Raw genomic sequence first — 62402 nt, 5'->3', positions numbered from 1 at the left:
TGGTAATATGCATCTCTTGCATGCATATCACCTTGTGCTAATTTTGCTAACAGTTTGTAATCTTGAAGCGTCTCGGCCGCTGATTGAACATTATTGGTAATTGACATGGTTTCTGCTTTATGCAAATCACCCTCTGTGCAATCACAGAAAAACATGATAAAGCATTGCTACTCTTACTTGACAATTCAAATGTCTTTCTTCTTGTTTTAGCTGGACTAGTAGCTCCTAATATTGCTGGATCCTCAGTTGAAAATTCCTCTTCACTTTTGCGCTTTTGTGCCCGCTGAAGCTTTAGCGTATTGCATTTATTATAGCACGATTTGTGCCATGATGCTCTGTGATTTCTTAAAGTATTTTCAATGCCTGTTAAAGTATTATTATAAGGCTAAATAAGTACAATTTATGGCTCATAGTTGATCTGTGAGTTTATTTCACTTTTAATTGATTAGGAATTCCTTACCTCTGCCATCATCAAGAGAAGAAAGTGGAATGTTAATAGGTAGCGAATCAAGTTTCTCGAATTCTTTCAAGTTTTCTGCAATTGTCTTGTAACTTGAGCCAGCAAGTAAAGTATTTGAAGCTTTTTCCGGACATAAAATCTTTTCTTTTGTGTCTTTTTGACATAAGGCACAAAGGTTCCAGTTTAAAGACATTTTAAAAGCGAAAAAAATCAAAAAAATTATCGAGAAATAGCACTATATCGTCTGGAAATGCCAAATTAACTAGGCGACCAGGCTTTTGCCACAGGAGCCCAAAATTTATGCAGTTTTCGAAATAACCTTTAAAAAGGGTAACTTTCGACAATTAATTAATTTTTACCGGAATTTTCATGGTGTTTTGTTGTTTTTATATAAAATACAACATTTTTATTTAACATTTTTATATTTAAAACGGTTTTATAAAAGCCTCATTAAGCCCGCGATTTAAGCCGCTGACCAAGCTTTTAATCGGCTCAAAAGTACCCTAAACAAGCTGATCCTGCTGGGGTCTCACTTTTATTTTGATCTATAAATCAAATTAGCAATTTGTGGTAAGTTTCATGCTTTCTTCACATGTTTGAACAATCTGACCAATTTTCGGAGCTTATCCTCCGGACTATAATAACAGTTTTTGGTAACGCCAACACGAAATATGGTATGAGGAAATACGAGTCACGAACTCTTTTTAATGTAAAATAATGATTTTTAGACATCTTCAAATATTAACTCAAGGGGTACTTAAACGTATTTGTGAGCATCTTTAAAAAATCTTTCATGCACATTTTTAACATCTGAAACTTAACACAAAAGCAACTCTGTACATGAAAAATGATTAAATGAAGTTTTAACCTAATAGCCTAATTAGAAGCTAGGAAACTAAGCCATCCATCAGATAGAGTCATATAAAGCACTATAAAGACAAGCTACAATCAAAGCTTGCTACTATTGTTTTGCCAATATGTCTTAGATTGATTTTTATTTATAGAACTCTATTCGTATAACTTTTTTCCTGCTAAAAATTTATGTTAACGATTTTTCAAAAGTTCTCAAAGATGCGTCTAAGTATCCCTTTACTGTTTCCATCAATACATTTAAACTATAAAAACTGCATGATGTCATTTTCCAATATGATTGCATAGTTAATATGCATAATCTAACCCCTTTACGTAATATGCTACGTAATATTTCGTAAAACTATGTAAATATTCTCCCCCGCCACCAAGCTTGTCTTTGTTTAAATGTTCGAAAGGCAATATTTAATTTTCTTTGCCATTGCCAGGTTATAAATTCTTACGATCAAATATCTTTCTCTAATTTTCGCAACGATTGCCGCAACTCCATCATGACCCGCTCCGTGATAACAATGAGTGATCAACAGTAATATGCAATTGTTACGCGGCAACGATACAATAAGGCAAAATTGTCACTACCTAAAATGGTGGTAAAGGTTTTTTCACTGCTGTCGTTTTGTTGCGACTAATATCGTTGGTTTTTGTGGCAGTGGCGTAGCTAGGAAAAATAGTCACTCCAGCCAATCCATCTCGCACCGGAGGCGCGACCCCACTAGGGGGGTCCGGGGGCATGCTCCCCCGGAAAATTTTGAAATCTAGAGCCTTGGAAACAGCATTTCCTGCGATTTCGAGGGCGAATTATTTGTTGTACAATAATTTATAAAGGTACTAAAGGTGGCTCAGAGAAACGTTACGCAGGAGACAATTGTCCTCTAAAACATAATTTATTCATCACTGCCCCTGCATAAACAGAAGAAATTTGTATTAGCACAAAAAATAATATAGTATACGACACTTCTAAAGCGCATAGAGAGAGATTTTTCTTAGCATTCTACTTGTTAGTTTAAACTTGTTTAGATTGGGGCAAGTAGACAGGGATGGCTTTATTCTTTAAAGTTATGCTTAATTTTCTCAATGAAGTACCATGTATTATACGAACAAATATCAAAACACATACTATACTCATCATTTATAAAGAAAGGCCAGCCTCCTGGGTTTTTCTACAAATTTTTCAACCACCTCGTTATGCAACACCTCTGATTCCTCTTTCTTTTCAATGATATCTTTGTGAATAGATATTCTACACAAAGAGCTAAGCCGACCTTGACCCATTCTATTTCTTAAATAGCTTTTACCCTTTTAAGCAAGAAAACGACCTCTCTACTGAAGCACTTGCCACTGCCAACACACCATTCAATTTTAACAAATTTACCACTTGACCTAAACTCGACTGGAGATTAAATTTGAAGATGTATTTAAGAACCTCATTACTGCACTCTTTGTGAAAGTCCTTGTCGTTGTAAATGAAGGAAAGTTGACTCTCCAAAGTTTGGATGTCAAAAGAGGACTATACTTATCTTTGAGAAGATTGATCTTCTCCTGTGGAACTATGCCCTTCCATGTAGTAAATAGTTTAGGATTTACAAGGTCTAAAAACTCGAACTGATTAATATCTTGAAATCGTTCACTTAACATGCCTTTAATGGAATCAATAATCTCAAAATAAAGCTGTTTGTAATTGTATCTACTATCTGCTCTGGTTGCTGGTGGGCCTACTTTTTCTAGTGCAGTTTGGTAAAACTCGGTGAAAGCTTGATCTGTGCGAAGTGACACAATAAACTGCTTGAAATTGTCAATCTTGCTTATGCCATAGTTAAAATGGGTTTCCCTATTTTGAAGAATGGAATACAAAATTGTGGACTGTTCTAAAATCCTGTAAAAAACACACACTAGAAAACAAAAGAGAAAGCTATCAAGATAATGCAGTAAGCCACTTATTTTACTTAATGACTCATCATCCCACCCAGCTGGTTGTTCAAGTACCCCTCAAAAATATCTAAAAGTTTTTCATAGTTTTTGTGCAATACATTGATTAATCTAGAGCGATAATACCATCTTGTTTCACCAGGGCAGGAAACTCAAGGTTGTTAGATGTGAGAAAAGCTTTTCTTTTGGGGCATTGCTTGTAAATGTGCTGAATGTAGCTATATTAATAAAAAGATTTTAACAGGAGAAATTGATGAGGCTGACTGGCATAGGACCAGGTTCAATCTATGAGCTGCACAATGAACAAAATGAGCAAAAGGATACTCTTGTCGAACCAATGCTTGAACACCATTGATATGGCCAGACATGACAGAAGCACCATCATATGTTTGTAAAACCAGTTTTCTTTTATATTAGAATACTCACCAAGTTTATCTTTGACAACTTGTGATATTGCTGTGGCATTTCTGTTCATACTTACATCCACAAATCCTAATTGCCTCTCCATAATTTCACTTGCTTTGTCAAACCGAGCAATAACACTTAGCTGCTCTTTGGTGGAGACATCAGATGCTTCATCAACCTGAATACTCATAAATGTGCAATCATTTATTTCCTTTCTGATTTCATCTTCAATAATTGAATCAAGACAGCTGATAAGACCATTTTGAATTTCTGGGGAGACTCCAGTAAATCTTCTGTCACCAACTATATCAGATTCTGCTAGTCTACTGTGCAGTCGACGCTCAAATACAGAATCAAACTTAGCAAAACATTCGAGCAACTCTCTATAATTACCTTTGTTCAAGCTACCTTCGGACTCATTGTGACCTCTAAATGGCAACTCTTGCTTTGACAAATACAGCACGGCCTCAGTAACAGTTTTAAAATTTCTCGATTTTGTCTTACCTCCTCATTGTGACGCTGAATCTCATTTCTTCTAGCGAGGGACATAAGACAATCAATTCGTTCACTAGCTCCATACGTTTTCCATGTCTTAAATGCAGTCAAATGCGATTTAGATTTTCATGCTTCTTAGCATCAGACATAATACTCCGCATATCGTTGTAGCCATTCTTAGTCCACGATGGCGATGTTTTGGGAAAACATTAGACATGGCCAACAAAACACTTTCTGCAAGGTTGTACTGCCACACAGCCAGTCCTTCGCCTCATACCAATCTCTCTGAAATGCTCTTCCCTTATTTTGGATAGTTAAATCAGGAGTAGGCCGTTCATGAACGATAACATTCTGTTCGACCGACGATCGAGCAGAGAACGGTTTAGCTAATAAGCTATTTACTAAATCAACATCAGTTGAGCAAATCGCAGTCGCACTTGAAGCCATTGTGTCATACACAAATACAAAATAGCAATTTGAGAGTAAACACAATGGAAAATTAATACCGACAATGACACGTAATTTGATAATCACTAATCGCTGTACTCGTATTAAAAGGTCGAATAATTACAACCTCCGCCAATTTAAAATAGCGGGAGTTCGACTATAAAACAGCAGATTTGAGCATGCGTCAAGTCCCTTAGCCAACCAGAATTCAAAACTTCTTATATAGAATTATATTTTATGTTCCGCCCTCTGAAGATGGGCGGAATACGTGGAGAATCGCGCGAGTATGCAATGTGCGAGAAAAGGCGGTTGCTAGGTTACATAACAAATCTTGAGATTTTGCTGTATTACGATTACGAACCACCTAATAAAAGCGTAAATATGAACGAATAAAACATAATATTACAAATTGTTCGTGAAATAATGTATATCTTATGTCCAAATAGAATATTTATTATTTTTTTGGGAAATTTCTACTCCTGCTGGGCGGGAGTAGCGGGACCGCTAGCTACGCCACTGTTTTGTGGTAGTTTTACTTGTCGTCAGAACTGAGAAGCTTCTCTGTGATTCAGTATTCCTCTTTGTTATTGACGTCATCCCACTCACTGCAAGCAAACATTTAAACAAAATAAAAATGAAACAAAAAAGTCAGGACTTTTGTAGAAAGTTATTTTAAGTTAATGGCACAGCAGACAACCTCGACTAGCAGCAATTTTCTATATTTTGTTTAATTAAAACCAGAAAATATGTTTCAAGTATTCATACACATGGCAGAACTCGAGAAAATTTTAATAGATTAAAAATTCTGTCCTCGTTTTGATGACCACCCCATGCTTTCGCCTTTATACATTATAGACAAATTAGAAAAAGATTTTATTTATTACGAAAAAATCAAACCTTTTGCGTGTTCTGCATAATAGTTAGCATGAAAAGCAAACAAACTTTTAGGGTGCGACCCATAACTACCGGATTTGAGCATTATGAAAAAATGATTACTTGAGGATCGTATTTTCACTCCTGTAGTCGCATTTTCTCCACAATAACAATCAAGTACAGGCGAAGTATCATTCGGACCATTGTAAACAGTGAGAATTGAATACTTGCATTGAGGTATAGTCAGTATTGAGAATGTTAGGGTTATAGTAAATGTTTCTGCCACGGTTATCTGCCATGAGCAACACCGACGGCATAAGTCTCTTTCATGATTGGTTGTATTGTTCGAAGATATTGAGCCAGTAGGTCCATTGAATGAACAACGACAGTCTAAAATATATAAATACACATAGGTACCAATGAGAAAGCATACACAAATATTTTATACGCAGTAAATATTATTCGTCATGCGAAACCTAAAAAAACGGCGAATATCAAATGGAAATTGTAGCTAGATTCATACACGGAATCTCAAATGTAATCTCGTCGTTTAAAAATTTCATATAATAGTTTCGGCTATTTTTACACTCTTTTATGCTCAGCCCATTACCTTTATAGTAACAAAAATACAGTTTTCTGAGACTTAGCCCAGCTGAAGTATTCACGAACACGTGTTTCTCATGAAAATCATCAATATTGTCATCATCTTTGGTGTTAAATGATATATACTCCATCTCACTTGTTGCCCACTTCACCATTTGACATCTGGGTGATGTCAATGAATTAGATGTCAACAAATAGAAAGGTTGGGTAACAGGCAACTCTATGGGTTCATACCATTTGCCATCAGTTTGACAACAGTAATGAATGACAGTGTCGTCATTATACGTGCCGTGAGGTAATTGTCCTCCTTTTTTATTCGAATTTTCATCATCTTCATCGTCCCATTGAACAAACCCAGAACTCATACCTTTCGGACAATTCGTTTTGGACATATAAATACAATATGAACCATTAAAAGAAATGATTGAAAATGTTAGATCTACAGACAAGTTATTTGAGTCTAAGTACTATTATTTTATTTTTCGAGATTTGAATTGTAAGTTAAATGTGCAAAATAGCTGCGTATTATAGAAGGAGCTGGGATTCTTACAAAGTCACAAATATTCGGAAATGCTGCACAAATGTTTTTAGCAATACTGACCGTTGGGCCAAAGTTTTGTTTTTTGGTTTATTTGGTTCAACATACAAAATGTTCAATTGATCTTAACATCTGAAAAGGAAATAGCCATGTGGTTTTTAATTGACACACTTGAATTTTCACGATCACTTTCCATATGCTGAAGTCTCCATCCTTCACGCCATCCGCTTTTCCAGTCACCAGGACATCCAGTTTTAGCTTTAAGGAGACCAAAGTCACCACCTGGCCATGGGTTATCTGCAAAACAAAAAATGCTTAGTGCCTTAATTGTCCGTTCTCATTTCGGTTTGATAAAGAGAAATTTCTTATGGATTTTTTACTCAACAATATCGGGGTAATTTTTTTAAAACAAAAGACTAAGTTTTTTTTGCAAAGCGAAGCGAAGTCAAAAGATCACAGCTGACGCCTCAGAACAAATGAGAATGCTAGCGTTATAAACATAAAGTCATTCTTGTTTCAGTCTGATTGTTTATGATGATATTCAACTCTTGTTATCTTTCGAACATTTGCATGAATAACTGATTTATACAACAATAATGAAGATGGATTTCGCTTAACTCAATGTAAACTTCAAGTCATTTGTTTCCAACGAAGGGCCTCATTAGGGCCAATAAACATAAGGGCCTCAAGTCAATGTTAAGGAAATGAATAGTTGAAAAAGGTTCTTCGTAAGAACCATTATTTCTTAGTTCACACCCTTTTCCACATTGTATGAAATAGAACTTAAAAAAAAGCTCTTGAGCTAATTAAGCTCTTAAATAGTTATACAGTTGATGATAATATTATTTCTTTAAAATTTTTCAATCTTATATACCATTGGACATCGTGTGTGAAACAATTTTTTTATCCGCGATAAAATAAAATCACCATTACATCTCAACAAACCAGTGCATCTATCATAATTTTAAACAAAACAACTTTGATTTTGCAAGAGTAAACAGCGGCTACTTCAAATGATTGCTAAATAAAATTAGGCTATAAGTGTTACAATTAGGTATTTGTTTGATTTCACGCGTTCTCTATATGCTTAATTTTCAATCGTAAGGTCAAGGAGTTCGAGAATATAGTTTCCACGCAGAAAATGTTCCAACTTCCTAAACACGATTTAACGCATGCAATAACGCATTCTTTATATATTCCTTTTTGGTCTTTCGAGAAAATGAAAAGATTGCAAACTCTTCTATAAAACGTAGTTTGTAAACTAAATAAAAACGTTTGCTTTTGTTTGAAAAATAAAAAAAAACTATTTTCTACTACAATTGATGACTTGGCTCATTTTTGAAAAAAATACCGTTGACATAGCTTTGGTAAACAACAGCTATAGAAACTATCACGAGTTACGTTTTTCGCATATATCAAATTATCTATATCGGAAACTACGAAATATATTGCAATTTAAGTCTCGTAGCTAGCTATTAGTCTCTTAAGCCAGGACACAATGAAATTAAAAAGGTCAAATGCACTAGAGGTACAGAGACGTCAGGTCTTGGTACAAATAAAACAAACCTTGTGAATTCGTAGCATAATAGTTTGCATGAAAACCTAACAAACGTTTTAGTTGCGAGCCATAGCCATTATAGCTAACAAATAAATGATTTCTTGAAGAACGTATTTCCATTCCTGCGGTCGCGTTTTCTTTACAATATTTGCCGATTGCAGGAGAGGTGTCATCTTGGCCATCGTAGATTGTGAGAAATGTATTGTTGCACTGTGGCAACGTGACCCCCAAGAATTTTAGTTTGATAATAAATGGTTCTTCTACAGTTATCAGCCACGAGCAGCATTGAAAGCTTGAGCTTTTTTCATCTTCGATTGACTTGTGCATGCGCAAATATATTGAACCAGTAAGTCCAGTTAATGAACAATTACAGTCTGAAATGTGGAAATAGTTTTGAGTTTGGAATACTACATAAAATATAGAATGTGTTTTAAATGGAAAAATCCTTTTCAACTATATCCTTTAAAATATTAAAAAATAATTTTCGAAATTTACATTTCGTAAACGATTCAAATAAAATATACTCCATTCGATATGTTGCTACCTATACGTTGTGGATGAAAACGAAATGGATGTCAACAAACAAAAACTTTAGAGAATTTGCTACTCGCCCTCTTCACATCATTCTTTAAAACTTGAGCATGAATGTCAAGAAATGCATCTTAGCTGATTGTCTATTTAGCTATCATGCTCTGGAAACTGAAACTTGTTTGCAAATTAAAGAACATATAAACTCTATAGAAATTTCATATGTTTCAATTCACGGCTTTACAGATGATAATAAAAAGAGAATGTCACCATATGAAAATTTATAAAAGAGATCTCAAGAAAAGAAAGAGATTTCAAGCACTTGGATTAAAAAAATAAAAAGTAAAAAAAATTGAGCACTTTCTATGGAAATGACCCGGAACAATTTTGAAGTTTCTTTTGATAGAAATCTTGCGAAGTGACAGTTAATAGTTGTCACAAATTATAGTCTAAGATTTTAGAATTATCTTTTCAGTTTTAACCAAAAGGCATTACGTCTGAGTCTGAAACAATAAAACTATTATGACATATGTTCTTCGTAAAAATAAGTATCCTCAGTGAAAACATAAATCCACCAAGAAAAAGAAGACATTTTAAATCTCTCATAAGCGTGTCAGTGACGAAATCAAATCAACAAGAAGTACAGATACCTTGTGTTTTGAACAAACAAACCTTCTAAATGTGTGGCATAATAGTGTGCAAGAAAAGAAAACAAACTTTTCGAATGAGGTCCAAAACTACCAGAGTTGCTCACGAGAAATAATTGATTCTTTGACGAACGTATTATCAGTCCTGCACTTGCGTTTTCTCCACAATATTTACCAAGTACAGGGGATGTATCATTCGGACCATTGTAAATGGTGAGGATTGACTGGTTGCACAGTGGTATAGTTAGTTTCGAGAATGTTAGCGAGATGATAAATGTTTTTTTTACTGTAATTAGCCATGCGCAACATCGATACCGTAAAACACTTTCGCATTCAATTGTATCGGGCATCTTAATTGACCCACTAGATTCATTCCGTAGACAACGACAGTCTAAAGTGTAGAAGTATAATCCACTCAATAAAGCATAAATGAAATAGTGAATGTCACGTGGAACGTTCTCTCATAATAATATTCTCTTTAATTACACAATTTCCTTAAGTTTGATTTGTTTCGGAGTAAATTTTTTAAAAAAAATTTTTTAATTTTTTAATTTTTTCCTTGTAAGTGAGTCAAAAAAAATTGAGACATCATAGAAGGCGATCAAATAAAGTCTAAATTTATTTTAACATGATGCAACAACAATGGCTAACTAGTTCTTTATGCCAAAGGATTCTAAAATCCAATCTTTGAAAAACATTTGAAAACACTACTAAAAGTGCCTTGTTTTTGGCCAAGGGTGCCGTAACAATGATATTCTAAAAAATTAATCGACAATCCGGTCGACGAAATAGCTAACAAAAATGTTTCCATGCCAAAGTTAGAGGTTTGATTCTTTTACTTATAATAGAATTAATAAAAAATAGCATTTTTGTGAGATTTGGAAAACACGAAATATGGCAAGCGAATATTTTTTCCAAATGCAATTATATAGAAGACTGTTTTTTCACAGTATGCTTCATCAGACATGCTCAAACCATTACCTTCGTAGTAGCAATAATACATCGTTGTGAGATTAGATCCTGTTGAAGTATTCACGAACACATGTTTTCCAGAAAAACTGTCAGAATTGTTATAAAATTCGGTCTCAAACAAAATATACTCCATTTCACTTTCTGCATATTTCACCATTTGACATTTGGGAGATGTCAATGAATTAGATGTCAACAAATAGAAAGGTTTGGTAACAGGCAACTCAATCGGTTCATACCATTTGCCATCAGTTTGACAGCAGTAATAAATACGTGTATCGTCGTCATACGTGCCGTAAGGTAATATTCCTCCCTTTTTATTCTTATTTCTATAGTTTTCATCGTCCCATTTCACATTGCCAGAACTCATTCCTTTTGGACAGTTGTCACTTGACTTATAAATACAATAAGAACCTTAAAAAAGCAAATTGATAAATCAGTCACGCTTGTCCTCTAAGAGTTCATTCACACTCAAACTAATTGAGTGGAACAGACAAATTTCGTATGAAATAATTAATGACAAATAAATTTCTTTTTCGACGGCAAGATTTTTGATAAAATATTTTAAATCAAGCTTTAGCTAATGAAGTGAAATTACCAGGGCCATTAATGGGGAAGGGTCATTCATTAATATATTCAATTGCGCCCTACTGATTTCTTTCCAAAGCAAAACCATTTTCAAAAGAAGTCAGTCATCAGTCGGGCAAAAGTCAACATAAACATCCCACAATCAACATTCTAACAATACTACCATGGAAAATAGCATCTTCGAATTATACTATGAGCTTTTGAAAAAAATTAATCAGTGATTGTGAGAGTTATTTTTTGAGAATACGGACAAAAGACCTGTATTTTAATATGTTTCGGTGGCAAGATGTCCTGAATAACGTGCAAAGAGTGTCATCCGCTGCACGTGATGGGGAAAATTTGTAAATTTAATGATCATGAAAAATTGCTTGGTATTTTATTGTACAAACGTTGCGTTTCACCGTTGAATCCAACCACAATAGTTATACAAAATACAGAAACGCAACAAAAATTATTTACATAGGCATACAGGCTCGTTATATATACATTTTGCACCTAAAATGAACCGAAATAGTTTTATGCTACATTATTTTATGCCGAACGATAGTGAAACACGCCGACAAGATATCAAACATTACATAGAAACTTTTAGTGAAAAGCTATGTGTTCACTTGTTATGTAAAGTTTAAACATAGCCTTCAATTCTTCGTTAAAAATGACTAAATTTTGTGGCTATTGAGCATCATAGGGAAAAAGGGAAAATGCAAAATCCTCGTACTTACCATTAGGCCAAAGTCTATTTTTTTCGTTTATTTGGTTCAACATACAGAATGTTCGATTGACATCAACACCTGAATATCTATAAGGAAATGAAACAGCTATATGGCTACAAAGTGACGATCTTGACTTCGTTCCATATTCTTCCATATTCTGGAACCTCCATCCTTCAAGCCATCCACTCTTCCGGTCACCAGGACATCCACTTTCAGCTTTAAGTAGACCAAAGTTACCATTTGGCCACTCATTCTCTTAAAAAATTAAAAGCTACTTCATTCTTTAGCACAGATTTTACTTTTTGAAGAATTAGGTTAAGTAATTTTTCTGCCTGAAATTCGAAATTTTACTGTGGAAACACACAAAATCCTTGGCAGCGCAATGGGAAAGTCTACATTAAAACGATGATATAAATACAGTATAGAAAAGATGCTAAGAAAACAAAATTAAAAAATCGCGTTAGTAAACGCTAGAAAAAAAGGGCTTTCTTTTGACATGTGTAGCAACATGGTAGAAGTTCCATGTCATAGGAATTGAGCAATTTACCGATTACGAATCCAAATATTTGGACTATAATTTGTAATCCTTACAAATTACAGTCTAAAAATTGACGATTTGAGCTCAGATTTAGAGAAAAAGGCTAAGATATGAAACCACACTTACTGTTAAGTTTTTGCATGAGCAAATTATTCTCATTAAAAAAGTGAAACATTTTAAAAATATTGAATTTTAAACCTCATATCAGCATCACGATCGTATTAACGTCAACTGAATACACAAGAAATACAAAAACATTAATTATTAATAGAAAACACTTCAAACCTTCTAATGGTGTGGCAAAATATTTTGCATAAAAAGTAAATAAGCTTTTTGGACGCAACCCATTGCTCAAAGATTTAACCATGAGAAATAAATGATTTTTCGATGAACGTATTTTCATTTCGGCTGTTTTGTTTCCTTCACAATATTTACCAAGTAGGGGGTAGGTATCATTTTGACCATCGTAGATCGTGAGAAATGTACTGTTGCATTGTGTCATAGTCAGTTTTAAGAATTTTAGTGTTATAAGAAATGGTTCTTCAACAGTTATCAGCCAAGAGCAGCATTGAAAGCTTGAGCTTTTTTTATCTTCGATTGACTTGTGCGAAGATATTGAGCCAGAAGGTCCAAATAATAGACAACGGCAATCTAAAGTGTACGAATAGTAACCAATAAGAAAAACGCAAAGAAAATTTTATACACAGTAAATGTAATTTGTCATGTTCAACGCATTACCTTTGTAGTAGCAATAATACAGCTTTCTGAGACCTGGCCTAGCTGAGCTATTCACGAACACATGTTTTCCTGCAAAACCGCCATAAATGTTATTATCATCTGTATCAAATAATATATACTCCATTTGACTTGTCGCCCATTTCACTATTTGACATTTGGGGAGTGACAATGAATTAGATGTCAACAAATAGAAGGGTTGGGTAACTGGCAACTCTATGGGTTCATACCATTTGCCATCAGTTTGACAACAGTAATGAATGACAGTGTCGTCATTATACGTGCCGTGAGGTAATTGTCCTCCTTTTTTATTCGAATTTTCGTCATCTTCATCGTCCCATTCAACAAACCCAGTACTCATACCTTTTGGGCAATTCGCATTTGACTTATAAATACAATATGAACCTTTGAAAAGAAACAAGATTTATCAAAAAAAGTAATATCCACATTATTTGATCAATATGTAAGTAGGAAATACCATTATTTGTGAATTATATGGTCTCAATGATGGCAAAAGTTCGTGAATTGTGAATTAAAGTAGCTAAGTTGAGCTTAGTGACAGAAGTTGAGCATCCAGCTTGCATGCATGCATAGTCAAGGTGGATACCTAACTTGACAACAGACAAAAAAGGCGAGCAGAATGCAGAAATCCAGAATTTACAAAAAAATCACAATGAAAAAAGAAAATACAAAAGCAGTGGTACTCACCATTAGGCCAAAGCCTTTTTTTTTCGTCTATTTGATTCATCATACAAAATGTTCGATTGATATCAACACCTAACTTTCTCATATGAAAGGAAACAGCCATGTGGTTTTTAAGTGATGCTTTGGAATTCATACTACCATCCTTCATATCCTGAAACCTCCATCCTTCACGCCAACCACTTTTCCAGTCACTTGGACATCCAGTTTTGGCTTTGAGAAGACCAAAGTTACCATTTGGCCACTGGTTGTCTGAAAAAAACAAATTACTTAATGGTTAAGCACTTTTCAATTAGGTTAAATAAAGACACATTTTTCACTTAGCACTCAGCAGTGAGAAACAAGTTAAATTTGTTGAAAACGAGGACTACCTTCCATGCATTGAGAGTTTGATGGACATCCTCAATTTACCGTAGCAAAGTCAAAAGATTATTGTTTATTGGTCATTAAAGATAAATTTGCTGGTGTGAACAGTGCTAAATCGGATTTGTTTCAATGGAATTGAGCTTCATATTCAGGTTTCAGCAGGATGACCACAAATAAAGGAAAGCTTACACGACTTTTAGTTAATACTGATGAACGTTCAACATTTTCTATAATTTTACTTAAGAACTAAAACGAGAACAGCAGCTAGTTCTGCTTTAGAGAAGCCTTGTGAATGACCACATAAAGATCATTAGCAAAAAGTTATCTTTTTTTGCACATGTAAAACTATTCTCAGGGAAAAATTAAAACTTAAAAAAGATTTCAATTTGAAATCTCGTATTACCCGATCACATTTACAATGTCAATTGCCCAAGAAATAATTTGAGAAAATTAAGATCAAACCTTCTAATTGTGTGACATAATATTTTGCACGAAATGTAAACACTTTTTTTGGATGCGACCCGTAGCTCCAGAAATTAGTCACCAGAAATAAATGGTTTTTTGAAGAAAGCACTTTTATTCCAGCAGTCGCGTTTTCACCACAATAGTTACCAAGTACAAAAGAGGTATCATTTCGACCGTTGTAAATAGTGAGAGACGCAAAGTTGCATTGAGGCACAGTCAGTCTCGAGAATGATAGCAAAATTTGTAATGTTTCTTTTGCAGTTATTAACCACGAGCAACATTGAGAGCGCGAGTTTCTTTGGTATCTGGTTGCATTGTGTGTAACAATTGAACCGCTTGGTCCAGTAAAAATACAACGACAGTCTAAATATGAAAATAGTTTCCCATAAGAAAATAAAATAGACAACTTTTTGCAGTTAGCGTCCATATTAAAGGAAAGATACTTCTTTCTAATTTTTGCGTACCAAAATATCAAGAAATGGGAAATTTTCCAAAATTGAACCCGCATGGAAACATATTGAAGTTACTTCCTTGATGAATTATAACATGTTAATATTATATGGTCTGTTTTAGTCGAAACTAGGATTATTTCATGTTTTTAAACTTTTCCATATATCAATGTTCACCAAATTTATAGACCCTGGTCTCAAAAGCTTTACGAAACGTCAATTTTCTGGGTGTGACGTGGCACATTTGCCTTTTCATCTCTATAAGAAAAGTACTGAAAAGCCATAGTAGCAATTGCATGTTTTAAGATAAATTTACCCTGGGATACAACAAATATCCCATACTTTACAAGGAATTCCTTGTTTTCTACACTTAAAGCAATTATAATAGCAACAGGGCAGTTCCTAAAACGTTAAGTGGGGAGTTATTCATATATTCAGACGTACCAGACTTATTTCTTTTGAATAAATGATTGCTTAATACCTTCAGTGAATTGCCTTCAAAAGAATCAGGGCAAAACTGAATATATTAATGAAACACCACACACACACAGATTTAACGTTCTAGGGACGGACCTACAACAGAAATACAGTGTATAGATGTCCCACACGTGACGAAAGAATCGCCCACGTAGCTATATTGTGCCGTATTACGTTCTGAAATATCAGAAGTTTGTTTTAAAGATTCAAAATAAAAACTTGCACGATATCCATAAATAAAAGTAGCACATAAACATTAATGAGTAAAATCGCAAATCAAAAAAAAAACAAAACATGAAAAGTATCTCAAAAAATGAAAGAATTGCAAACACTATATGAAATTCTGGTTCACAAACGTAATGAGAAAAATATAGCTGTCGCTATAAAAATTTGTCGAAACGAGATTAAAGGCTAGACCGCCTTCTTTACTTAAGTCTAACAAGTAACGGCTTCAGCTCAGTTTTTGAAGAGAGAGTCTCAATTATGAAAGAACCAAAACTCTGATGACAGTAATCCTTGACAAGACAACAATTTCCTAACATATAAGATGAAACATAATCTGAAAAAGGACATCTTGTAAACTTAAATTCAAGTTATAAAACAAGACAATTAAAAGTGTAATATTTTGGTTTTATTTCAAAACCATTATCAGACGAAATGGTCATCAACAACAAGTTCATAGCATTAATTACACAAATGGTACTAAGATGTTATGTACAATGATAAATATAAAAACAAACCTTCTAAATGTGTGGCATAATAGTGAGCAAGAAAAGCAAACAAACTTTTCGAATGAGATCCAAAACTATCAGAGTTGCTCACGAGAAATAATTGATTCTTTGACGAACGTATTACCAGTCCTGCGCTTGCGTTTTCTCCACAATATTTACCAAGTACAGGGGATGTATCATTCGGACCATTGTAAATGGTGAGGAGTGACTGGTTGCACAGTGGTATAGTTAATTTTGAGAATGAAAGCGAGATGATAAATGTTTCTTTTACAGTTATTAGCCATGCGCAACATCGAAACCGTAAATCACTTTCATATTTAGCTGTTTGTAGCAAAGATATTGAGCCACGTGGTCCTGTGAATGAACAACGGCAGTCTAAAGTGCAGAAACAGTTTCAAATTAAAAAACGTTTAACTAGCAGAACTATTTTTCAAAATTGTCATTGTGTATAAAAGAGGTCATTTTTCATTGTAAATCTTATTCGTCGTGTCATTACCTTCGTAGTAACAATAATGTAGCTTTCTATGACGAAATGCGTTTAAAGTGTTTACGAACGCGTGTTTTCCAGAAAAACGATCAGCATTGTTATCATCTTCGGTATTGAATGTTATATACTCCATCTCACTTGTTGCCCACTTCACCATTTGACATTTGGGAGATGTCAATGAATTAGATGTCAACAAATAAAAAGATTGTGTAACTGGCAACTCTATGGGTTCATACCATTTGCCATCAGTTTGACAACAATAATGAATGACAGTGTCGTCATCATAAGTGCCGTAAGGTAACTCTCCTGCTTCTTCATTTAAATTTCGATCATTTTCATCGTCCCATTTAACAGACCCAGTACTCATACCTTTTGGACAACTTATATTTGACTTATAAATGCAATATGAACCTTTTAAAAGAAACAAAAACTGTTTGAAAATGTAAAATCTACGTAACTATGGAATTTTGAAAAATCTGTTTGGTTGTCGGAAGTATCCACATTTCAGCAACCGATTTTCAATTAGATTAAAATAGTTTTAACTGATGGCAAAATTTATGAAATACATTAATCAAAACTTCGCAAAGTAGTTGCGCTTAGTAAAGTTGGCTGGAGATTCTGCTTGCAAAGTCACAAATAACCAAAATTCCAACACAAATATCACACAGGATTATTGGATGAATGTAAGTATTTGATTGAAACATCATGGCTTAAGTTGATCGCAAATATCGTACAATAATTTATGCATGCAGAACTTGAAACAATGAAATACAAAAGGCAGTTTTTGGTAATAAGCTATATGGTGTGGTAAGACTAAATTGCATTGTCACTGAAATGTAAGAGCTATCAAAAATATCTTAATTTAAGCAAAAATGCCAAAACAAACTCCCCGATAGGCCAAGGTATTGTTTTTTTGTTTATTTCGTTTAACATACAAAATGTTCTGTTGATATCCCCATAATCGTCTGAGAAAATATCCATGTGGTTTTTAAGTGACGCTCTTGAATGTTCACCATAATCTTCCATATCCTGAAACCTCCAGCCTTCACGCCATCCGCTTTTGAAGTCACCAGGACATCCAGTTTTAGCTTTAAGTAAACCAAAGCCACCATTTGGCCACTGACTCTCTACAAAACAAGAAATGCTTGGCATTTTCAAATAATTAAGTCAATCCAATTTACATGGACCCAAATTTTTCAAACAGCAATAACAACTTATAATGAGTTTTTTATGTAAGCTATATATTAAGTTTTTCAAAAACATACATAAAATCTTTTGTATAACGCCTTTGATAGACAATACTATTATTTTCACAAGTTTGTAGATGTATAGCTAGATCGTCCAGGTTAGTACAATTATTATCTGTTGTTTTTATTTAGATTCGTTAAAAGATATTGAGAACTCACCTATTATAGTGTCTAAATTTTGTAAGTTTTTTTGTTTTTAAAACAACCCCAGTCAAAATCAGAAAAGTTAGTTTCTCAAGTTTTGTACCGTTAACACTCTCGACAATGTATTTACTCTTAACCTTTTCTTAATTATTTAAAATTGGGAAACTCAAAGAAATTGAGAGGCCTGCGGGCCCTTTCTCCAAGACTCATGAACACACCACACAACTTTCTTTTATCCTTCTTGGGTCCTTATAAACCAGGGCTAGGTTTTGAGCATGTTTTACAGCCTATTAGAAAAGTGCTGTAAGTTTATAGTACAGTCTAACAAGTTATTTTTGATAAATGATACTCCTATAATCAAGTCATCGTTGGTTCCACTAACCAAATAAAGCAGGCAAGCAAGCTGAGCACTCACGCACCTTTAGAGTTTGCATTAACAACAATATAACACGTGTGATTTTTTCCACCGTACAAAACATACTTATAAGGGATTTTGTGTTGACCGATTCCAAAAAAACCAACAGGTTCGAGATATGACTTTTCCACCCTTTCTAACATATACTTATGCGGACATGTGAAGTTTTCGGGTTCTTTCCAATATAATCGATTTGTGGACCCAAAGGCAGTTATGTTCACAATACTCGGGCTACATCCACACGTCCCTAAACACAACTATGCATTTGTCAAACTTCTCATTTTATGTTATCGAGCAAAGAATATGTTCTTATTTTCTTATTCTGAATAAATAAAACTGGGTTATGTAACCTCGCTTAAAGTGCATATAAACCTTGCGTGGTTTTTATACTATCCAATGTACGTGGTGTCAAAAGCCATATTCCAAAACTTTGATGTAATCGGACAAATATTTTCAGTTGTACAGTCTATCAAAGTTGCAAAAATATACCATTTTACGCGATCGGTTTTACCGCTTAAGGACTGAGCCTGCGCGGTCGGGTGACATCATGTAAGTAATCGCTTCCTGAACATTATACTGATTTAACAAGTATTTTCTTTACAATTGTCACATCATGCTAAATGCCCATGTATTCGCAAGGAGATATACCAGTTTGCATGGACAGACACCGGTAAAACACTGTACTCCAACCAGTGGCGTAGCTAGCGGTCCCGCTACTCCCGCCCAGCAGGAGTAGAAATTTCCCAAAAAAATAATAAATATTCTATTTGGACATAAGATATACATTATTTCACGAACAATTTGTAATATTATGTTTTATTCGTTCATATTTACGCTTTTATTAGGTGGTTCGTAATCGTAATACAGCAAAATCTCAAGATTTGTTATGTAACCTAGCAACCGCCTTTTCTCGCACATTGCATACTCGCGCGATTCTCCACGTATTCCGCCCATCTTCAGAGGGCGGAACATAAATATAATTCTATATAAGAAGTTTTGAATTCTGGTTGGCTAAGGGACTTGACGCATGCTCAAATCTGCTGTTTTATAGTCGAACTCCCGCTATTTTAAATTGGCGGAGGTTGTAATTATTCGACCTTTTAATACGAGTACAGCGATTAGTGATTATCAAATTACGTGTCATTGTCGGTATTAATTTTCCATTGTGTTTACTCTCAAATTGCTATTTTGTATTTGTGTATGACACAATGGCTTCAAGTGCGACTGCGATTTGCTCAACTGATGTTGATTTAGTAAATAGCTTATTAGCTAAACCGTTCTCTGCTCGATCGTCGGTCGAACAGAATGTTATCGTTCATGAACGGCCTACTCCTGATTTAACTATCCAAAATAAGGGAAGAGCATTTCAGAGAGATTGGTATGAGGCGAAGGACTGGCTGTGTGGCAGTACAACCTTGCAGAAAGTGTTTTGTTGGCCATGTCTAATGTTTTCCCCAAAACATCGCCATCGTGGACTAAGAATGGCTACAACGATATGCGGAGTATTATGTCTGATGCTAAGAAGCATGAAAATCTAAATCGCATTTGACTGCATTTAAGACATGGAAAACGTATGGAGCTAGTGAACGAATTGATTGTCTTATGTCCCTCGCTAGAAGAAATGAGATTCAGCGTCACAATGAGGAGGTAAGACAAAATCGAGAAATTTTAAAACTGTTACTGAGGCCGTGCTGTATTTGTCAAAGCAAGAGTTGCCATTTAGAGGTCACAATGAGTCCGAAGGTAGCTTGAACAAAGGTAATTATAGAGAGTTGCTCGAATGTTTTGCTAAGTTTGATTCTGTATTTGAGCGTCGACTGCACAGTAGACTAGCAGAATCTGATATAGTTGGTGACAGAAGATTTACTGGAGTCTCCCCAGAAATTCAAAATGGTCTTATCAGCTGTCTTGATTCAATTATTGAAGATGAAATCAGAAAGGAAATAAATGATTGCACATTTATGAGTATTCAGGTTGATGAAGCATCTGATGTCTCCACCAAAGAGCAGCTAAGTGTTATTGCTCGGTTTGACAAAGCAAGTGAAATTATGGAGAGGCAATTAGGATTTGTGGATGTAAGTATGAACAGAAATGCCACAGCAATATCACAAGTTGTCAAAGATAAACTTGGTGAGTATTCTAATATAAAAGAAAAACTGGTTTTACAAACATATGATGGTGCTTCTGTCATGTCTGGCCATATCAATGGTGTTCAAGCATTGGTTCGACAAGAGTATCCTTTTGCTCATTTTGTTCATTGTGCAGCTCATAGATTGAACCTGGTCCTATGCCAGTCAGCCTCATCAATTTCTCCTGTTAAAATCTTTTTATTAATATAGCTACATTCAGCACATTTACAAGCAATGCCCCAAAAGAAAAGCTTTTCTCACATCTAACAACCTTGAGTTTCCTGCCCTGGTGAAACAAGATGGTATTATCGCTCTAGATTAATCAATGTATTGCACAAAACTATGAAAAACTTTTAGATATTTTTGAGGGGTACTTGAACAACCAGCTGGGTGGGATGATGAGTCATTAAGTAAAATAAGTGGCTTACTGCATTATCTTGATAGCTTTCTCTTTTGTTTTCTAGTGTGTGTTTTTTACAGGATTTTAGAACAGTCCACAATTTTGTATTCCATTCTTCAAAATAGGGAAACCCATTTTAACTATGGCATAAGCAAGATTGACAATTTCAAGCAGTTTATTGTGTCACTTGCACAGATCAAGCTTTCACCGAGTTTTACCAAACTGCACTAGAAAAGTAGGCCCACCAGCAACCAGAGCAGATAGTAGATACAATTACAAACAGCTTTATTTTGAGATTATTGATTCCATTAAAGGCATGTTAAGTGAACGATTTCAAGATATTAATCAGTTCGAGTTTTTAGACCTTGTAAATCCTAAACTATTTACTACATGGAAGGGCATAGTTCCACAGGAGAAGATCAATCTTCTCAAAGATAAGTATAGTCCTCTTTTGACATCCAAACTTTGGAGAGTCAACTTTCCTTCATTTACAACGACAAGGACTTTCACAAAGAGTGCAGTAATGAGGTTCTTAAATACATCTTCAAATTTAATCTCCAGTCGAGTTTAGGTCAAGTGGTAAATTTGTTAAAATTGAATGGTGTGTTGGCAGTGGCAAGTGCTTCAGTAGAGAGGTCGTTTTCTTGCTTAAAAGGGTAAAAAGCTATTTAAGAAATAGAATGGGTCAAGGTCGGCAGCTCTTTGTGTAGAATATCTATTCACAAAGATATCATTGAAAAGAAAGAGGAATCAGAGGTGTTGCATAACGAGGTGGTTGAAAATTTGTAGAAAAACCAGGAGGCTGGCCTTTCTTTATAAATGATGAGTATAGTATGTGTTTTGATATTTGTTCGTATAATACATGGTACTTCATTGAGAAAATTAAGCATAACTTTAAAGAATAAAGCCATCCCTGTCTACTTGCCCCAATCTAAACAAGTTTAAACTAACAAGTAGAATGCTAAGAAAAATCTCTCTATGCGCTTTAGAAGTGTCGTATACTATATTATTTTTTGTGCTAATACAAATTTCTTCTGTTTATGCAGGGGCAGTGATGAATAAATTATGTTTTAGAGGACAATTGTCTCCTGCGTAACGTTTCTCTGAGCCACCTTTAGTACCTTTATAAATTATTGTACAACAAATAATTCGCCCTCGAAATCGCAGGAAATGCTGTTTCCAAGGCTCTAGATTTCAAAATTTTCCGGGGGAGCATGCCCCCGGACCCCCCTAGTGGGGTCGCGCCTCCGGTGCGAGATGGATTGGCGGGAGTGACTATTTTTCCTAGCTACGCCACTGACTCCAACCCTGTATCATAATTTGCATTTTCTGATGAATCTGAAGATGTTTCCCATCCAGATGAGGACATTTTGAAAAAAAAACGACGCAAAACTCGAAATATTGGCAAAAATATTGATTATTTAAAAAAGCAAATAACTTGTTTTGAATGGAGACTACGTGACTGTATTCCTTACATGACGTCACAACATGTACTGGATACCAGACCCCATTGGGAAATAAATGTAGTGAAAATCTGGACTTTTACACAGTAATTGCAAAGAAAGCTTTAATCTCAATTCATTTGTTTTTTTGAATTTTTAGTTTTCGAGAACTGCTCCATCAAACTATACTAAAATCCTATAAGGTTTATATGCACTTTAAGCTGGAGCTCAAACCATTGAATCTTCGATGATTTTTTGAGGATATTACTTTTATGCATTATGCAAATCGGTATTACATGCAAATTCTATGAATGGGTAGTGGAGAAAAACAATGTTTTTAAAATTATTTGTTTTGATATTGTGTCAAAAATGCTTGGAACAAATCTGAATATAGTTCTACAGGTCGGAATGCAGGTCTAAAGGGTGACACAAAAGAGAAGCTGGGTATTTATTTTAAGAATTGTTGTGTCTACTTAGAAAGCCCGTGGGCGATAGAAGTGCCAGTTAAATGCGTTCAATGGAAAGCACAATCATTTTGCGAAAATCGGGGGAGGAAAAACAGTTTAGTTCTCAGAATACGAACACGCAGAAATAATCAAAATTCAACTGGAGCAGTTAACGTTTCTAACTGAAATTTCATGTGCTTGGTATATGTCTTAAAACATACAGTATTATTCTTTAAAACTTATCTTCCGTTTCATAAAACTGTTTACATATTTTACCTTCAAATGGACATATTTCAGTGAACATTCTAAATCGTTCAAAAAGATAATTTTTCTCTTTAACGCAACAACTTGGGGGAGAATTTGTACATTTTGAATCAAGTATACGTTTGTCGAAAACAAATTTCTTCCATTCTTCCTCACAAAAGTGAAGTTCGTCATTCCAACGCACTTTCAAAGTCAATCCTTGACCAAATGCCAGCCACAATAGACACCACATCATTAAACTCGCCATTGTATGGATTAAATAAAAAGAAGTAAAGCTCTATATCGGATCAATATGTTGCATGACTACAAAGCTTGAATTTATCAGTTTTTACTTTTTCTTATCTCTTGAAGATCTTCGGCTCAAGGAGCAACACTTGAAATTTTGGATTTTTTTAGTAATCATTCTTACGCGTTGATATTTGCCCGTATGTTAAACACTCATTCTGAATTTACCCTCCGAAATAGGAATGGCATTAGACATGGTCTTGTTGCAATAAGGTGAGTTTACCATATAGTTTATTATTATCCAACATCAAAAAACTATTTTTTAAGCAAATTTTATTTCCATTTGTTACTTAATTGTTTAATGAAGGAGAAGATGAACTTTCAGGCTAGTGCATTGTTCAACAACTAACATATTTGAGACATTTTGGTGGATTAAGAGAGAGGGGGAAAGTGTAACATTTTATTAACTCACCATCATCTTTACGTTGTTTTAAATGTTCTGCAGAAAATTTAAGCAAAGATAACCTGTCATTGTCAGTATATAAAGTTTGCATGGCATCGTGCATAACGATAATAATGAGTACTACTCACGGAAATATGTGTTGAATGCAAATCCTTTTCTTTTCTGTTGTATTACGTATTCTCCAGGACTGAAAATAGAAAAAAAATCAAAATACATTAGTTTTCTTCTATATGAAAAAAAAATTTATTGCATCTTATCGTTGTATCTTTTAGCAGTATAGTTGAAAAGTACGCAAACAAAAAGGCGATAAAGATAATGAATAGATGTTTTTTGAAGACGTTTGACGTAAGCCACTCGACTCAAGCACTTTTTGAGAAAGCCATAACTATTCCTAAGCTACGACAATTTTTCGGTTTATTAATTGCTAGTGAATGCGAAATTCATTATATTTTGACCAAAATAAAGATTCTAAAAACAATTCCGTATAATTCTACGTTTAGCATTTTTGAAACAACATAAAACGTCAACACAAAAAGCCTCCATCACGGGCTCTTACACATAAGATATATGCAGCTGGCTAATGTGACGTATAGTTTACAAGTATATTTAGCATTGTTGCGATAAAATTCCCAGCTGGGCACTTTCTAGATTGATTTAGTTTTACCCATGTAATTCAGTATATGATAAAATTCTGAGCCAAACAGTATTTTACTTTATAAAAAGTTGAAAAACGCATAGAAGACAAATTTCATTACAAAACAGTATTTTGAGGAAGCACAATTCACCAAAAGTTCATCGGCGAATCTATCGTGGATTTGGATGACAGCCATGAATATTCTTGTTCAAAACAATAATCGATAAAGAGTTTGGTTTTGACGATAAGCACGAAAAACGTCATCGAATCGACAGGCAAAAACAAAAAAAAATTTAAAACAACCAGTTATAACATTATTAAATATTTTTTGGATTTGATGCAAAAACAATTGTTTATACGAAGTTGCATTGCCCACAATGCGTGCCAGTATGATTTCAGAAGCTTTAAAAATGGCATTGATTTCTTTCAACAGAAGTTACGTCATTTGTTTTATATTGTCACTTGTAATGTAACTATATCAATACGATAAGTAAAGTCTATGCCTCTCATAGATTAAGAGAAAGCAACCCTTGTCCATTTTTCAGATAGTTAAATTTGCATTAGCTACGTTGCAGACATTTTTCGTATCGTGAAGACTTCTTCATTTTCTTTAGTATTATAAGATTAACATATTGGGGCACGTTAATAGCAAAAATGAGGAAAAAATTTACCACTTAAAGATGTACAACTTAATATGTTTTGTATTTGTAGTTTCCAGTATTCTAACTGTTCACATCAAAACGCCATACATTAAACTTTGAGAGAAGCAACAATGATATATAATTTCAGGTTTCCATTAACAATTAACGGTAACATATGGCATTGCCACTTAGACTTCTCATCATATTCTTTTATGCACTCAGTTTGTTTACATTATTAAGTGGCGTTTGACGAACAACGCAAGACCAACTGCTAACTTAAAATAGTCAAGCATGAAACTAATAAAGAGACATAAAAACGAATATTTTAATATCTAAATTATATTTTCGTTGAAAATGACGCTTAACATGACAGTTAACTTTCTAAATAATTCACTCAAACCTCTCTTTATCAAAGAGGTATTGAAGTTTTTGTATTGTCCGACTTGTGCACAACAAGTGATGTCATATTATAAAACATTTCGCTGCAAATTTATAAATATCGTTAAGTTTCCTGACATTTTTTGAAAGAAATACTTCTGCAGAGTTTCATATCTTTAACATTCCAAAACTACAGGACTTCAGGCGTGTTGTAAGATTGTAAGTAATATATACATATACACATAATATAACAGCAAACATTCCTGATTATTTGATTTCTAATTATGCAGTGTGGTGCCAGCAATGGTGTAAAATGAACATTAGAAAACTTAAATGTCTTCAGAAGGGAAAGAGATATCACTAAGCCGTTTTAAAAAGTCTGCTTTTATTATAAGAGCATGAAAATATAATTTAATTACTAACCTTTAAGCAACTGCGCCAGCACAAACTGTGACATCAAAATATCCAAGCCACACTTTTTGATAACATAGCAAGAGTAAAACTAAAAAATGAATATTTATTATCCGTTTGGAAGTAGACTTTTGAAGCATTTTTTCTTTTGGAAAAAATTATTTTAGTTACATCAAAACTCTTTCAGATTTCCTTTATCATACTTATTTTGCAGCTCATTTTGATAAAAAAGGCTGATCATGACAAGAGAACAATGGACAAGGGGAGTTTGGATTTTGATAAAAATGTATATTGGTAGATCTATTCATATTTAAAAAGGGTGGCACAATAATCTAATCATAACAGTATCAATGCTTGTCATCGTGTTCCGTGGACGTATTTAAGATTTGCACTAAAAGAAAAAACTCGTGCGACCCGATAAATGAGAACAGTCATGTCTTCATGCCTCAGACGCAAAGTAAAATTATTTAGTAACCGTAATTTATGTGTTTGATGATGGCTGAACGCCTGAAAGAAATGAAAAGTGCTAAAACATAGTAATTCAAAACAATAAGAAACTAAATGGTTTATTGAAGAACAATAACCTGGGAGATATTACCAAAGTCAAATGTCATCAATTGAATAATAATTAAATAAGGTTTAGTCGAGAATGCAAATTTTACTCTCAGTATGAATACTAGAACAAAAGAAGCAGGGCGCGCTGGGCATTATTATACTCTCCCCCGATTATTTTCGAGCTGTGTGCGAATTAGTTGGAAAAAAAACGATGTGCAATTTTTTTAATAAAAGTGTTTCGTTATAGACATAATCAAATCGATATTACGTTAATTACTATACAGCGCGAATTGCTAAATTAATAATTTTAAACGTGCACAAATTCATATGGTTTACAACAGTATTTTTTGTTACAACCGCTGATCCACTTAAAATTATATGAGAGAAATTTTGTGTGCATGTTATTCTCTCCTCTTTTTTGTGCAAACTTTACAGAAAAATATATTCACCACTTGGCCATCATCCTAGTACTCAAACGAGTCAGCATTTGATGTTTCCATCCATTTTTTTACTGTATTAACTTTGCTGGTAGCTACAACCTTTCGACGAAAACGGCAAGAAAGACAAAAGTGAAAAGAGTATAACCGAATATACTTTTGCTTTCTGCTTATTAACAGTAACATCCTTGATGTTTGCTTACGATAAAAAACATCATAGTTATGTCATATTACAAGCAATATGTAAAAGCAAAAAGTATGGCTGATCAAGGTTGCCAGTTTGACTTAGTAATTTGAGCTAAATTTGGCTTCATTTTCTCACGTTTGGCTATTTTAGTTAAAATCAAAATTCCCTTTAGTTTATTTTTCAAATTTGGCTTATTTTAAGTTTTTTTTGTCTTCTTTTAAGAATCAAAATCAACATGTTTCCTGATTTTACTGAAAATACTCAAAATAGCTATGATGCCAATTACCAAAAACAGTACGTAACGATTTACAAAACAACGCAAATGCAAAAATTGACATTAATAATGTATTACACCCCTATTGTCATAAGCATATAAGCACCATGTATGTTGACTGTTGACAGACTTCCCAGTCTTAAAATGACAACGTCTTTAAAATTTGATGACATTGAGTCAACATGGATTTTAATGTCGTGCAGCGCACTCGTTTATAAAGTAAAGATCGGTAAAGATTAAGCTTGAAAACTTTTTTCAATTTATGTGATAGTAATCAATAAAGACGTTTTTTGCATATCGTTTTAAAAAGTGATGTGTAATTGTTTTCATTTTAGCTAAAACGATGTGCAAATTGCACATTGCACACCGTTAACTTGCACACTGTTTTCGAGCCATTTTTAGCCTTTAAAATTTGTCTGGAAATCCCTAGTAGCACCCGAAAAGTTGGAGGGTGGTAGATAACACCCTCCAAACAAGTCGCACCTTGCAAGCTACGACATGACAACATCTAATTTTGTTATATTGCTATTTTGTATATTAACCAAATATAGCGCTCACTAGCTAAGTAGTAATTAGATATGTTTTAGATTACTGTTATAAAGTATGTCAGTATTCAATATCATTGACAGCAGTACAAGAAAAAACCACGTGGCAAAATTTACTGATTTCGTGAACTTCCCCATCTCATGTCAAAATTAGACTAGGGTATGTTTAATTGGTTAGCTGTAGAAAAGATCGTATGGGAAGCACTTTTTCATTGTAATGCAGGTGATATAAGCTATTAATGCGTTTAAGTGTTAGAATCTTCCTGAAACAAACTCCAAAGCATTATGCATGATCCCTTACCTCTTCCATTCCATAGTGCTTAAATCTCATAAGTAACACAGCTTCTTTCTACAAAAAGATTGCAACAAATTCCTCGATGAGAGATTTAAACATCACTATTAAACAGTCACTATACAAACAGAGAGATTTGCTCATTGTACTCACCTTGTACGAGATTTTGGATGAACTTTTCCGATCAATTGCTTTTTCATATTGACTAAATGTTTCTCATAAACGTTGTGACTATAAATAAACTTTAGTTTATTCTTCTCCCAAAGCACACGTTACAAAAGACTCAATAACTATCAACGTTAATTGTTTGCTCAATGAATGCATTTATTTACGAAACGTGGGACAAAAACTAATATCATCGGCAAAATTCTAGTTGATATAAGCTAATTAACGAGCCAAATCATTTTCAATATATGCAGTTCAACTTATGTGGAAAAACTGTTAGCTTCATTGAGTAAAAGCTAATAAGCTCGAAGTACAAACTTTTAAGAATGTCAGCCATTTGTAAACAGAAAATGTTGCATGACGTCACCTTTGTGAATAGACGACTTCTGTTTCGAGCCTAAAATTTGAAGTGTTAACAAGTTCAAGAAAAATGCTTAAGAAAGGAGAAGACCAAATTTGCAATCAAGGTATGCTGAAAAATGGTTAACGTTTGGAGTTTGAGGATTAGTAGTTGAGATAAATATGTTTACTGTAGAAGTAGGGCTTATACTTGACTTGCAATTCATCCATGTTGATGGTCTGATACAAAAGAATATTTTATTAGTGTTATTGTTGGCACCAGCCGACGTGGGTGAGCAGCATTGTTTTGTAAATCTAAAGAGAATGGTTGCAAGTCAAGAATATGTGGGTTAGAAATTAGGTTATTAGGCAAAATAGTTAATTAATTTCATATAATCAAGAAAAGTTTCTAGGAATTTGAAGTAGATTCATAAGTTGGTATGGCAAGGAATTTGGTTGCTTAGATAAAGAATAGGATTGTGAATCTAAGCTCTTAGGAAGATGGTTGTGATTTAAAATTTTTAAATACAATCATAAAATTATGAATACAGCATGCTTTCATACAAATCAAGGGCATTTTGCCAGAATAGGCTGTTTTTACTTTAAATAGGATAAACTTTATTCAGAGTTCTTGTTGAGTATTCCAATGTGAATTGCAAGTTATCTATTTTGTTTCAGCATAAACAATGTAAACTATGTATCGAATAATATCAAACAGTATGCATCACATAACATTTGGTTCTATGAAAGTCATTTCCTTGTAGTTGACACTTTATTTATTTCAGCAAATTAATATGTGATAATAGTTTTGTCTCACAAAGTCTTTGCTAATCACTTTGTATTGTTGTAAATAAAATTGACTTGTATGTTTTGTTGTAAAGTTTTCCTAACTATTATAGAAAATTTTAAAATGTTTACTAATTTAAGACTGTTTTCAAAATAAACTACTTAGTGAATAGCAAAATGCTAAACATTGATAACAAATTGGGATTCACTACCTTTTAAACTGAACCCTGACTTAATAAAGAATACGGCCTGTTTTACTGCTTGAAAATTTTAAATGCAGTGCATGTCAAATGAAAATGCTGTTTTTTGTCTCTAGCAATAATGTTATTAAGCTGTAAAGAAAGGACATGTAGTTAGAACTGTGGTTATTAGGAATAGGTTAATCCTACTATTAGTTAGTGTTGGTTATGGTAGCCGTGTTTTTAATGTTTGTCTTGGTATTGTCTTAATGTTGGTGTTAGTCTTTGTGTTAGTGTTAGTGCTGGTGCTACCGGTAGTCTTAGAGCTGGTGTTTTTCTTAGTAATAGTGCTAGTTCTAAAGCTACTGTTAGTCTTAGTGTGGGTTACGGGTGTAAATTGTTGTAATTGTGTTAGTATTAGTGCTGGGTTTAGTCTTAGTGCTAGTGTTTGTCTTAGTGTTAGTGTTAGTCTTAGTGCTGTTGTTAGTCTTAGTGTTAGTGTTAGTCTTAGTGTTAGTGTTAGTCTTCGTGATGGTGTTAGTCTTAGTGCTGGTGTTAGTCTTAGTGCTGGTGTTAGTCTTAGTGCTGGTGTTAGTATTAGTGCTGGGTTTAGTCTTAGTGCTAGTGTTTGTCTAAGTGTTAGTGTTAGTCTTTGTGCTGGTGTTAGTATTTGTGCTGGGTTTAGTCTTAGTGCTAGTGTTTGTTGTAGTGTTAGTGTTAGTCTTAGTGCTGGTGTTAGTCTTAGTGCTGATGTTAGTCTTAGTGCTGGTGTTGGTCTTAGTGCTGGTTAGGCATTTGCCGATTGTGCTAGTATAAGTGGCATATTATGCTAGTGGCAGTGCTCGTTTTTTGCCCAAATTATGCTCAAATTATGCTCGCTTTTCAAAATTATGCTACTTTTTTATAAAAAATTATTCTGTGCACAAACTTCACAACTCACAAGACAAGTTTGAAAATGTATTTTATTAACCCTGGCCAGACGTTCTGGGCTCGGTTGTTCAAAACCTGGGTAACTTTATCCGGTGGTTGGGCCTATACGGCGAATAAATCTGCTATCCAGCGGATAGTTATCCAGCGAACAAAAGTAGGTTGCACAAAGCCTGGATAGTGTGGTGGATAACTATCCGCGGATAGCTTGCTAGTTGCTAACCATCGCGTGTAGCAGAGCACGACACAGTTTGCGCAAGGTTTTGCACTCAAATGGCCTCCAGTTACCATGGTAAAGTATGCAAATTTCGAGTAAACAACGAACGGCGCGCGCGCTAGCAACAACGAACTGTGCGCGCTGGATTTCAAAACAAATAAAAACAAATACAGTGAAAACTTAAACATGCAGTTTCTGACAAAGCCCTGGATAACAAATTTAACATTGAATAATCTCGCTCGTTTCTGAACCACGCAGTCCGGCTTGACTTCTCTAATTCGTTCTCCAACAGTTAATTAGCGCTTGTTATATTGAAGCATCACACTTGCTTGCAAGTAATCTGCAAGTGCACGATCTTGTTGATCGTTGAATGAAGCTGCCAGGATGCTGAATACTCTCTCTGCGGCAGCAGACGATGGTTGGACCAACAGTATTTTCTTCACTGCCATGGACCAATTTGGGAGACGGTCTGCGTGGGCCTGCCACCACTCCACCTTCTTTTCCTCTTGTTCAATGACCACATCCTGAGCAGCAGCGACGTACTGTGGAAGCTCTCTAATTAGGCCATTGATAGTTGCATCATTGTCGAGGAAAGGGAAAATCCTTAGGGCTTCTATTGTGGCGGGTGTAGGCCTCATCCATTGAACGGCAACTGGACACATGATTCTTGCAGCTTTGAAGGCCGTGACGGTGTCATAGAGCTTCACGTTAAACTTCTGCAAGAAGCAAAGTATAGCCGGCTGTACACAAGCTTTTGCCTTCCGTTCTAGATCCGCGGCTCTCTGAGTAGCATCTTCGTTGCCAATTGCGGCAGCAACTGCGCGTACATTAGGAAAGTGCGGAGCTTGGCATGCGTCGGCGACAGCCTTTAACTTCTCGTAGCATGAAAATACAAGGGGCCCGTCACCTTCCAAGTAGTATGTAGCTTTGACAAAATGCTCTACTACATCAATGGTCACAGCCAACCCGAGCTTAAGATCGACAAGGCGCTGAGGATCTGAGAGTATAGCTCGAATCTGTGCCACAATCTTTGGAGCAATGTTCTCTACTTCCGCATCATTCAGGAATCCAGCAACGTCTCCAAACTGCTCCAGTAGCTGCCTGTAAACTTCCCATTTTGACCACCAGTGTGTTTCGCTATAGGATTTCCACTTTCGATCGGTTAGATCCTGCCATGCCAACTTTGCTTTATGGCTGTGACTGAATAAGCGTACCCACAGGTTTCCAAACTCCAAAAGAGTAGGAATTTCCAGATGTTTGCCAACATTATCGAGCGTGTGGAAAAAACAGACAATGTTCAACATCTTTGGGAAGATGAATGCTATCCGATCAATGCTGCTTGATTGACACTTGCTCCATCCCTCATCGCTGCAAGCAAAGAGTTCGCCTTGATCCCAAATTCAACGCAAAGGGCTTCGTTGAGAACTCTTGCTAGTTCTTCTGAATTCACCGACTTTGAGCAAATGTCAATTCTTATAAGACGCTGTGTTATCATCCACTCATCATTAATAAAGCGAAGGATTATCGCAATAGCCTCACCTTGCCTGGTGCTCCCGTCAAATATTACTGAAACGTCCCTTGTCATATCTTCTCCTGGCAAAGACAGTTCCTTCTTTATTCTCTCAACCTCTTGCTTGAAAATAAGAGAAACATACTGTCCGAGATGCGCACTATGAGTGAGGCGATACCCATTTTCTCTAGCAAAGGACGTAGCCTGTCTACCTTCCCGATTGGAATCCCTGCTTTCAAAATTCCTCCACTACTTCCTGTCGGTATGCTTGCTCAGCCAACGGCAGCGTGTTGTCTTTACGAGTCTTCTCTCTGCTGAGTGCCTCGGCTATCGTTTGTTCTCTTAACCTTGATCTCTTCAGCGCATCTTTCCCTTTGGCATGTTTTCTTGAACTACAATGTGATGCTAAAATGCTCTTTTTGGACGATACCATTTCTCTGCAGGCATTGCAAAAGATCGTTGTGCCTCTGACACTCAGGTGCTGATCAGGGAACTGATTAATACGATCTTGCAAAGGGACATTTTTCGCATTAGTGACATTACTCGTCCCCCTCCTCTTGTATTTTCCAGTGGTGGATTCGAGGCGTCTATCCCGGGCAAGTTGTGCAGGCTTTGGTCTATCCTCTCTGTTCTCGCAACCTTGTAAACTATCTGGATGTAAGTTCACTGCACTTGACTGGTTTGGCGTGGTGGCCGCCATTTTGAAACGAGCACTGGGAGAAAGGCTAAGGAGTCTGGGACCGAGACACAGACTTCCGGTTCCGTTTCATCGAACTCCCGCGGTATCTCAACACAAGTAAAAAAAATCGAAAAATAGGAGTGGAAGCAACTGTTAATAGTAATCTATCGTTTTTAGTAGCTGAGATCTTCGTTTTCTTGAATTATTCTAAAATTGTGCTATTAAGACAAGAAAATATACGGATTATGCTAGCAATGCTACTTTTTGAAAAAGGGCAAAAATTATGCTCAATTCCTCAGATTATGCTAAAAATTATGCTAGCACAATCGGCAAGAGCCTAGTGCTGGTGTTAGTCGTAGTGCTGGTGTTAGTCTTAGTGCTGGTGTTAGTCTTAGTGATGGTGTTGGTCTTAGTGCTGGTGTTAGTCTTAGTGCTGGTGTTAGTCTTAGTGCTGGTGTTAGTCTTAGTGCTGGTGTTAGTCTTAGTGATGGTGTTGGTCTTAGTGCTGGTGTTAGTATTAGTGCTGGTGTTGGTCTTAGTGCTGTTATTAGTCTTAGTAATGGTGTTAGTCTTAGTGCTGGTGTTGGTCTTAGTGCTGGTGTTAGTCTTAGTGTTGTTGTTGGTCTTAGTGATGTTATTAGTCTTAGTAATGGTGTTAGTCTTAGTGCTGGTGTTAGTCTTAGTGCTGGTGCTAGTTTTAGTGCTGGTGTTAGTCTTAGTGCTGGTGCTAGTTTTAGTGATGGTGTTGTTCTTAATGATGATGTTAGTCCTAATGTGGTGTTAGTCTTTGTACTAACGTTAGTTTTAGTGCCGGTGTTTTGATGATTTGACTGGGTTTTTTATAACTATGATGGGTGAAAATGCCTTAATGCTGGTGTTGGTCTTATTGATAGTGTTACTGTAGCTGAGTGCAACGTAGTGTTAGTCTTAATGCTAGCTTTCGTCTTAGCGTTAGTGTTAGTAGTGCTGCATGTGTTTGTGCTACTTTTGGTGTTAATGATAGTGTTAAGGTGGTGTTAGTCTTGATCTTGGTGTTGCTGTTACAGTTAATTGATTTTACACTCTCCTCTCTTCTCCTTGCCTCTCCTTGCTTGTCCTTTCTTCTTCTCGCATATTCTCTCCTCTTCGTTCCTGTTCTTTCCTTTTCTGTCTTCTTTTTGCTATAGTCCTCTCTTTTTCCCGTCTCCTTTCCACTCTACTGTAGGTTTTGTTGCAGTTATTGGTAGGAACACCAGTGTAGCACTGTTGTTTTGATCTGTTGTAAAATAAGAAATCGTGACGTCACTACCTGTTTGCTTAAGTCATATTTCTTCAATTTTGGGATATTTGCCTAAAACTACTATTTCGCTCTCAGTCGTGATCTGTATTTATTGCCAAAGTCAATTAAACAATTAAAATCGACTCAATAAATTTTCAATGTATGATGTTCAATATAAAATTTGATTATGTTTCTGAAGTTTTGTTAATTATATTCTCGTTTTTCAAAACACTTAAAAATGACTTGGTTATAAAAGCCAATAACGTGACAAAATATGGTTCGCATTTAATATAGTTTGATAATATGTGAGGATCGTCGTTTTTCGTGGATAAATGTCTATTTTGAGAATTTGATTTTAGATAATTTGGGCAACAAAGTTCATAAATTATATCAAAACGTTGATTACATTCAATAAGAGATTCTTAATAACCACCGATTCTTGAGTGGTCAAGTTGTCAATCTACGAAGTTTGCGATGCTATAGGTTCGAATCCTGGTTGGTTAAGCATTATAGTTGTACATGCATATATATGTAGGTTCTCGATTAAGGAGGTTAAATATTAAGAGAGTAAAGTAGGTTTATGATAGCAGTTTGTGTTTTATGAGTAAGAACTTTTTTACATGATACATGATTATACAGTTTCACAAGTAATCGATTACATGATTACATGACTGCATGATTTCACATGTAATGTGTGTCGTCTCTTATGAAGTAAGGACTTTTTCAAGTGTCATTTAATGTTTTCACTTTAGAAATGTCTTTTTGTCTGGCTTTGTGTCTGGCTTTGTCTGTACCTTTATGTCTACCTTTATTTTTACCTTTATGTCTACCTTCATGTCTACCTTTTTATCTACCTTTACGTCTACCTTTATGTCTATCTTTCTGTCTACCTTTGTGTCTATCTTTATCTCTATTTTTATTTTTACCTTCGTTAATTGTCGGTTTTTGTTGGTTTTTGAGCGACATTTGAAAAAGGCTACACAAACAATATTTAAAAAACACGACATGAACGACATTTCTGAAAGATGACATAAACGCTAAATTTACGTCCAGCACTTATGCTAACACTTGAATAAATTATCACAAAATCATACTTAGATTACTAAACGTTTTAAAATTTTTATAATATTTCTGACAAACTTGCTAAGAATTCATTTTTTTTATAACATAACATGTGAGTAGGAAAGACGTTGTGAGAACAGACTTGAGCCCTCACAATGTCCACTAATATTAAACCAATCGGCGCTTTCGTTGATATTTTTTGCACTGAGCTTATTGGAACATCTACATTTGTGTCTATCTTTGTTTCTACCTTTTTGTGCAAGTTTTTGTGTGCGTTTTTGTCTACCTTAATATCTACCTTTGCGTCCATCTTTATGTCTACATTGTAGTTTATATCTTTGTGTCTACGTTTATGTCCGTCTTTATGTTTACTTTTTTGTTTACATATTATTCTACCATTATTCTACCATTTTCTTCTACCCCGTTTTATCTTTTGCCGTCCTTTATCGCTGTTTTTGTGTTTACTTTTGTGTCTAACTTTGTTTTAGGTTTTCCCTATGGTATCTATTAGACTAACTGGACAATAAAATATATTATCATATGCTATAGGCTTCACTTTCTTTGATTTAGCGTGCTTTGATTGGTTAAAAAACGATTGTGCTTGTCTATTTCTTTCTTGTATTGTAGTGGCAAACCAGTCCAACACACAAACTCGCTCTATAGGCTAGATCTTTACAAAAAATACCTCGGTCTGATATTTCTCAGTTAAGACCTTACGCTTGGTTGTAATAATGGCTTAGTAATTTGGATGAGAGTTTACATCCAGGTATTTAGTTTACATGTCTGGCCTACTTTCCTAGTGTGGCACATAGAGTATATCATAGGCTTAATTATTATTATCTCGGAATTTCCAGTCATTATATATACTGTCAATGCATTGCATTTCTTCTATTTTCTTCCGAGAAAGCGTTCCTGTCATTTTTTACCAAAGCGATTTATTTTGTTTTTCCAGGAACACTTCTTGACAAGTGGAAGCCCTGTTAGTAGTTGCTCTTGTCCAATGATAATGCTTTCCATTTTTTTTGTACAAATCGCTTTCAAATAGAATCAATGGAGCAGAAGTGAATAATCATATGAATATTCACCCACTCCTTAATTAGTGATGAACTTACGCCTGAGAAGATGTAGTGCTTTTAAAGAAAACTCTTTCCAGTTTTTAAAAAAAGGTGGTTTGTAATAGTCAATTCCCAATGATTTTAAGCTGAAAAGATTTGAGAAAAGTATTTACATTTACTATGTAGTAAGTGTTAAGTGTTAGTTGGGTGTTAGTAAACTGTCAAAAGTATGAACGCGCTAACCCCCAAAATACGATTCTGCATGTTCCCAAACAACCCTACGGTCACAGGAACTCTATCCAAAAATGCACTGTTGGATATTCATCTAAAGTAAAGTTTATTGCTTAAACATGGAGCCGAGCCTTGGTTGTAAAGTATTTTGTTGAATGAAGCCCTCTGAACAAATTTGACTAAGTTAACTGTTTTTTAGTTGGTTTTATTTATCTCAAGAAAAATGAATTTTTGTCCGTTTTGATGGTTTTTGGAATAAAAATAATTAAATAGGAATATCAAACCATACTTTGACTTTTTATTGATATAATAAACACACATTCAACGTACATAGTTATAGTAGCTAGCTTGTATCATAAAAATTGAACAAAACAGACATATTCGAGTGTGGGTCCTCTCCAAATTACTGAATTAGCTACGCCACTTATATATTCAATATTGTCTGCACGTTTGAATGATATAGAAAAATCGGGTGAACAAAGTCGAAAAAGACTGTAACGAATTTGTTAGTGACATTTAAACTGCTAGAAAAGGAATAAAAATTAATTATTCTCCATAAAAGTAATGTTATCAACTACATATAATTGTCTCTTATATTTGAATATATGCATGCAAATTATTATTTATATACTTTTAATGCAATTCACTACTATTAACTTTAATATTTACTTTTAAGTTCAATCACATTGGCGTGAACCAGAAAAACTTCAATCAAAATGTCATAAAGTTTTTTCTTAAGTTAATACCTAAAATCTGCTTGATACGTAATATCAACTACGAGATGAATGAGTAAAACTAATAACGTAATTCGTATGGTTCTAAAAAACCTGCTATAGATTGCCATCTACCTTAGTTATATGTTCTTTCTATAATTCGTCTCTCTATATTCTAAATATGCATAAACATAGACAGAACTGAAACTGTCCAAAAAAGCAAAATGTCTTCAATGCACCTCTTCATAAGCTGATTCTTTATCATTTTTAACTTTATTCTTTATATTCACCACCAAAGACTGGTAGTTATTTTGTGTATCGACTTTCGCATCGTCCAGGCTTTGATATGTTGTATCAAACATATCGCCTTTTGCCGTCGATGATTTGTATCTTTCCTCTTTTTTCATTTTCGATAAATCTACTTCTTCATATAAAGCATCAGTGGTTTGGCTTTTCTTCTTTTTTGAAGCAGATTGAAGATGCTTATGTAACCATCTTCGACGATAACGCACAAAGATCAAAAAAGAAAGAAAAATTCCAAAAATTATCCATAAAATCATCGCCACTAGAATAAAGTACCAATTCTTTGATAGAAACGAAATCCCTAAAACAAAACAGTGAAAGAAATTAAAGACCTTAAATTTAACGTGATCGTCTTAGAGAGTGTACATAAATGCATACCAAGTTATCAAGAAGATCGCAATTTTTTACAAATTATTTCATCAATGCAAGTCAAGCGATTTGGTACAATATTTATTTGAAGATATTATGCTTGAGAAACTTACGTCAAAGTGCATATGAGATAAAAAAGTATTGCTTCTATTCCTTTGTTCTACACCATCTTTTAAGCTCAATATTCATTGGAAAATATGCAGTGCACATATACATATCACGTCATACGAACGTGTTCTTTTCATAACACCAGCATGTATGAATTGTTAAAAAGCGCTTTTAATTTAGTTATGCGATTTTTCAGTCTATGATTTGGAAAGTATACTCTTATTTTTCGTCATAATTTGATTCAGCTTTGTAATTAAGTGCATAGACCTAAACTTTTTGACAATATTGTTGTCTACAAAGCTCATGCACATTATTTGTTTGTCATAATAATCGAAAGAATTGAAAAATCTCTACTAATCCGAGAGAATAACAGCCAGCCAGCTTGAACTGATTAGTTTTCCAAAAAAGTAGCACAGCTTCTAAACAAAGTGGTGTTGCTAATTTGGGCTGTATAATTTTGATGTAAGATAAGCAGTTTTGAAGCCAAATTTGCTGAAAGCGTTTTTTACCATTTATACTACAATGTGGGTTTGCCTTCTTTTTCATCTTGCCGATTTCCATAGATGAGGTGCCATTTGTAAGATATCCTGTTTCAACAGTCTTGATGTACGTTACTGGAGTCGTACTGCTTACTGGAAACAAATAAATAGTAATTCAAAATAAGTAAGATGAAATTTAAATTTTTACGAAATGAATTTTATGATATAATTGCACGAGCTGATTGATGTGATTCGGTAACAGAGCTAATTTGAAGTAAACATGCTATAATTGTAATACACTGGTAGTACATGTCACAATATCAACAGTAAAAGCATTCAATTGATCCTAGATATGCGCCGCTCAAGATTTCATCAGGCATATATTATACACAAACTTGCAAGAAAACAAGTTCCTTTGAAAATGCCTCAAGACAAAAACGAATCATTAGTTACAGTTGATTTTCTTTGGATATATAAATATTTTAATGGCTTTTTTACGCATTATTTGCAAGGCAATAACATTCGTTCAAAGATTACGATTCTCATCTCGTAACTTAATCTTAAACACTCGTATGCTTAAAACATTACACTCGATTTCCATACCTAAAGTTGGTGTCTTGCAAGTGTAATAAACAAGCAGTGTTGTGTTTTTATTGCATTTAGATGCCTTTGATAGGAATTCATCTTTGTATACTGTAAACGAACATTTACTCCTTCCGTTGCACTTCTTTTGCAAAACACTCAACGCCGACATTGAAAGACAGTCTTTTATCCTCGAGGATATCTTATATGGTTTTCTATCCATTAAAACACCATATTCAGCTGATCGGACTTTGATGACCGAACTAGAACACGATTCACTACAATGAATGGTTAAATTTTCTCCCTGCTGAAACTTCCTTTCGTAAACTGCAACGAAAAGTTACATCAGCAACTATAAAAATATCTACTTTGGAGATGTTTTAAAGAAAACTACAAAATTAAAATTGCGCAGTTTACTACATTGCTGCGTGAAATACTTAAATAAAAGCAAAGAAAAAATTATTTACATATTATTAATTTTTTTATCTTATCTGAAATATATTTCAAAATACTTCTCTGTAGAGCGTGTTAATCATGGTTAATGAAAACTACAAGCCTTCCATCGTCCTTATATACGAAATGTTAAAAGCACGCTTTTTGAACTACCAAGCTTATAATCGTCATTTTCTATGGAAAGCGCGCCCTTCAGAACAGTGTTTAACTTTCTCAACAGACCGAATCTTTGTTTTATAATTCTTGCAGCCTTTTATGTATAAATTCTGGATCTTTTCTAGCAAAGTTTTAAAGCAGCATTTTTAAATTTCTTAGAAACACAATTTGTTGATTTAATTGCTGCTGTAATCGTCATTTAACTTTAATAAAAGTAATATTTTGAATTTTCAATACAAAATACCATCCTCTGAAGGATTTTAAATTAAATGCGTTAATCGTCGTTTGAATCCATCACTGTTTGCTATTTTTCCTGCACTTAAGAATGTGGTCTGTGATTCTAGTAATGAATCCTGAAATGGAGGCTTATTCAAAAATTCTTCAAAAATTTTGGGAAATATTAAATGATTTGTAAAAAACTTGGTCATGTGACTTACCATAGATAAATTTGCACGAATTATTTACGTTGCAGGTATCGTAGTTGATAAAGACTTCTTCATTTACTTGAGGCTCCCATTTATTACTGATCACTAATGAACCACCAATGCATAATTTGTACGGTGAATTTCCATTGTAGAACTCTAAATTTCCATTTGTTGTTTGTCGATATCTTCCAAATATTCCACCACAATATTTGCTGTTTATTAGTATAAGTTCAACATTTTCCCCTGGTTTATAATCCTCCGTGCTATGATTAGAATTAGTAGAATCATACAAGTATTGTATTGAAAATGCTTTAAGTTGATTGGTTACTCTACTCGCTATCTACTTTTGGATAGATAATGAGTAGCGAAAAAACATGGCTGCAAACTAGCTTGCGTTTCATTCAGTTATCTGAGTATGAACATGACAAAAAGGCAATCTTACAGAAGACTAAAGTTGCCACAAAATGCAAAGTTAAGATATTTAAAGGTATAATAAGCAAAAATTCAGTTAACTACAATTACTAAATTTACATTCGGCAAGATGTCGCAACAACATATTGATATAACAAGTAATTACAAAAAACTATAGCAACGCTTTTCTTTATGAATATTTTGTAAAAATATTCAATTGACTTCTGTGATATGATGCAAATTAGCACAGATATTTACAGTTCTCGGAAAATTTAGCTCATGAACTAAGGTTATTATATTAACGAAATGTTTCATAAATTTAATGAAAAAAACACGAGCTTAATTGTGTTTGCCTATTTAATACACACGTAGCAATTAATGGTGTGTGTTAAAAATATTGTATAAATTCAACGTGTGATTTGATCAATCACAAATAATTTGTTGAAAGAACTATCATGAAGGGAAAATACAGCAAGGTACGACTTTGGAAAAAACAGAAATTTAGAAAAATGTACCATCTTTAAATGTAATGAAGAACAAGAGGTCTTCCTTTTAAAAGTCATTGCATCGATCTTAAATTTAAAGTTATTTATGAAAGCTTCAAAGCCTTGTTTGCAACGTTCATTTTCATTTTTACACAGTACAGCACATTTTTAATCATTATTAAGCCATACTGATTGTCAATAACTGGAAAAATGGGCGAAACATGTGCATCATAACGCATTCTGATGAATAACCTTTTAAAAACACGGGCGCTGATAACTCTATAAAGCACAAGTCTTTAGTCACGCAAAAAACCTCACTGGTTCTGTCTTTTTCACGTGTAATTTTAATTTCGAATACATGAAAAATATGTTATTAAAATCGATAAATTTATCTTTTTAAGTTACTTTTATTGAAATATGGAAACACTTTTTAAAGTTGGGGAGGTATTCGGAATTGTTTAGAAACACTCGCACTTCATGCTCATATGCTAGCATTAATATATACTTCAGGCAATGCTGAACTGCCGAAAAGAGAACTTATGTATAGCTACTGCTTTAGGGCGCAAAAAGTCAGTAGTTGAAACATCAATGGAATTAAAAGAACATATTAAAAAACAATTAAAAAACAATTAAAAAACAGTTAAAAAACATATACGCGTTTGATTTATCCACCTATTGTGAGCAATGAGCTAGCCATGTTCAACGGAATCAGTAAATTTTAAATTAACTCACACAAATGGTAAGAAACATTTTCCTGTCGCCAGATGGTGTGGTGGATAGTCATATGACATGAGAAAGAAAGCATTTCTTGAAGTGCAGTCCCGTGACCAAATGAGACTGCTTGCATCTTTCACATTGACGCAGAGTCCGTTTCCGTGTTGGATGGGACTATTATCTAAGAAAAGAGCTACTGCATCAATCTTACTTTAGTCAGTCTTAAAAGTACTCCACGTTAAAAATGTTGTATCGTATTTCTATGTGCATATAACAGATATAATAAAATGAGACACATATTTTGTATTTTGCATTTATAAATCCACACTTTTTGCCATTAGTAACAATCGTTATTCAACATATCAAACAAACACATTTTTATCACCTCTCTCTTTAAAATAGCAGGGAGGATAAACTGTGTGGTTGAAGCAACACGTTTTTGGACATTCATCTTGCTGTTTCACTTTATTTCCGCATTCCAACAGTTTCCCTTCCGTAACATCACATAATAAACCTGTAAAAGGCTGATCTGTTTGTAATTCACTACAATCTTTGAATATATATGATACATCTGCCAGAAAGCAGCACGTTTTTCAAAGAAATCTAGCTATAGAAGGATGTGTAGGATTTCAATAGATTGCGTCCAGTTTTACAGTTTAACGTACTGTATCTTCCAGAACCATGCATCTCAGTAAGCAACTATTCATTATAACGAGGAAAATTATTATCTTATGTTGCAAGAATACTAACTTCATGCTAAATGACTTTTTCCCGATTTCATTTGTTTGGAATCGTGCAATTTACGTGCACTATCAAAGGAGACAAAAAAATTATTACACATTAAAAATTATAAAGATTTTGCCGTTCCTACACGTTGTGTTTGAAATCCATATTTAGCTACCAGTCAATGCGGAAGTAAGTATTTCAAAGTTTATGTAGTTAAATAACTATAACTTATTGCATTGTACAATAAACGTGCAAAGAAACAAACCACTGTGTAAGTATAATGCACTCATGGAAAACAAAAAGTAAACTTCAAAAATTTCAAAATGAAATCTTTGACCAACCTTCTGCAAATTGAATTATGCCGATCAAGAAGAAAACGTGTCGGAGAAATTTCAAGAAACACATCACTTTTCCACTAATCTCCAAGCCTGTATCACGGGCTGTAGAACATGAACTGTGCGTCGTTGACTCTGAAATCAAAAAGACTTAAAAGCGTTTATCTGACGGTTTATCCAGCGCAGTTTGATGAATACGCTTTTCTTGCTTTGTGCATGCAGTGCTAATTAAAATGTTATGAACAGTTGCTCATCACCAACAAAATAGGCCAATATTTGAGGGTAGCATATCATTTATATGATAGATGTCAACTCACTTTGGCACAATTATCAGTAAAAAATTAAGAAAAATCATTCTTTAATCCTGTCAATATTCTGTTGTCTTGACCAAACTATTCACACTCTTATAACGAAAATGATAGGTTTTTCATGATATTTTTTGACATATTCATACGTTGTGTGCAAGTGAATATTCTTGAAAATGAATACGCAACAAGGAATCGAACAAGCAAACATATAAATCACAAAATATATTGTCATTGTCATCTTTTCACAAAGCGCCAATCAGTGTTTAAGTGCTTATCTCTTAAATTAGTCAAGATACGCTTCTTGACAAATATAAGAGATAAGACTTCGAAAAGCGCCTGTCTTTTATATTAGTGAAGATACATTGCACAGGAATAATTCGTGACTTGCAATTCAGCCATGTTGATGGTCTGATACAAAAGAATATTTTATAAAAGTGTTATTGTTGGCACCTGCCGACGAGGGCGAGCAACATTGTTTGCCAAATCTCAAAAGAATGGTTGCAAGTCAGGAATGATGACATTAATGCACATATGCAGTCTAACAGCAGATTTTAACTCGTATAAGTGAAGTTTTATACTCAGCATTAGCACCTAAAATAAGGCTGATGTTGCAAAAAACAGTTGTGCTTGATTAGTTAAAGTATCGTGTTAAAATGCAAAATAGTTTGCAACCTCATTATATATCAAATTTTGTATCGTGTAGGTGCAAGTTCTCACCCATCCTATATAATTTAAATGTCCACAATAACTTGTATTATTTATGTAAATGTTTGGAACCGTGGTTAGATATTCTTCAGATATTCTTCGAATGGAAAATCTTTCATCTTCCTGAAGCGGATTAGAACATCGAATTTGCTATTCATCTTCGGTTATTATCTTCCTGACCTCACAATGTTCTGACATTTCTATCACGAGATTATCTTTTCCTGCATTTAGAAAGCCAAGATTTTTGTGAATATTTTTGAGTGAATGTATACAAGAGACACGTATTTCAATTTTTGGTTGGTTTTTAATAACTAGCTAATTGACGATGTTTTGTTTAACGTCAGCCATGTTAAATGTTGCATTGTGAACACAAAAAATATGGAGGGTTAGTCTCAAAATTTGATTCAACTGAGGCAAACTTACCAATACGAAGTATTAGGAAGAAGCAAACAAACTTGTCTTGCTCTCCGTTCCCCCCTCCCCCAAATTGAATCTTAATAACAAGTGCAAACTTGATTTCATCAGTGAATCCTATTAATTAAGACGTCGAACTTTTAAAGTTGAATTTTCCAACACACAAATCTAAAGAGGAGCTCTTTCAACAATGTCAAGAGCACTTATAAACAACGTGCTCAGCGTTTGTCTTTCGCTTTGAACAGTCCATCATTCCCAAGAGTTCTAAACCACTCTACATTTAAACATCAACTAATATCAAGACTTTTTCGTTTTCTGTAGAGGTTTACCAAGACTAAGCGACAACGGCATCAAAATTATTTTAATTGGTTCTTCTTTCGTGGACTACGGTGAAGCAATTTCCATCAACTTAAATGCGCGAATTTCAATGCTTAGGTCACATATTAGCAGTGGCGGATCCAGACTACGTCAAAATAAATTACTGCAGCACATTTTGGCGTATATTTACATTTCTAAACAGCTTAGAGGGTAATCTATTGGTAAAATTATATTCTTTAGAAATTAAAAACCAATAGAGTTTTTCTGAATGTAATTTCAATGTAAAAGTGAGTAGCTATAATTTATTTTGACGTATGTCAAATAAATATATATGCATATTAGGTTTGTTATTTTTGTTAAATCCTTTTTTTCGATCGTGCTTGTACTTATTTCACTGATGTCAACAATATTCGAGAAATGCATTACAATATTCGAGAAAACTAAAAACCTTTAACTACTGTATAAAATTCACGGTTACTAGCAACCTCTTTGACAATGTGGTATTATCGGGGTAATTGTTTAAAGCATGAAATTGTTCATAATATATTTAGTTGATTAGTGCAAGTAGCATTCATCTCTAATATGTTGGCTGGACTAACGACATCCTTAGTTAGATCGTACCTTCACCAGGCATTCAAGTCTTGTCCTTAGTACTGTAAACATCAATTTCATTAATAACTTTTATTGCTGCTGTGTAATTGATATAAAAGTATGCAATGATATATAGGTGGATTTCATGTTACGTCATGGGCACCATATTGGTGGTAAAATACAAAATAATATTTTATTAATGCTGTTGTTGGCACCCGCGGGCGTGGTGTTTTGCAATCCAAGAATACGAATATGATAGCAGTTGGGCTATCGTATTCTTAGGCCTGTTTCAAACGTCGAACTAATGTCGAATTTAATTAAGACGAATTTAATTGAAAGAATTAAATTCGACGATAGCGCGTCATATGAGACCAAATAAATTCATCATCTTAATTATTTTCGTCAAAGACGCTAGACGGATACAACGTCTGTTGCACGTCTTCATTTCAAACGACGATGTACTGTCGCGTTTAATTAAATGCATAAATTATGCTAAAATGTAATTCTGAACCACTGTTTTTGCAACTGGAACCTACTAGGCATGCGTGATACATTCACAAAGGAAATTATTTACGCGAAACAAGTATGGTCACAGAATATGTATCTTAACAGAAGGTCCACTCGTGTTCCTTACTTTCCTGAAACAAATTTTAAAGCAGACACAACTTCCAGCAGATCGTAATAGAAAATATAGATGTTTTTACAAATATATTGTTTTGCACTACAAAAGCTTGAAGCCTTATCTTCTTCACAAGACGATAACTCTCTGTAAACTTTCGGCAAACTTTTCCTTTAAGCGTGAATTATTAGTAAAATAGCATTCTTGTGCAATACAATTCCATATTGAATTTGCAAAAGTATCTTGCTGGGGAAGTCACGCATGCTTAATGAAAAAATACGCCATGATTTTAGCCGAGTGCGCCATCTGTTAGATGTCTATTCTGTGGTTTGGTTGTGTTATTTTATAAGCGCTATGTCTTTCAAAAAATTGTGCCAAAATCACGAAATATCAATGTATTTTGTGTGCCAAGAACGTTGGACTGATTCCCTTTGATTTTCCAAAATTGCTAACAACAATAATACAGTCGAACAAACACGAGCCAGATATTCTCTTCGCTTTGCGAGTGAAGCAATACTAGCTTGGTGAATTTTCTTCCTTTTCTCTCTCCCTTTATTTTAAAAGAATCACCCTCCTGATATTATGAACAATTTACTAGATGAGCGCGCCATTACACGCGCCCGTCTCCTGCTGTTTACTGCTTACATTAATTAAATTCGTCGTTTAAAATGAACAACCATCAACACGACTTAAAGACGAATTAAATAGCGCATTAAATTCGTCTGAATTAACTCCGACGTTTGAAACAGACCTAATTAACTTTGTCGAATATAATTTATGAGATGTAAGTTTCCAAGTTATACGTTGCAGTATGGTCGAATAAAATTGGGATATTTGAATTCGTGTGAATTAAATTCGTCCGTATAGCGCAGGCGTTAATGAAAGTATTCATGTACTTGGTATATGCATATTTATAAGTATATTTACTTTAAATAATAATTCATATAAGCTCAAGGGATTTCACGGTGTATTAGTTAACGCAAGACAACCTATTTACTAAACAGGAACTTTATTGTTATGATTCTATACATGCATAATCAATTAATTAATGTTTCATACATTAACCCTACCAACAATACTTCATGTCGCAATTAACAAAAGCAAAAAGTAAAACTATGTTTATGAAAATACTACAGACAATAAAGCAATATAGAAATAAGTAATCAAGAATCATTTATCCGTAAAAAGTTTCCTAGTACAGTTAAATTTCGGTAAATGAAAAAATACCAAACAGCACTAATAAACCAAAATGCAATGACAGTAAAACTAAAATAGATCATTCCCGTGCGTGTAAACACTAAACTCATTGATAAACGAGTTAGAGCAAATGCAAAATTCATAGCTGCGACGGAACAGCCTTGAAAGAATCCCGCATTCCTTGGATCGGTGATTCTTGACAGTAACGAACAACATTGTGAAAGTATTAAGAAGGGGGAGCCTAGCAGCATATAAAACAATAATATATAATATTGAGAGAAATAGGAGTGATCCCAACTTAAAACCAGACGGATTAACAGCGACAGAGCGATCATCTGAAGTACAACGAAGAACACGACAATATTTCGCTCTTTAAAATAACCTGAACAAATGTTAGTTGCTAAGAAAAGGCCTAAGTTCAAAAGTGCGCTATCGAGAAAATATAGCTTGACGTGAATGAGTTGTAAATGAAAAACATCTTAAGCAAAACGTGGTGTTGAAAAGAATGATATGCTTGAGAAAGCTTCGCTGCAAAATATTAAATAGAACAAACATAGTACATTGGAATTACAATCATCCCATATTTTGGCAGCTTTTTTCTCATGATCTTTATGATCATTCAGTGTTACTAACTCTTCCATTGTTAAGTCGACTTCCACCCGGTCCGATTTTACGTTAAATTTTTTGGAGATAAAAACCGACCAAACAAGAATAATACACCATACGCAACACAATATAAATCCAGGGGAGTTGCCAGCGTTTATCTTCCAACCAAATATATTCGCGTTAAATACAACAAAGCTTCCAATTGCAGGTCCGAGTGTTGTCCCTAAACAATAAACTCAATCAAGACCTACAAATATACCAGCTCGTCTCTCTTCTGAAATGTTCAGAACAACCAGACGTAAAAGCAAGCCGTGAGAAGCTTGTCCCATTCCACACAAGGTTCGTCCAGCCAATGGGAATGCTGCATTTATATTAATAGAGTAAAACAAGTTACCCAATACCTTTAATGAAATGCACACGATCATCAATAGATCGACCCGACCAAACCGATCTGCAATACGTCCGATCAATGGTAGCATGAAAAGTGAACTTACATTGTACGATATTACAACTATACCCATGTATTGCTCGGTTTGCCCTAGAGATTTTACATAATACAACACTGTTGGCATGATAAAGTAATTTTCACATCCTTCAATCAACATTCGCATCGCAGTAAAAGCAAGCAGGGTGAGATCAAGTCCTTGTTTTTGACTCATTATTGAACATTTATAAAAAATTTAAAAATTCGTTTGGTAAACTGAAAAGTTTATTCAAGTCAACAATTACCAATGCGACAGCGAACGATAGCAACCTTTAACGATTCATTTTAATTGTTATGAAATACATGGCCAACATGCGATCCACATCAAATTGCTCGTCTTTTTTTCTTCTCTTTATAGATTAGAAATGTATATTGAAGATTCCCTTTGAGATTATTTGTTATTTCTGCCTTTTTATAATTTCAACGTGTATATGACACATCATCTAAACGTATTATCTTGTATAAGTGTTCACCATGATCAACCAACCGAAAATATGCTCTTGTAAAACGACAATAGTGAAATAGTTGCTTTAGATACTTAACATTATGTGAGAAAGCATAGTTTCTTGTAAAATATTGGATAGGAGAAGCGAGAAAACATCACAAAATAGTAATAAACGCAGTAAGGTTTGACTATAAGTATAAATTAATATGGAGAAACTGTTTCGAAAATGGTCATTAATATAATTGATTGCCTTACAATTGATTCATACTGACAGGAAATTGAATAAATTTAAAATTATCAGCAATTTAAATCATCGACAACATGCACGACTGACTTTTCGATGAGCTGATATCTACTTTAAAATTTCATATTTGAAAAAGTTTCGCTCTGCAACTATGAAGATATCGGATTATGCGTTTTGCAAATTTACTTTTTGAGTTAAACTGCCATGTAAAAAAACGATGTTTCAAGTCTTTCGAATAAGGTTCGCTTCTTATCGCAGCACAGCCACATACCCACATCCACACATCAGTCGGCCTGGCTAAAGTATACAGTATTTAAATGTATAACGCGCATGTGTGGCTTCATGGGTGCATGCTGAACTTATTGATGTCTCATCTATTAAATTATTTGTTACATTGATGTATGCTTCAAATAGTTTTATTATTGACGCTACCCAGCCAGCAGCATGCATGTTTAAGCAAAATATACTGCGCCAATATTTTTTTGGTGCGTTGCTTTCTTTTTGTTATAATGTTATGCTAGAACGTATTATCAGTCTACAAGAACTATATGAGAGCTACGAGTAGTCCTTTCCTAGAGTAAAGAACGTTACCAAATACCTTCATTGCAATACACATGATAATCAAAAGAATAATCAACCCGTCCAAAGCGGTCAGCAACACGTCCGCTCAATGGTGACATTAGGAGAAAATCGGCGTTGTACGATATTATAACTGAAGCCACGTATTGCTCTGTTTGTCCTGATGACTTGAAATAATACAACAGTGTTGGCATTATATAGTAACTTTCACATCCCTCAAACAACAAGTGCATCGTAATAAATAAAAGCAGATTGATATATAGTCCTTCTTGTTTACTTTTCATTGACATAAAACTTCAGTCCTGTACTAATATTAAATCAAAAAATTTTCTTCAAGTCAACAAGTACCAATGATGGCAAACAACAGAAAAACTGCATGGCTCATCATGTTCTGACATGACTCATATTAGATTCACAACAATTTAATGGTCCCCTTTTTTGCTTTTATATTAGATATTCGCATTGAAGCTTTCTTTAATATAACCGCATTTCTAAATGTTACCTTATATTACACATCATCTACACTGACTGATCAACTTGTGTGTGTTCAAGATGATCAACCAACCCGAAAGTTGTCTAGTGCATATCAACAATAGTATACAACAAGCAAAAATAATCCCAGAGACGTTTCATTATTCTAAAGAGAAATCGTGATTTCTTTTGCAATATTAGGTAGAAAAGAGCTAAGGAAAATCAAAAAATGAAAGCAAATACGGTAATCTTTAACATAAATAACGAAAAAGTGTCTATGTCATTTGCATAACGGTTACTTATAGAATAGACTCATGTTGGTAGGAAATTGAATAAACTTGAGGTAAATAACAGTATAAAGAATTGACGACATGATTGACTTTTAGATAAGTCAATATCTAATTTGAAATATCATGTCAAGCAACAATCTAGTTTGCTTTAAAAAGTGATGTTGGTGTATACGTCTTTTGTCGTATATTAGGTTTTTCAAAACTCTATGTAAATCAAAATTACAAGTTCTGTCTTCAAACTTTTCCGTCAACATGTTCCACAGCATCGAAATTGCTAAAACTTCACATCTCCTTTTGAACTAAGCTAGGGTCTCTGCTGATAGCTGCTTGATTGATAACAAGATATAAAAACACGTATAAATCAAACAAATGCAAAAAACTATCATTATCTGTGAATATGTTGCCGCCGTGAGCATGATTCGCTTAGCTATACAATCTACATGTCATCTGACCGATCAGCATGGCTCAACACGTACAATGTTTGCTTGGTTGTGTGTATTTTTTGTTGATTTCTGTTAATTTTCGCGTACGTGATGGACTCGTACTTGTTATTTGCATGAAAAGGTACGTCATAGAAGGCAATAATTATCAGTATCAGCCTTACTTTTTAACTATTTGGTTATTTATTTAGACCTAGATGGCTTTCACTAGTGAGGTTTATGTAGAAGTATTATTATCGTAAAAAATGTTATGCTTTATTTTGCCTGCATGCTTACGGAATGATTTTGAATTCCACGTTTTCTCAAAAGTTTTGCAATGTCTTTTTATAAGAAGGAAACTTTGTAACTAAGCTAATTCTTGCCGAATATCTCCATTGTCAATCGTTTAAGCTTTGAGCTTGTAATACCTTTCGTCGTGATAATAAATCGGTCATACAAAAATAATCTATAGAAAATTACAATGTGAACATCATTATCTTGAATGAAGAACATAAGGAAATACATTCAGAATGACAAATGAAAAGCATTACCTGACATATAGCAGATATTATAATCAAACAGAATGAAAAAATTACGACTAATAACACATATAACAGCTACTTATTTACAAGCCCATTCTGATCATCTGAAAAATTTGCTAAGTTGAGCTTTCACACAAACCGAACGCTATCTTCTTTTCTGTTTGATTTACTTGACAACGAAATGGCGGAGTAAATTCACTCGCATCACTTTCGTCAAGACACTTTACAAAATAAACTTCATGCGCAATATTTCCACTTGAACACCAGAGACAACACTTACATTGCAAACCCCACGCTATAGCAAAGATATAAAACTTATAGTTGCGCATAATTAAGCCATTGAAAGTACTAAGAATGTCCATTTAAAATGAAGAAAATAGAACCATTAGAGTAGAAACTATTAAAAAATTATTAAATTTTCAATTTAACTCCAAATAATATAACTGTCATTGCAGCTTTTCTTTTCCACAAGTTTTCGTAAATGAGTTTGGTAAAATGTGCCCAGTTTAAAAAGCAAAAAGTCGTGATGAGACTATAATCCAAAGGTAAGTAAACATACAATCAAAATGTAAACATACAATCAAAGAATAAACATGCAATCAAACAGTCTTCAATGACGAAACCAAATGAGAAGAACACGTACCACTTTCTTCCTTTGTTCCTTTTTTTGCTTTATTTAATACCTAATTCTTTAATCACTCTATTCAATTGTCAAGCAATACACAAAATATTCATACCTGATTTTGATTGATATTTTTCAAGCGATCCGCTACATCTAAAAGACTTCAATAAGAAATTTATTCTGTAATCTAAACAAGCAATTTCTCTATCTATCACTACTCTTGCTTCACGCTAAAGGGCTGGAAGGAACCAAAGAGATCTAAGAAATCTTTTTAAAGAAGAATTTACTATCAAAATGTAGTATTTTTTGAAACAATATTAAGACATCATGTCATTTTTAGCTTAGTTTTACTTTACTTTTATTCCTAATGCATTTATTTTTACGTCAATTATCAATTACGAATATCCTGTACTTTGTAGCTAGTTAGCAAAGCCTTACCAAAGCCTTGTTATAACTTTATTGCACTACTAGTATAATATTATTACATTCTTGTAAAACTCTTATTATTTTTTTATTACACTCTGCTGCAAGCAATCTCATTTCCTGCTCTGAAGAATGAAGAATGTGAAATTTTCTGCGTTTTTGGTGGTTTCCCCTCGACATCTGTCTTTTTGGCAGAAGTTTGAGCACTATCTGTATTTCCTAGTATTGAAAAGGAAACAATGTTGAAAAAATTGAAAAAATTTAAAGTTTTTTTATGTTAACTGATTTAACGAAGATACGTTCTTGACAAATCCACGTCAAAATAAGGAATAATCTCGGTGCTCTTGCAACACATACTGAGTATCATGAATTAAGGATGTGGAGAGTTGTAATGATCATATCAAAGAATTGGGAGAATTTATTGATATTCAACAAACAAGCACACGATACTATATCTTCAGAAAACAACCTGTAGAGATTTAGAAAAATATGATTTCTTATCAAAACCTTTTAACTTTAAAAGACATTCGAAAACCGGTTGTAATAAACAGGAAGATATTACCTTGTTTTTGTGACTGAAGATCTAGGAGAGGATATTCATCACAACAAACTTCACTTTGCTCATTTTTTTCCTTTACCCCACCTTTTGTCATGTCATGACTTGTCTCAGAACCAAGAGATTTTGCTTGATGACAGGAAGCTAACCGCAAAACAGTTCCCATAAATAAAAATAAGAATTTGTTTAAAATAATTATAGAAGATCAATAACCTATGCTTACTGAATTGAGTGCTCATTTGAATTCCAATTGTAGCACACTCTTTGTCATTTATAAGTTAAATGAAAGATATTTTCTAATAAACGATTAAGCTGTTGATAATAGTTTATGTTTTAAATTGTTAGAGACGGGATTACCAACCTCTATAAATACAAAACACTAATAAAAATATATTCTTTAAATCCCTAAGTGAACGTCAAAGCATGCATTTCACAGTCTATTATCGAAAAATATAGGTTTTGTAAAATGGGTGCTCTCTTTTTATCATTTCTCCCTGCACTATTTATTTTAACAAACGAAAACTTTAAAACAATTAATTTTTATTGTTTGAACAAAATTATAATGAAAATTGATTAATTGTGTTTAACAAACCATTTGGCAAGTCCGTTGATTTCTTTCCACCAAGTTTTGAAGAGAAAATACTTTGCAAACTGTTTCCAACTGCGTCTCGCATCTGGAATAGGGATTAATAATTTCTTAATAACTGTTAACTCCTAAAAATTACATGTCTGAGCATTCTCACATGACCTGCTTGTTCAATACACAGTGAAAGAGGAATATAAGCCATCCTTGAGCGGAGTTAAATATAGCAAAAAGATAACGGAAGAATACAGTCTCTCCGTCTATAGCCATCAACCCAAACACCCATGTCAAACCAAGTACGGGTAAAATAACAACCGTAGCTCTTAAACCTGTCTTTATTTTCTCGACGTTCTCCTGTTGTCTGACTATGTGTGCGTTCATTACCTTTCTGATAACCATAGTGAGAACGATAAAATTGACCTGAATGTATAAAACAAAAGTTAATATCCATATATTTTCTAATTTATACAGAAAAATTTTTTTACTGTCGGTTTCAGAGATACAAAGGCAAACGTTTAACAATAACTGTGTGATTGACAGGAATGGATGTTACAGCTAGGCCTTTACAAGTGCCACATTTTTCACGAACTTTAATGATAGAGGTATAATAAAACCAAATATGATAAAGTTGTTCCTCAAACCTTAATTTAAACTGAAATATAAGACATTAACTTTTAATTAAATCTTGTATTGATATTTTTTAAATGTGTCCATGAGGCGTATAGTTCAGAGAATCACCTGTTTTAAACAGGTGATTCTAAGACAGTTTTTTAAATTTTGTTTACGAAGAAAATGCCTTTTTTTGCATTCAAATACATACAAAAGAAACACATTTACAACCCACCAGACTTCATTTAGTACGTTTCTGCATGCTCAATGCTAACTTACCAAAATTACAAAGCATGCTGGGACAATGAATGCCAAATTTAATTTATTTTCGATACTCAGCCAACAGTAAGAATTAGTTCCATATCCTTCGCTTTGTGTAACTCCAAGTGATATGGTAACTATGATCAGTGGAATACCTAGAAAAAACAGTTTTCGTCAGGGAATGTTTGAACTTTCGCCAAAGCGGAACACAAAAAGTCACTACCCCAGCCAATAATATTGAAGATCTTGATATGTTTGCCATGAATGCTATTGAAAATTCGAATGAGCAAGGTATAAAGTAAAATTCCCTCGCACAACATCCAGCCGAACGCTGACAGCAGGAAGAAATGTAAAAGGGCAGCAACTGCTTTACAGAAATCCTGTTAAAAACACATAGCTAATACTTTTTATATGTCAAGGCAATCGCTAATGACTGCAATGTTTTGTTGCAAGCAATAACATATTTCAACTTAAAAAGTCCAGACTGAAAAATATAGTATGGTAATATACTAAAAAATGTTTTTCCCTTTCATTACATAGATATATAACCTAAATGTTGATGAAGAGGAAAGGAATGAAAGATCGTAGATAATTCCTACAACAAGAATCGTGCGAACTAACTATATACTAGGCCTTGTAACACAATTGTATATAATAACAAACTAGTCATGTCAAGAGAGTGAGGTTGCACATTTACAAATGCTTTGGTTAAGTCTTTTTTATTGAAGTATTTTACTCGTCCAAATAAATACCGAATTTCTTCTGGCAACTCCTTCCAATATAGAAAAGATATCGGTAAAGCGAATCGCGATAGAAAGATTAATCAAAACTATACATCGTGGTGATTTCAAATATTTCCAGAAATACACGTGCATGATGAGTGTAAAAACTATACCAACAAGTGATACTGAACATCCAATGATTGAGATGTATTCTAAAGCTTTCAGATGACTTTTTGATGGCTACAAAGATACAATTGCAGCTTTCAATGTGTGTAGATCTCTTCGGCAAAAGTTGCTTGAACTTTAAAAAAAATCAAAATTTTTCTACTTTTCTCTTTTGAACAAAAGTTTATAAAGTCCTATGAGTTTCTATTTAAATCAATTGTGATTACAAATTGTATAGTTGAAATATATGAATATATCCCCTTTAGCCGCTCTTGTGATTCGTGAGACTTGTTTTTTTGTGTAATTTGCTATTTTGTGTGGTTTGCTATTTTCAAATCATTTCCACACCTGATGATTGTAATAGTAGTAAACTTTATTTAAACGCGATAACCTCAGTAGATTTTTACAATCCTGAGGTCGACAACAGTAAATATAAAATTATATACATACATATCAAAATACAAATTATATAATTTCAGTATGGTAAGAATTAACATCCATACACTTTCTCAATGAATTGTACAAATTTAGTATAGTTAAGGGTAAGATTATTTTCGTACATGCAAAATATACGTCGTCTCCAGGCTATAAACACAAACTAATGCCCATGAATTTTTTAAATACATGCATGTCAGGCACATGTTTTGCATATACATCAAGCATACCACTTGGTTCATGATCAATACGAATGACATTACCACGCATCATTAGTAAGCAATAAAACTATATGTTAGCCATACCTGTATATCTGAGGAATGCATCATTATTGCAAATGCTGTGTTATGATCACAATCACAAATAACCTGGTCCTCTGAGGATTCTTGTTCATTTAAATCACATCCTTCACGACTCCACTTGCTTTCCTTTACACTGGGTTCAATAAATACGCACATTCTTACAGGATCGACAAAACCACTCTATATCAATAAAAAAAAGCTCGCACCTTAAAACTCAATTCAAAAAGCAAATTCAAGCTGTTATAACAATAGCATTTTCTTCATCTCCAGATACCTGATTATTTTGAAGGAAAATTTTGATATCTTGAGAAACATGAAGAGATTTGGGTGTGGTAGAAAAAGAGATTATTGTGCTTTGGATATTGAAACTGGTGCTCGTCTGTATCGTGTTATCTACAGACTTTTGTAATTCTTCAGGAGATAAAATATCTTTGACTGACGAGTATTTCACAACAATTGCTTGTTTAATGCCATCGGCAACAATCCCACGAAACTTAACACCTTCTCCGCCTGAGTCGGTAAGATTTATATCTTCTAGCCGAACGTTTTGATTTTCAGGTAAATTTACACCAACTATTTGAATATTGGGGAGTAAAAGAACTTTTCTAGGTTTACCAGATGAAGCCACCAAATTCTTCGCGTTGATATCTACACCTTTGATGATTTCTGTCACCAGTGTGTTTCTATCCTAAAAAAAACAGTTCTCAGTGAAAGAATATTTCTTTGTATAAATATTGCTTTAGTTATAATATACATTTGTATGTGTTACATCACATTATACATGAATCTCTCTGATAAAATAGTATCCGATTAGAAAACAGTCAGGGTAATTTTAATTCCATTCTTATTTTCCAAGATTTAGAACAAGTAGATAATCATTTCATAAACTAAATTTTATCTTGTCCGTTCTGAATTACGTTTACAAAGTTGTTAACACCATTAGTCATCAATTAGACAAACTACTCCGTGTTCATGTTCATGTTAATAAAGCCAAACCATTTAAATGATTGACTAATAAACCAGAGCGTCAGACCATTTCTCATAACATCCAGAAATTACCAACTGATTACCAGTAATCTGCTAGCTCAATGGACCTGAGCACATAAGATGAGCAGACTATAAACTAAAATAGCTTATGGCATAAAGGCTTTTTCTAATTAAGCATTAAATGAACTATTGTGGTTGCCTTTGGAACTTAATTTTGCTGTTGTGACCATTATTTGTACTTGTTAATAGCAATTAAATGTAACATTCCTGAACATTTTGATAATTCACCAATGAACTCTAATGTCAATTTCACCACAAATGGGCATCATATATTTACGCTCTTGTAGATTTAAAACAGAATGCAGTAAATCTTTAACATTATAACGAGCAACAAATGAATAAATGGAATTTTCACCAAAATAGAAAATTGCATTTTACCATTGATTTTTACAGACATTTAACAGACTAATTTTCATGAGTAGTTTATAAATCTTAAAATATTTTATTATTTTAGTTACTATCTATTCAAATGTAATTTTAGTAGTTTAATATATTTATGATTATTATCATATTAATTAACTAATTCTTAACCTGCACCTACTCACGTCAATGAAGCCAAAACAGCCACATAATTAAATTGACGAACTTCAATGATTCTCTGTTTATATCATCTGGTGAGGCGAGAGTTTTACAAGTTATAAACTATTACCAAACGAGTAATGCACTGGCACTACTAAAAAATGTAGGATTCGACTACTCTCGGCCAAACTAAATCTTAAATTTACTTGTATATTTTCCCAGACTTCTTTACGTGACGTGGCAAAAATGTTACTTGACGATTGAATAAAATTCTTCTGATCATTTTGTGTCGCTGTTTTGGTCTGTGTAGTCTTCAAAATGAAAACAATGTCCCTGACGTCCTGTTCAAACAATTCACCGTCTTCAGTGACAACTTCCGTTTGTTGTATAATTTCACTAACGTTGTTGGACAAAAAACCTCCGTCCAGTCTTGAGATCTAAAATGGGTATATTTATAAGATTCATAAGGCTTAAGATTTTGAAGAGTTTGAAAAACTCACTTGGTCAACTAGATCAACAACAACTGCTGACCGACATTGCGACACATTAACATGATGCCATGTTGGACTTCCATCAACTTGCAAGCAAGACCGTGAAACGAATCCTTGAAATTGGACAAAGTAAGTAATCAGTATAAGAAAGACTATTTAGAATTTAAACTTAACTTTCTGGGTCAATTATAGCACATGAAAATAAACAAGAGTGTGTGGCAAACAAATTTGCTACGCTAAAGTTTATCTTCCTCAAACTCTAATCAAAACCAAAGGCGTTCTACAGAAAATGCTTTAAATCATATGACAAATACATTGCCCAAAGACAATTTATTTTTAATGCCAACAGACCTATCTGCTTGTCAAAACATTTTTTAACAACGGTGGATCCCACAGGTGTTCTTTCCCAATTATAACGACGAGCTGTCTCAGCAGAGCAATAGTCTTTATAACCTGCATTTCAAATGAATATTCATACAGCATTATATGGTATTGCACATAAAATAATAAATCACTTAAATAATAGTTCTTATATATTAGCCCATTATTTTATGATCAAAAAATATGGTTTATTAGTAAATTGAGTGAATGTTTAAGTCATCAAACTATGACAAAAATGTCATTTTCCTTTTTGCTCAATAATATCAATAAAAAGATCAATAAATTTTCTTCATAAAGTCAAGACTTTCAATCGACAATCTTTTTTTTTCATCTATATTGACTTACTTTAAGTAGGGAATTTATTTCATCAAAATGTTAAGTGAAAAATTAGTAGCGCAGTGTTTATTAGTTGTCTTAATTGCTCGTAAAAAACAAAACCAATCGACGTGTTATTTTTGAAATACCCACCTTTTGACACAACGAAAACGCTGACATTTTGACTTCGCCCTTTACCGTCTGAATTTGTAGCCGTACACCAGTATTTCTCTTGATAGCGATTGTTCGTCTTTAGTGCAATGCGATTGGTAAGATTTAGCTCTTTTCCCCAATACATAGACTCTGTCGGCTTAGAACTATTGAACCATAATATTTTTATATCTCTTCCTTCACCAACAACAACATGACACGTGAGTAAAATCAAATCACCTATGTAAGAAGAACCACACAAGAAGCAATGCTTTATTATATCATGACTATCCATGGAGACATGACTGAACTAACAAGAAATACATTTTCATAAATAAAGTGTTTAATGTGTGATATGTAAAGATATATGCGATCTATTTGGGAACATGTAACGTTACAGATCGCAGGAAAATAGATTAAGACACCGACACATCGTTCAAAAACTATTAAACATTTTGACCTAGAGAAGATTCCGTAAGACGCAAAATTTTTGTTAAATGAAATGATCTATTTGAAAGGTATTTACATTTGAACATCAAATGTAGGGGTACGCAAGATGTGATGTACTTAAATATTGTATTTAACTCTCAACAAAACAACTATTAAAAAGATTGCTTGGTTCATAGAATACCAGATTGACTGCCACATGGGCTGTAAAAATTATACCTTCTGTGGCAGATATTGAGAGGGGATAAACAGAAATAACAGGAGCAATTTTCACATTGATAGATACATTGCTAGTGATGCTCTCGGCGCCCTTCCTATTAAAATTTGAAAAGAGAAAAATCATAGATTAATATGATGCTTCGTGCGTTTCATGCAAAATATCATACATATTTGCAAATTACTTACCTTGCAGTGCAGAAGTAAACACCAGAATCAGATTTCATCGTTTTTCGAACAAACAACTTCGAAATTTTTCTATTTGTTTCAATCTTAACTCTCGTCGAACGTGACAGGATCAGACTGCCCATTTTCCACTTAAAAATTGGAAACAACGGACCACTAACCCAACATTTTATTTCTAGTAAATCACCTGCAAAACCTTTGTAGTTCACCTTCATGCGAATCAACGAGAAAATGACTAGAAGAAAAGCATTCATAAAAAAATTTGAAAAAGCCTAGTCATTGTTGATACAGTTTGCCCTTCCACTAACGTTTATATTAATTACTAGACATTTAAAGTGTACGACAATTTTTTTTTATAAAGTAAATGAGTTTCGGCATGTTTATGCCATCTCGGCCTGCCGAAACATGTTTACTTTAAAAAAAATCGTCGCATACTTGAAATGTCCAATATATATATAGTGCTTTTAAGAAATTATGGAATTAAAAGACACACAACAATATATAGAAACAATATAAAAAGGTTTATGAAATGTCTTCTAAATTTGATATAGTATATTTTACACATACATTCTTAATAGTATAGGAGAACCCGTGCAACCCAAGAATACCCTAACATACATCGACATTCGAATGATCCTTCATTGTCAATACAGCTTGCACTCGCGTTACATGGATTGGACAAACACTCGTTGATATCTTAAAACAAAATAGCAAATAAAAAATAGTTCCTAAATTCTTAATTGATGGCTTACAAAAATCCTTACTTGTACAAGACAAACCATTTCCAGAAAATCCTTTTTTACATCGACATTCAAAAGTTCCTTCATTGTCAGTACAGTTGGCATTCACGTTACATGGATTTGACAGGCACTTATTGATGACTTAAAATAAGATAAATTGAACTTTGTGCATGATTTTTTCTTTTCACTAAGAAAGACAACTTTTAGATTCAGGAATGGAAAGTTTAGCTTTTAATATATAATATTCACATGTTACCTTCTTTACGAAAATAAAGTTATCAAACATAAGTACAACGAATACACATAAGCAATAAAGACAATAACTTCATTGGTGTAGCCATCCCGATGGTTTGTTAATGCTATCTAAGTATTTAGGTATTTAGTCATTGTAAAAATAATAGATTTCTAAATACTAATAAATGTGTTAACACATTTGCAGGTTGGCTACGGATAACGCATCTTCACCTTATGGAACCGGGAACTAATCTCCTAATGTTTCACTATTATATAAAAATTTATTAGATTGTAGGCGACAAATGTTATTAATTTTCAAAAGTAATATGCTTAGCAAAGAAACCATTCATTGACTCATTGTAACATTTCCACGTTTCATTTTTTTGTGAAAGGCGAATGTCTTTCCAGAACGCAATAAGTTTAAAGCTATGTGCATGTCACGGAGATACATTTCAAGAAAAATAGAATATGTGCTCAATTAGTTTTCTGTTAGAATATCACACGAAAACTAAGGACCCTAAGGACTACGTAGCAGATATATGTGACTTGTATATGAATGAAATTTATATATGATTTTATACTCAGGCCAAGGTGTTATAAATATTAATATAAATTATTATATGACAACTGTCACTTCTGGCAAAATGGCGCGCGTTGATTTGCTCAGAAACATTTTGCTTGTCCATTACTTTCTCGTAATGGACCACGATGCAATACGCGTAATTTTACAGTCAAATGTAAACAAACTTCGTAAAGAAAACAGCAAAACGTAAAACGAAGCAGAAAACCATTTACAAATGTGAGTCGAAGGTAAAACACTCGTGAGATAGTTTAATTATCCATACGATGCAATTTGAATCAATATATTTCTTATTGACGAAAACTAGAAATGTGAAAGCAAACCCGTACAAAACAGCAAGGACGAGAAAGAAAGCAAACTTTGTTTCAGTTGAAATAATGCCATATAATAAACCTTTTAATAACCTTGCCTTTTCGGTCTTTAACTAAGAAATATTTGAAATCTGTCTTTTAGTAGAAACCTCCCCTACGGGCTCGGTCTGTACAAAAAGACTTCTAGACACTTCAACATTTCTGATTGTTAAATTAAACAATTATTTCGTATGTATGTAGCTTATCATAAGATTATTGACATTGTAATCAGCACGTTTTCTTTCTGCCTTTGCAAGTTGATTTTTGTTCCTGTCAAGAAAGAGTTGTTTTGAGAACTTTTTTACTTTCTCTTTTGTAACAGATTGCATAAAAGACAAAAAGTGTGCGACAAATATTAAGCATGCTAAAAAGAAAACTTCTACCACAACGTGTTTTCTTTGTTTCAATGATTTTTCTTTCCTAATTTGTACTATTTTCTTAATTTACATGCAGTACAAAAAAAAATTTACCTAGTGTGGCCGTTTTGCAAGTGTAGTGAACCACTAGAGATGTTTCGTTTGAGCAAGTATACGACTTTGGCAAGAATTTATCTTTCTGAATAGTAAACGCGCATTTACTCTTTCCGTTGCAATTTTCTTTCACAACACTCAACGCTGATGATGACAAACATTCTTTCTCTTTTGATGATATCTTGTATGGTACAATATACCTTCTTTTTTCTTTTATGAAAACACCATATACAGCTGATCTTACTTCGATAGTCCAGTTAGAGCATGATTGATTACATATGATGACTAAATTTTCTTTGTCGGAAAACTTTCTTTCGATTACTAATAATATATCAAATAAATAACTACAAAACACGCATATTTACTTGAGCATTATTTTGAAGCAAATTCAGAAAAGGAACAATTCACTAAAGACGAGAGCTTGATAAAGTAGCCTTCATTATCTAATGCAAAAAGTCGATTTATTTTTAAAAGAGATATTTTATCCTCTGCAATAGATTTTAAAATCTTGAAATCCTTTATTTGAAAAATGAATTTTTGTTTGTTGCAAAAGTATTTTACGTAAAGAGGCAGAGAAAATTGCACAAAAATAGTTCGCAA

At 33.8% G+C, this 62402-nt stretch overlaps 4 protein-coding genes and 1 long non-coding RNA gene across 11 annotated transcripts in view; all 5 read right to left on the bottom strand.

Moving 5' to 3' along the window:
- Nucleotides 1-5162: 5162 nt before the first annotated feature.
- Nucleotides 5163-6486, bottom strand: LOC124450810. The gene is made up of 4 exons (XM_047001472.1): nt 6087-6486; nt 5600-5866; nt 5369-5454; nt 5163-5208 (listed from the first exon to the last, which is right to left on the bottom strand). The coding sequence occupies exons 1-4, from the start codon at nt 6469-6471 to the stop codon at nt 5206-5208; spliced, it is 741 nt and encodes a 246-aa protein (XP_046857428.1). The 5' UTR covers nt 6472-6486; the 3' UTR covers nt 5163-5205.
- A 203-nt stretch (nt 6487-6689) lies between these two features.
- Nucleotides 6690-28590, bottom strand: LOC124450808 (cubilin-like). 5 transcript variants are annotated; one of them, XM_047001464.1, is made up of 20 exons: nt 28432-28590; nt 28253-28330; nt 28109-28156; nt 25822-25900; nt 25051-25134; nt 23874-23932; nt 23070-23781; nt 18381-18623; nt 17461-17697; nt 16580-16981; nt 16093-16458; nt 14424-14789; nt 13602-13847; nt 12897-13298; nt 12444-12809; nt 11630-11875; nt 10332-10733; nt 9376-9741; nt 8184-8549; nt 6690-6914 (listed from the first exon to the last, which is right to left on the bottom strand). In XM_047001464.1, the coding sequence occupies exons 7-20, from the start codon at nt 23302-23304 to the stop codon at nt 6733-6735; spliced, it is 4425 nt and encodes a 1474-aa protein (XP_046857420.1). In that variant the 5' UTR covers nt 23305-23781; nt 23874-23932; nt 25051-25134; nt 25822-25900; nt 28109-28156; nt 28253-28330; nt 28432-28590; the 3' UTR covers nt 6690-6732. The 5 variants fall into 5 exon arrangements, with proteins under 5 accessions (XP_046857420.1, XP_046857419.1, XP_046857423.1 ...); XM_047001463.1 differs by lacking the exon at nt 25051-25134; XM_047001467.1 differs by lacking the exon at nt 25051-25134 and having other exon boundaries at nt 23755-23781; nt 28432-28589.
- An 8195-nt stretch (nt 28591-36785) lies between these two features.
- Nucleotides 36786-43145, bottom strand: LOC124450809. 3 transcript variants are annotated; one of them, XM_047001470.1, is made up of 8 exons: nt 43084-43145; nt 42773-42916; nt 42091-42219; nt 41724-41886; nt 40108-40358; nt 39083-39388; nt 38510-38632; nt 36786-37824 (listed from the first exon to the last, which is right to left on the bottom strand). In XM_047001470.1, the coding sequence occupies exons 2-8, from the start codon at nt 42834-42836 to the stop codon at nt 37451-37453; spliced, it is 1410 nt and encodes a 469-aa protein (XP_046857426.1). In that variant the 5' UTR covers nt 42837-42916; nt 43084-43145; the 3' UTR covers nt 36786-37450. The 3 variants fall into 3 exon arrangements, with proteins under 3 accessions (XP_046857426.1, XP_046857425.1, XP_046857427.1); XM_047001469.1 differs by lacking the exon at nt 43084-43145 and having other exon boundaries at nt 42773-43021; XM_047001471.1 differs by lacking the exon at nt 43084-43145 and having other exon boundaries at nt 42091-42195; nt 42773-43021.
- Nucleotides 43146-51886: 8741 nt separating this feature from the next.
- LOC124451100 lies at nt 51887-52752 on the bottom strand. The gene is made up of 2 exons (XR_006950341.1): nt 52606-52752; nt 51887-52262 (listed from the first exon to the last, which is right to left on the bottom strand). It is a non-coding gene; the product is annotated as an uncharacterized LOC124451100 (long non-coding RNA).
- Nucleotides 52753-53156: 404 nt separating this feature from the next.
- LOC124452154 overlaps nt 53157-62402 on the bottom strand; it is a 12104-nt gene continuing 2858 nt past the window's right edge. The window contains exons 5-19 of the mRNA XM_047002740.1: nt 61803-62123; nt 60193-60309; nt 60047-60124; nt 59432-59663; nt 59246-59340; nt 58583-58819; nt 58085-58186; nt 57743-57846; nt 57449-57679; nt 56074-56364; nt 55680-55856; nt 54948-54986; nt 54244-54432; nt 53348-53602; nt 53157-53273 (exon numbers count right to left, since the gene is read on the bottom strand). Coding sequence (XP_046858696.1) covers nt 53157-53273; nt 53348-53602; nt 54244-54432; nt 54948-54986; nt 55680-55856; nt 56074-56364; nt 57449-57679; nt 57743-57846; nt 58085-58186; nt 58583-58819; nt 59246-59340; nt 59432-59663; nt 60047-60124; nt 60193-60309; nt 61803-62123 — 2585 coding nt within the window. The remainder of the gene's footprint in view (nt 53274-53347; nt 53603-54243; nt 54433-54947; nt 54987-55679; nt 55857-56073; nt 56365-57448; nt 57680-57742; nt 57847-58084; nt 58187-58582; nt 58820-59245; nt 59341-59431; nt 59664-60046; nt 60125-60192; nt 60310-61802; nt 62124-62402) is intronic.

This window comes from Xenia sp. Carnegie-2017, unplaced genomic scaffold (assembly GCF_021976095.1).
Source record: "Xenia sp. Carnegie-2017 unplaced genomic scaffold, XeniaSp_v1 HiC_scaffold_24, whole genome shotgun sequence".
Taxonomy (NCBI): domain Eukaryota; kingdom Metazoa; phylum Cnidaria; class Anthozoa; order Malacalcyonacea; family Xeniidae; genus Xenia; species Xenia sp. Carnegie-2017.
The sequence above is the reverse complement of the archived record's forward strand: the minus strand, read 5'-3'. Positions and strand labels throughout refer to the sequence as shown.

Excerpts from the sequence above, each read along its gene's own strand:
- LOC124450810 (XM_047001472.1), bottom strand. The coding sequence starts at position 6,471 with ATGTCCAAAACGAATTGTCCGAAAGGTATGAGTTCTGGGTTTGTTCAA. Across the intron at positions 5,867-6,086 it reads GTATTTTTGTTACTATAAAG|ACTGTCGTTGTTCATTCAAT; the intron begins GTAATGGGCTGA and ends TATATATTTTAG. Across the intron at positions 5,455-5,599 it reads AGTGAAAATACGATCCTCAA|AATGTATAAAGGCGAAAGCA; the intron begins GTAATCATTTTT and ends TAATTTGTCTAT.
- LOC124450808 (XM_047001464.1), bottom strand. The coding sequence starts at position 23,304 with ATGGCGAGTTTAATGATGTGGTGTCTATTGTGGCTGGCATTTGGTCAA. Across the intron at positions 14,790-16,092 it reads TTATGCCACACATTTAGAAG|ACTGTCGTTGTATTTTTACT; the intron begins GTTTGTTTTTAT and ends TTTCATATTTAG. Across the intron at positions 9,742-10,331 it reads GTATTATTGCTACTACGAAG|ACTGTCGTTGTCTACGGAAT; the intron begins GTAATGGTTTGA and ends TCTACACTTTAG.
- LOC124450809 (XM_047001470.1), bottom strand. The coding sequence starts at position 42,836 with ATGTGTTTCTTGAAATTTCTCCGACACGTTTTCTTCTTGATCGGCATA. Across the intron at positions 38,633-39,082 it reads TTGCAAGACACCAACTTTAG|TAAGCAGTACGACTCCAGTA; the intron begins GTATGGAAATCG and ends ATTTGTTTCCAG. Across the intron at positions 37,825-38,509 it reads CCCACATTGTAGTATAAATG|GGATTTCGTTTCTATCAAAG; the intron begins GTAAAAAACGCT and ends GTTTTGTTTTAG.